Below are 72,089 nucleotides of genomic sequence, written 5' to 3' on the forward strand. Positions count from 1 at the left end.
ATGTTATCAAGATTAAATGATCTAATATTTGTAAAGTGCTTAGAACAGTACATAGCAAGAATTAGGTTCCACTTAAGTGTTTGTTAAATAAAATAAATGTTTTTAAGCAACACAAAGTGATAGCCTACTATAAATATTATCCTTCTTATACAATAAGTAGGCAAGAAAATAAGGCTCATCCAAGTGAATATCAGTTGTGAAGAGCAACCATTGCTATATCCCTGAGTCCTAGAACAATGTCTGATAGATAATAGGTGATCGGTGGATATTTGTTGCGTGAGTGAGTGTGATCCTAAGCCTTGGGTTTGGGGCAAGCAGCTGCTATCTAGTCTGAAGATAGAATTAAAATCATTCTGGTAAAATAACAGAAGTGCTACTGCATCTAGGAGCAAAGTGCTGTAGAGAGATGTTAGGACTGAGTAATTAGAACCTGTGCTACCTGCTGTGTCACAGGAGATTACTACGAAACCAGGCAGGCTCAGGAGTAGGAACAGACGGGAATCAACACTGGGAACCAGTCAGGACAAAGTGAAGTCTGGTGTTGGATGCATGGTAGTCAGTAACAGACACAAAATAGTATAGTCTCAGTATTTATAGGGACTCAAAAGGTCATCTAAAGTGTGTTTCTCCTTGTTCCTCAGGCAATGTAGGCATATCCAAAAAAGTAGTCATGCCTCCTTGTCTTGATTCTGTCCATAGATGGGAAAAATTCCATCGTGGGAGTTACGGGAGCATGAAATATGCTTTATATTCAGATAATTTTAAATAGTAAATTATTCTTTGTTTTAATATGCTAAACCCTAACTCTATATATTTAATTAACTCATTTTTCCTAGTTCTGTTCTCTGAAGCTTCAAAATGTAGCAAATAACTCTTCTACATAATTATCTTCCATATGTTTGAAACCACAAGTATATCCATCTTGTTTTCCATGAATCTTCTCTTCTCTAGGCTAATTATTCCCTCTTTATTTAAGTGTTCTTCATTCTACATGGCATCTTTGCAGACCATCTACCTTTCCCATAACTCTCTTCTGGATAGTTGTTAACGTGCCTAGCAAAATGTGGAATCCAGAATTGAAATTGCTAATAAGGATAAAACCAAGAAACAATGCAAAAAACATCGGTGGCTATTTCTTCCCTATATGCGGATTCTCTATATGAATTAACAAATACTATTTGTATTAGATTAGGGGCCAACACAATATTTCTGTAAATGGGCAGACAGTAAATATTTTAGGCTTTGAAGTTCATAAGGTTCTGTTGCAATACTCAGTTCTCTTGTAGAGTGAAAGCAGCCACAGACAATATGGAAATGAATGAGCATGGCTGTGTTTCAACGAAACTTTATTTACAAAAACAGACAGTAGATTTTGTTTTCCTAATTCCTGCATTAGATATTAATATACTTTGTCAACTAAAATTCCTAAATTGTCTTCGTATCATGCTTCTAAGCCATAGACCTCCACTGTTTACTTTAAAAAGACTTTATCTCCATTAAAATCTCGTATGATTAGATTTAGCCTGTACATCTAACATGCCACAATCGTTTGGATTTTCATTCTATTAGTCATTACATGTAAAGGCTCCTCTTCACTACAGTGTGCCACCTGCATATTGATTAATATGTTCTTTCTTCATTCTAATGCAAATTATTGACGAAAACATTGAACAGGACAGGGCTGAGGAAAGAATCTTTTGCAATGAAATTCCGAGTTAATAGAAATTGATTAATAAACATTCTTTGGGGACATTTCTTCAATCAGATATTATGGATTAATTTCACCACCCAGCCCATATTTTCGCATCATAATAATAAGAATTGTCAAATATCTTCATGGACTACAATAACACATCTACATTACTCTTCTAATATTGTAATTCTTTAACTCAATGAGAGAATCTAAATTGAAGTCTTTCTTGTAACCTAGTATGAAGTTTCTCAGTAGTCTTGTATGTAAGTTTTTCTGTTTTCCCTACGTACTTAGGGCAAAACTAAGTGCAGTGTTTGAAATTTCAAGAAGTCAAATTGCAGCTTATACAAGGAACAAGTTTCTAATACATATTTGGAATTGGAATGGGTTGTGTCATAAGGAAATGAGGTTTCCAGTCATTGAATATATTCAGGTGAAGGATAAAATTTGAAGATGACTTAGAGAGATTCATGTATCAAATAAATAGTGGAATAGATAACAAAGAAGGCCATGTCTATCTCTGAGAGTCTGTGAAACTAAAAGTTTGTTCGACCAAATAATTATCAAAGACTTAGCAAGGAAACAGGCTCTTGTCTCTCTGCCGAAATCTTCTAGCTGGGCAGGAGATTAAATATACAGCAAATAGCTATAGCTCATGCCTCACTTTCATCATCAATCCCTTGTTATCTGCCGCTCCTGAGACTGTACTGGCAATGGCCCCAAAAGACAGGATATGGAACAAGATTGAATTTCTGACAGTCTGAAAGTCATGAAATATTTATTTCTACACAGGAAAAGAGGAAGTGGAATGATTCTTTTACTACTTTTATTAGAAATCTAGCCTTTTAAATTATGCCCTTAGCCTAAACAGAATCAATCCACAAAGGATGCCAGCTATTCCCCTCTCTACTTCATTTAGAATATTTCTGAAATCAAAATTTGTTTCAAGGATATTGCACTATTTTAATTAATAGCACTATTGTCTGAATTGTGTGTAACATTTTGAGCTAAGAGAATGGAATGAGGTAAATCTTTCATTAAAATGTAAAATGTTAGCTTATGATTATGCATAAGAATCTAACTTAGACAATTATTTCTCAAAGCTATTTTCATCAAAATCCATTCACTGGGTGAAAAGAACTTTTCCTAAAAGCAAAATAAACAAAGAAAATATGCAATCATTATCTTCAAAAGCAACAAAGCAACATGATTAAAATGCAGTCATGAATATAGTTTTATTAGAATTTCTAACCAAAAAAATTTTGCTTGATTGCTTATTTTTGAATTAATGTAATATGCTAGACACTTGGCAGCATATCTTCTACCGTTATTTTTATTTTTTACGAAAAATCATGCTGTGCATTTCCTGATGGGTAAAATGCTATTTACTTTGCTCTTGAGTATTTCCTTCTCCTCTCACCAGAAGCCCCTACATCAAAGCTCTTCAGTGTTGCTACGGATCAGAGAAGTCATCATTTATAAAGTTCATAGATAGAGTTTGGAGTCTGAAGAGTGTTATAATAATAATCATGGAGTGTGGAACAAGGAAGAAATCAAAACAGAATGAGAAGACTATATAACTTCTCTACTGATTTTTCCACATCTTGAATGACTAGAACCTCATAATTCCTTCCTAAGAATGGTGAACCTGACTCTGTGAGCCTGTATTAGTCTGTATGTTCAGAACAATATTGCTCTACTTTGGGAAACTGTTTCTCCCTGACTCTAATTATGTGGTCCAGGTGGAGGCTGCCAGGCACAGTTCCACTCCTACTTCCACCTGACCATTTGGCTGGTACAACCAAGAGACTACATTCTCTTACCCTATTGATAGTATAAGACACAGGTAGATGACTCAGGTTCTGTTGATCTGAATTTATTCTAGAGTTTATGAATTAGGAGCTACCTTTTCAAAAAGAGATCTGAGGTCAGAACTGGGAGCCATGAATTATACTGAGTGGAGAAGGGTATCAGTTAAGTTGCTTTTGGTTGCAAGGCAAAGGAAAAAAATTAATAAATTCTTATACATAAGGTGGCAGATGGCAGGTGATATCATTGGGAAAGGCAGAGTAAGACCTTCCAAATATTCTTTGCTCAATAAAAGCAGTAAGAACACTGACAAAAATTTTCAAAATCAACTTTTTTAGAACTGTGGAAATTAGCCAAAAGCTTACAACAATCTGGGGAGTGTTTATTTAAGAAAAATGCCTCAATCTAATTAACAGCAGTGAGCCTTGTGGCATTTTAATCTGCCCTATTTCTAGCCTCCCCTCCTAAATTCCATGGCAGCCCTGAAAACCAACAACCCCACTAACGTGGTGATAACTAGCAGTCTAGCAGATACTGAAAGGGCCAGAATGGAGCTAGAGCTTCTTCAAAGTTCCATTCCCAGATAACTGTCATTATCTGATCCATCTGGAAGTTCCCTGGAAAATCCCATTGCAAAGATTGCCTTTATTTAACCTGAATAAGAATTCACCCAATGTGAACAGCCTTTTTCCTGAGAGTGTTTTTTGAAGATAAGCAGCAGCAATTGTTTAACATTGCAGTCATCTGATGTGGCAATAATAATTGGGGCAAACAACAAGATGACCAAAAAACTCAAAAGAAAAATCTGGAGAACAAAATGTCTATAAGGGGCTTTTAACACATTCCCAACATATTCCTGAGAATCTAGAAGGCTGTGCGTATGCACAGGTCTTTGTGCATGCCCAAGAAAGATGAAGAAGGCTCTAAGAACTCACTTCTGGCTGACCTTGATGCTCTACATGAGCAGGAAAAGAAGACTAAGGCAGAGCTGTAAACTGCCCATCTGAACACTGAAAGTATGCTCCAACATGCATACAGGGCTACCCAGCAAACTAGGAGCTTTAAAGAAATCTCTTTCCAATCATTAGCTGGCAATTAAATTAACCATGCAAAAACTTCAGAGGATACATACAACAAGAAATATTGATGTTAAAAAGTTAGTTCAGTAAAGTCACCAAATAAATAAATAGCCACAACAACAATAAGCAGCAAGAACAGTAGATTCTGCAGATGAGAGTGAATCTAATTTCCAGAGTTGCCACATCATATTATTTAAAATGTTCACCTTTCAAACAAAAATTATAGGACATTAAAAAAAAGCCAAGAAAGTATGGACTATACACAGAAAAATAGGTGACAAGTCAATAGAAACTATACCGGAGGAAACCAAGACATTGGATTTCCTAAACAAAGATTTTAAATCACTATTTTAAACATGCTCAATGAACTAAAGAAAACCATATCTAAAGAACTAAAGGAAAATATGGGAATGATGTCTCACCAAATTTAGAATATCAATAAACAGATAGAAATTTTAAAGATCAATCAATTGAAATTATCCAGTCTGAGTGCCATAGGGGCTGCTATTAAAAAATACCACAGACTGCGTAACTTATGAACAATGGAAACTCATTTCTCACAGTTCTGGAGGCTGGAAGTCCAAGATTGAGGTGCTGGCATGGTCAGGTGATGGTCCTCTTCCAATCACAGACTTCTCATTGTACCTTCACAGAGTGAAAGGGGCTAGGGAGCTCTGTAGGGTCTCTTTTATAAGAGCACTAATCCCATTCATGAGGGCTCCACCCTCATGATGTAGGTACTTCCCAAAGACCCCACTTGCTAACAAGATCATATTGGACATTAGGATTTCAACATATGAATTTTGGAGAGATGAAAACACTTAGGCCATAGGATTGAGAAAAGTCATAGCCAAAAGTGTAGAAAATATATATTTAACATAACAGGAGGCAATGATGGAGGAATATAAGATCAAAAAGTGTATAGAGAAAGAAAATAACAAAATGGCTCACAAATTCTACCTTGTCAGTAATTACATTAAATGTAAACGTATTAAAATCTCCCATCAAAAAGCAGAGATTGGCAGAATAGATAAAATGAAACATTGTTCAATCATATGCTGTCTATAGGAGACACATTTACTTTAAATTCAAAGATACAGATAAGTTGAAAACAAAAGGATAGAAAAAGACACGCCATGCAAACAGTAACTAAAAGAGAGCTGGAGAGGCTATACCATTCTCAGAAATAACAGACTTTGTGACAAATTGTTACTGGAAGCAAAGATGGATATTTTATAATTATAAAATAGTCAATCCATCAAGACAACCTAAAAATTATAAACATAAAGGCACCTAGCAACAGAGGCCCAACAAAACATGAAACAAAAGCTGAGAGAATTGAGCAGAGAAATAGACAATTCAACAATCACAGTTAGAAACTTCAACACTACACTTTCATAACTAATAAAGAAACTAGACAGAAAATGGAAAAAGAAATAAGAGATCTGAACAACACTGTAAGCCAACTAGGCTTCTATGGAACATAATCATCCATAGAACAGTTCACCCAACAACAGCAGAATATATGTTCTCAAATGCACATGGGACATTTGCAAATCATCTATCTAATAAGGGACTAGTCTCCAAAATACATAAAGTACTCATACAACTCAATAGTAAAAATACAAATAAGCCAATAAAAAAGGGCAAAAAATAAAAATAGACATTTCTTCAAAGAATATATACAATGGCCAATAAGCATGTGAAAAAAAATAATCAACATCATTAACCACAGAGAAATGCAAATCAAAACCACAATGAGATACCATTTCACATCCATTAGGAATGGATCAAAAAGATGGACAATAGCAGATATTAGTGATGATATGGAGAAATCAGAACCCTCATACATTGCTAAAGGGAATGTAAAATAGTGCAGCAGATTTGGAAAACACTTTGACATTTCCTCAAAGTTAAATATAGAATTACTATGTGATTCATCGATTCAACCCTTTTGTATATACCCAAGAGAAATGAAAATATATGTTCACTCAAAGACTTGTCCACAAATATTTAAAGCAATATTATTTATGATAGCCAAAAAAGAAAAAGAACCTCAAATGTTCATCAACTGTTGAATGGATAAACAAAAAGTGGTATATTTATACAACAGAATATTATTTAGCCATAAAAAGAAATGAAGTATTGATGTATGCTACAACATGAATGAAAACTTGTGAAGTTAAAGAAGCCAGACTCAAAAGATCCCATGTTGTATGATTCCATTTATATGAAAGGTCCAGAATAGGCAAATTCATAGAGACAACAAGTAGGCTAGTGATTTCCAGGGCCTGAGAAAAGCAGGGGAATGGAGAACGACTGCTGATTTGTAAAATGCTTCTTGGTGATCTAATGTTCTGAAATTATTAGTGGTAATGGTTATATGAGCCATCCCTGGAGGCCTAGTAGTTAAGAGTTGGCGCTCTCACCACCGTGGCCCAAGTTCATTTCCTGGTCAGGAAATCACATCACCCATCTGTGGGTTGTCACACTGTGGTGGCTGCACGTTGCTGTGATGCTGAAAGCTGTGCCACCAGTATTTCAAGTACCAGCAGGGTCACCCATGGTGGGCAGGTTTCAGCAGAGCTTCCAGACTAAGACAGACTAGGAAAAAGGAACTGGCCACCCACTTCTGAAAAAATCGGCCATGAAAACCCTATGAATAGCAGTGGAGCATTGTCTGATATGGTGCTGGAAGGGGAGAGGACGGCACAAAAAGACCCTGCAGGGCTCTGCTCTGCTGTACACAGGGTCTCTAGGACTTGGAATCAACTCCACATCACAAACAACAAAAGTGATAGTACAACTTTGTAAATATGCTAAAAAGTACTGAATTGCACACTTTAAAAGGTGAACTTTTTGGTATGTGAACTATATCTCAATAAAAAAAGGAAAAATAAGCTTATACATAAAAGGCCAATGATACAAGAGGCGAATAGTAATCTGAGGCTGGCAATGTTATCAAGTACATAATTTTGAATCCAGGCGTAGAGTTAGCATCTCAAGAACCATTGCATTATCAAGCAAATCTATAAGAAGCTGACGTGGATGCTTGAGAAAACAAGGTACAAAGAGCCTGAAGAGCACGTACAGCTAGAAACAGAGAAAGAGATGCAGGGAGGGGATCTGAGACTGGGGCTGAGTTCACTATTGCTTTCTTTTTCATGGCTTAGTTATCAGAGCCAATCAAGTCTCCATTTTCTACTTAAGCCTTTGGGTTGGATTTCTGTCACTTGCTAGTAAAACCCTGGAATAATAGCCGTATTTAAAGAAAAACACTACTCAAAATGACTTAAACCATTATAACCCTAAAAATAGGAGTATATTGCATGGTGATGAGTGAAAGTGAAGATACAAGCGTGCTGTCTTTCAATATCATTGGCCAAAACGTCGTTAGTGGGTAAGTTAAGCTCAAATCCTTAATGATCCTGAAACTTGAATAAAAACATCTTGATAAGATCAAAGCTCAAAATGTTCAGGAAGAATATGATTGTGAATTATCAACCCTGATTGTTATGAGCAGCCTGTGCTTGACTAATCTCCATGTTTTAATGCTGTGAGCAAGCTCTTGTATTACTGCTACTGAATTATTTTCTAGGCCACAGAATAAAGTACGCCAACAGTGGATTTTTTTCCACATATAAATATGGCTTATATTTCAGTTTTTTTGAGAAATGAAAATTCATTTTCCACTGACTCTTACTTTCTTTACTGAATGGTTTAATTTGACATAATGTTTTAAAATCTCAGATATTTTTGCTATTAATAAAATCAATTAATCCAGTGAAATAATGCCAGAAATTTTCATTACATTTCCTCAAACAATGTACTTAAGGGTTCATAGTTATCAAATTCTTTCTTTTAGTATCTATTAAAACATGCCTGAGGACAGAAATTATACATTATTTATTTATAGAGTAATTCTTCTTCTGCTACACAGCCACAATTAATTTTAAAGGATAAAATAATTGAAGTGAATTTTATGCCCTTACCTCCAAGAGGAACCCATAAAATCTTAAATTGGTCTGTTAAATTAATTAAATTAAAATCTTAAATTAATTTTCTAGTAATAAACGGGTATATGATAACTTCACATCCCTAAACAAATAAATAACAAAAGAAATGCAAGAGATGAGTGAATTATCTTAGCTGACAAAAGAAAATGCACAGCATACACAACCATCCACCTGATTCTAAATGATGTTTAGAGTACACAATCACTGATAAATTAATAGATTAATACACAGAGACACACAGAAAACAGAGGCAGATCTGTTGTTGATAAAATTTTAATGAACTATGGAAGTTCTATAAAAGAGTATTGCCATTCAAATATATCCAGATTAACTAGAGATGGAAATTTAATTCCCTAAGAAGATAGGCATGTGAGTGTTTGAGAGAGAGAGACAGAGACAGAAGCAGAGGCAGAGAGAGACAGAGGAAGAACAAAGGAGATAGAAAAGAGACGTAGTTTGAGAAATAAGGTTTTCACCCTGGGCCCTATGGGATGGAAGTTACAGGACTCCTGGATGGCAGCAGGGAGTTTCTGATAATAACAGTCAGACAACAGTTGGCAGACTAAAAGTACAAAAGATCCTTTACTTTTTGTAGGTAGAATATACTGCAATTTGGGGTAAATACATTTTCTTAATTTTTAAAACATATTTGAACACTTTCTTCCTGAAATAAAGTTGCACAGCGAATATAACAATACATCCAAAATACATGTAGCAGTTACTTACTACGTGCCACATAAAATAATTTACTGGTATCTTAGGAGTCCTGTTCCTATTTAAATGGCTACTGAATCTTTTTGTATTGGCTGATTCATACTAGTTATTTAGTAGTTGGCTGATTTTTATGAAATTGATGGACCAGTCTTCTGTATATTAGTCTTTAATATACATTTAGAATATTTCTATATGTTTTATTTTTTTGGTCAGGAATCAGATTTAATTTATATATTTTGTCCTCACAATAAGCTTGCTCACCCAGGATCTTCAATAGCTAGGCTGACCTTGTGTGGTAGGCCCATGGTGAGCCTAATGCAGCAGTAAAAAATTGCACAGCATGTGTAGCGTAGAAAAAATGGGGTTACATATTGGTAAGAAGAGAGTCGAGTGCTAAGGTGTTCCCTGTCCCAAACTAATGGCTGAAACACCTTCATTTTTGGCTATCATTAGTGAGCAGGGTCCTTGATGCTTATGGGCTGCCAATTCCTAAGCCAGGAACACGTCTCCTGCAGAAATGCAGGGCAGCTTTGCAGAGCCATTTCCAGTCAATTATGCGTATCTCATTTCTTGCAACCTTTGCACTACTTGGTTGCTGCTTCAGTGGTAACTGAAATGAGACACCACTGAAGCCAGTCAGAATTAATATTCTTGCCAATCTTTAAATCCAGTCCAGCACTTTGTGGTCTAACTCAGATCATTTGCCATTCCACAAAGTAAATAGGATTGGTTAAAATCATTTTGTAGTCCCACTGCTTTTGTCACAGTTAAGTTCAAATAAACAATCACAGGCTATATTAAGGATAATAATCACATAAATCTAAATATACTTTGATGGAGCGAGTTATATAAGTCATGCAGAGACAGGAATACGTGTATCTAAGAAGTCTTTAGTATGCTAGATGCATCTACTGGTGAAAACCAATTCTGTAGTCTTGACATCAACAACACGAGTCAATGACTGACCACAAAAGAAATAAGGCAGCATTGTCTCAGGTTTGCCCCTGTAATTTAGTAAGCATGAAAATATTCCTAGAAAATCTATCTTCCTCAAATTACCAACTACCTAATGCATAAGAGGCAGGGATGGCTAAAGTCTCCTACTTTGTGGATGTTTACACATAAGTATAGGACATTTGTACAGAGGACTTATACTCAGGATATTTATACACATCCTCAGGGTCCTAGAGTAAGCCACAACTCAAATCATAGGTCTCCTTCTGAAGCATCAATTTTAATCAAATATTTGGTAGCGAGTTAAATATTTTACCTTGCCTTATATATTATATATCAAATATTTTCTCATCAAAATCAGCATAGATATATGTGAAGTAGAAGATGAAATTTATTTGAATTTTAGAGATAAAACAGATAATTTCAAGAAAATGCCAGACATTCAGGGGGCAGTTTGCCTTCACGATATCCACTCCCATCTTATGACGTTAGAGATACACCAATGAAAATGTTTAAGAAGCAATAATACAGGATTTTAAAACTATCATTATCAAAGAGTAATTAGTAAATACTTCTGTCACTCATTAGAGAGACCAGAGAAGAATGCATCACATTTAGTAAAATAGACATTGCATTAGCTGCTGTTGGCACCCCACTCAGACGCTATTTACTTGGACAGTGAACATCCTGTCCAGCTTTTATAATTATTAGCCACTAATAGCTCAGGCTGCCTCTGACTGTGAATTGCTTTCAGCCAACGGCAGCCATCTTCCCTGGGATGTTACAGCAGCCCCAGCAATGGCTCACTGCTAAGGAAAGACCGGCTCTGTGGTGCGATTCATGTTCCAGGACTGCCCCTGGGGTCAGGCTGAAGCTAAAGGCTGAAGCTAGACTCTAGCTGGGACCAAATGCATCGTTAACTTTCTCTTTTCCACTAACAGTGTGAAATGCTTAAATCATTGTAGTTTGTCCTTATTGTGCTCGGCCAGTGCTTTCTGAGCTTTTCCCTCCCCTTTGGTTGCATCCCTCTGAACTCTTTCCCCTACAAAATTGCCTGGGTCCTGCATAGTTTCTTTATCACCCTGTCTTTGACTTGGCTTTCCCATGCTCTTTGGATTGGGATTGGAGGGGACATTATCGTTATGGGCCTGGAAAGGAACTTCAGAGATAACTTAAGGCAGATGAGTATCTAAGTGTATGGAAAGTCAACACATCAGTGTTTCATCATCCTTAAAATTAGCACATTTGTCTATATGTCCAATTAACATTTACCCTTCTTTACTTCACTCCCAATTCTTGGTTTTGAAGCTGGTCTTTTGTGGACAAAAAGAATAGCTCCTGAGCAAGTCCCTCATAAACAAAGACTGCTCAGATAATCTAAGACAATAAAAACTGACCCACTGGATCTGTGGCTAGGTCATTTCACCAGAAGCCAGTCCTTCAAAAGTCAATTCACCAAATAGGCAACCCTCCAAATGACCAATTTGCCAAATACTTGTTTCTCTATTTAGTTTTAATTGGCTGGTTCTTATTTGACTTTCAAAACAGGCCTAGGAAAAAAAAAAAAAAAAAACAGGCCTAGGGACCCAAACAAATAGAATATTCCTTATACCATTATTATGAGGCAACATGCAAAACAGTTAACCAAAATTAAATGCTTAGAAGAAACAAGTAATTAATGATTGTATTTGGCTTCTGGGAAATTGTTGGCTAACTGGCTTACATCTGCTAGGTATCTAGGCTAACTATTCTTAATTTATTTTGTATTTCCAAGTATTTTTGCACTAATTTCCACCCATTCATAATCATTTAAACATCCTTAATGTTGAAAACATTAGGAGTTAATCAGTCCTCAAATAAGTTCAATTTCCTGACATTTTCTCTACTTATTTATATACAAATCATTTCCACATAAATTTTAGTACAGCCTATAAGTAACTACTTGAGAAGTCCAAGGTATAGATTTTGCTTTCTTTCTTAAGAATTTTTTTTTTTTTTGAGTTGGGAATGATGCGCTTGTCCACTGATGGTGGGAATAAAAATTACTGCCAACTGTTTTGAAAACTGCTTCAGAGCATGTATCAAAAGATTTAAAAAATGACCTGCCCTTTGAAACATTAATTCAACTTCTTAAAGAAGTAATCGGATTTGAGGACAGATTGCTGAGATATTAATTGAAGCGTTTTTATGAAAATTTAAACGAAAAGAACAGAAGTAGGGTTTGTTTCAGAAATACATGGACTCAGAATTCAAAAATTGCCCCCAGGAATTCAGTCTTTCCTTGCCTCCACATTCTGTTCTTCTTCTTATTTTTTTGTACGGTGGTCCCAGGACGATATTCCCATGTCTGCCACTCATTGCTCAAATTTGTTCAGATGTTCTCCCCTGAATAATTCTGTGGCAGAGGAGCAGATACCTTGATCAGCTTCAATTAAGTAGACTCTACCTCTGGCACTTAGAGTAGAAACAACTCCACCCAAATCATAAGTTGAGTGAAGGAAGATTGGTGGTTAAAGGAAACTTTATGAGAACAGAGAATATTTTCTAGGTGACAGAAACTAAACGTACCCCCTCAATAATGATTTGAAAATGTGATAAATTACTGTGTAGTCATTAACAGTCATATTGTTAAAAATATTTAATTATATGAGAAAATGCTAAAGATAAAATATTACATTTCTAGGCTGGCCCTGTGGCCAAGAAGTTAAGTTTGCCTGCTCCGCCTCAGCAGCCCAGGGTCCACTGGTTCAGATCCTGGGCACGGACCTACACATCGCTCATCAAGCCATGCTGTGGTGGCATCCCACACAGAAGAACTGGAATGACTTATAACTAGGATATACAACTATGTGCCGGGGCTTTGGGAAGAAAAACAATGGTCACATTTAAAAAGCTGGGGGAATGGCAAATGTGAGTGCCTGAGGGAGAATCAGTTTTGACCTGCGAAGCATGAAGAGTTATATGAGCTCCAGCATGATGAAGGAGGGAAAAAATCTTTATAAACAAGACCAGAGATATAGGCAGAGCTCAGATTATGAAGCATGTTATAGACCATAGTACTCGTTTTATTCTTTTCCCAAATTCAGTGAAAGATATCATAGGGTTTTTAGAAAGAAGTATGCAGGAAACAATAAATATTTTTAAAGAACAATGTGACAAGTGTATAGAGAATGGATTAGAGGGGACAAGCATAGAAACGTAAATTAACAAGACTTTCCTGGGAAAATCCACACTCTTGTATGGTTCTATATTTAATCCAGATTCAATGATCTCACCGCCACTTCATTACCTATGTTATGCCATTTGGCACTCCACCACAGACACATTAATTCCTTAAGGACAAGGACCACGTCTACACATACTTTGCATCTCCTCCTGTACCTGCGATATACTAGGCAATACATACATGTAAAATCTTTATATGTGTGAGGTTAAGGCAAAGTTCAAGACTGCAAAGACTTTATCAACTTTCTCTACATTTTATTAAAACCACATACAATATATTTTTTAAATTTTTCTAATAACAAATATCACAGTAAGTAACAAAATGATTCTGCCTTATTAAACAGATCTTTTCGATCCTAAATTATTGATTCTGTAATTTTTGTGGAATTGCTGAACCCAAAGTATATTTGTGAGAACGCTGTCATGAATAGTTTAAAAATAATAGCTTTCATGTAAAAATTGACTTGAGTTACAATGTTATCCCTGATGTTTTTCTGTGATTGATGAAATTTTTATAGACAGATCCAATATAAAATCACTAAAAACATAAACAAAATGGTTATTTTTCATTGGTTCTCAGAATGCTTAGGTTGTTTCCCTGGTATTTTAACTTATTCACAATTGATTTTTATTACTTCTATATGCAAATTTGAAAACAAAAAATTTTGAGTTTCTTCTAAATGAAAGGCACTGGGCATTTAATAGTTAGCCAAATCCTCTATAATAGATACTATTATTCCTATTCTAAAAACAAAAATGTAAGAGATAAGGAAATTGCTGAAGTTCATCTAGCTAATTGGTGGATTTAACCTTGATCTGTACATATATTGACAAATCATAATTTAAAATGTCAAAATGTTCTTGTTGTGGTTTCAAATATTTTCAGTGAACGTTAAGCATCTCTTGTTCTTTAACACTGCATTAGATGCTTTTCTTCTGAATCCTTATAGCACTTTATCCATATGTCTGTCTCCACACTCCTTCTACTGTATTTAATAACCTATTTACTTGCCTATCTCCCAACAAGATCATACACTCCCTGAGAGTGAGAATAGGGTCTTGTTTCTTATGCACATGGTAAACATTTAATAAAAATTTAAATAAATTATTTAAAAATTTTTTTTTTCCGTAATAGCAAATGGGAACAGCAAAGCCTTGTCACTTATGGAAAACCTTCAGTGAACTAGAATAATATAATTTTCTAGTACTACTCCACGGAAAGAAGACTTTGGAATACATTTAAATACACACACACACACACACACACACACACACATGCTCTATATGGCACATTTTTTTTGAAACATGACCATTCTGGTACTGCTTTAAGGAAGCCTCCTTGGGACTGATCTCAAGTATATGCTCTTGAAGGAAAAAAAGTGGGAGTGGGGAGATGAAGTGCATATTGGCAAATTGGCATCATTTGTCCTTGTATAGCATTTCAGCCCAAAGAGACTCAAGACTGCGCTGACATGGCCAAATACCGTGTAATGCCACTTGTGGGCATTTCAAGAATTTCATGGAAAAAACACTTCTCAAGTTTCTTATTTAATAACATGGGAAGTTGCCAGTCATAAGAAAATGCCAAAGTATCTCAGTTTTGAGGTTTCAAGACCTAATTTACTCAAAATCAAATCTTATCACATCCCCTGAAAATAGTTGCTATTGAAGCCTCATAGCAGTGTGTTACTTACATACACATTTATACTTGCAGAAATAATGCTAAAAACTTATTTCAACTTCAGTAGTGTTTTGTTTATGTAATAGAATTAAGTTTAAATGGGTTTTGGTTTCTTAGAAAATATATGACATGTAAGAAAAGGAAAGGGGAATTGTCTAATGGGATCCTAGAAAACTTAGATTTTGAGTTAGAAGGCACAAAATTAATTTAATTCATTCAACAAATATTACCAAGCAGTTCACTTAAATTGACTACCTGGTAAATTGTTGCATTTCTGATTTAGTCAACATATGCCTTTTAAGTACTTACCTGATTCTTTCAGTACTCAGCAGAAAAGTTGTTGAGATCGTAGAACTATGTCATCCCAGTTTTTCACCTATCTATTGGTGATTTTGAATGGGTCTGATTTTTAACTATTGGAATAAAGTTGGATAGACGGTTGTTTATATGGATGTAATATTTTCCCTCATCAAATAACAATCAATCACATTTATTCCTCAAACTACTCTGAGCCAGAAAAAACTCCCATTGAAACGTTTCCTAGTAGCTTCTGAGGAAATAATTGGTGGCATTCAACTTCTGTCTAACACTGAAATTACTTGATTCTTTCCCATTTGCATTGAAGTTCCCCTTTCTTCCTTCGCCCTTTTCTGCTCCTAGCTTTCCAAGGTCTTTGGTTGTTTGTTTTCTTTATTTACCTCTTCTCCTCCTCTGTGTTAGGATTTCTGGGGAATCTCAGATTATACTAATTGAAATGCTTCCTATGAGGTACTATAAACAGCATGGACTGACCAAAATCGTAAAGTCATTCAACAGGCAAAGTCTGTATCTGGCATGCTTTGGTTTGCTCGATGCTTCCACAAGCTATCAGTCTTGGGATGGGGCCCCATAATTCTCATGCTTTCTGTTCTTTGTCATTCCTAGGAGTTTCTCTAAGCTAATCCCACTTAACAGACCATACAGACTCAATTTCAGAACAGACTTCTTCAGAGTTAATCAACTTGAGCCAAGGCCACCTAGGAGAAAATTATAGAAAATAAAGCAAATGGCATTGCTCTTTTTTCCCTCTCTCTCTCTTATTATTTACTAGTCATGATGCACACAAGCCCCCAGGACCTTTTGTGCAGAACTAGGCTCAAATTTCAGCTAGCCTCATCCTGAAATGGGCATTGAGTGTTTAACTACATATCTTAATTTTTATCAACTCAAGTCTCAGTTTGTCTGAAGCAAACTAATCAGGACACAATTTCTTCTTCTATTTATTTAATAATGTGTTTACTTCTCTTATTCCCAGGACACATACACAGGCACGCCCCTCTCCTAATGTTTTTACCTTTAAAGCAACCTACCCATACAACAGCGAGTAACCAAAATTTCTTGCAATCTTAAGTAGTGATCTGCGGTCCCTTGAAATGTTAGGGCCACTGGAATCTTTGGAGGAACAGGGATTCTCTGGGTTCTCCCACTAACTTTCAAGAGATGTCTACTCAACCTCCAGAAATTGCCGCACACATCCATCCTCATTTGTTTGGTGGTTCATTCTGCTAGCTTCCATAACATCAGCCACAATTCTGCACAGTACTCTGACTAGGACAGTTCAATGTATTTTAACAGTTGCCTTCTGGCGATAGAAGTCTCAGTTTTGATTTTGAAACCAAAGGAGAGGTTAAATTTTTTTTAAAATTCAGTGCATAGGAGGAGAATTTTAAGGCAAGCAAAATTCATCTGTATCTCTTTAAATTTCATCAGGTCAGCTATAAATTACTAGTAGTCATAAAAGTAATAAGTATATTAATTATTATTCTAAGGTTTTATAAAAGGTTCAGAAAGAGTAATATGACAAATACGAGTAAAAATACTGAGCTGCAAGAAAGAAATGGAACATCTCCAAGACAAATGCTATAGCAGTAGACTTACTAGCTTTTAAATTTAAGTTGCTTAACTTCTCAGACCCTCAGTTTACTCAGCTGTAAAATGAGGATAATAGTTGTAAAGATTGAAAGAAATCATTTTTATCAAAGGCCCTGAGTAAACTAACATAAAAATTGTTTATTGTTATTTGGCAAGTAAGTTTAAATCACCAGTACACACAGAGGACAGTGCTAGCCTTGCTAGCAAATAATATAAAGAAGTAAGCCAAACCTCTCCTCTATGCACATATTACATTCACACTAGTGAAAGAGACAAACTGTGTAAAGTTTCTCAAACATAATACAAGACAAATGTAGAGGAACTCTTTCAGATGTACCATAAACTGCTATGGGAACTGTGGCTTGGAGAGAGTTATATCATTTGGGGTTCTGGGAAGGTTCATGAAGGAGTTAATTCTTTATCTGAGCCTTAAAGGGAAGGAGGTATGGGGTGGGAAGTTTATTTACATAATGACAATTATAACCAGTAAGCCAGTAATATCAAAATGATAGGAGTCAGCTAGCTGACCGGCTCCAGGCAGCCAACATACTGTCTTTATTATTTTCAGGATAGAGCTAAGACTAGCATAAGGGAAAACGACTGAATTGAAGAAAGGGTTCACTCGTGGTATATATACACATTGCATTGTGAAAAGAATCAACCAGTATTGATAGAGTTAGTAGAAATTAGGTTCCCAAATTTAGAAGAATATTCTTATAGAAATTATTTGTCGTAATAAAAATATCATGCCATTAGGTCATATAGTAGAATAATTAAATAAAATGTAGGTGAATATGTATATGTGTGTTTTTTAAACTAATATGTTTATAATGGATCTATTTCTAGCCTCCACTCTGTGTCCACAAACATAATTTAGGCTATGTGGGGGATCAGAATTGGCCACCCCAAAATGAGTCTCTTTGGCTAGATTATTTTTAAGCAGAAAAGACTCTGAAAGTAACTTTGATCTCCCCCCTAACTGCCTAAAAGAATTTAAGATAAAAGGCCTGTCCCCAGGACAGGATATCGCCATAGATAACTCTGGGTATCAGTAAGCTGTGAGGATCCTTGTTAAACCCCTTCTTATCTACCAAACATCTGCTATTCCATTCCCATGTGAATTGCCTTCCTCCCTATTGAAGTCCCAAGCCTTTACCCTCAACATCCTCCTTTGTCTTTAGGTGATCATGGTATTTAAGCTGGCAGCCCCTGCCATTTTGGCTAGTTATCCAGTTTTCCTGGGTTTCTCCCATGTACACATGCTATAAAGCTTTGTTTGATTTTCTCCTCTTATTCTGTCTCTCATCAACTTAATTTGTAGCCCAGCCAGAAGTAGCTAGAATGGGTAGAGGAATTTTATTCTTCCCCTACAGCTACTGTGTCTTATAGCCAACTGAATAAATTTGCTTAAAAATTCTTTGTTTAAACTAATTTTCCAATTGAAGTATGTGTACAGTGATTTCCTTTTCTTCCATGCTGAACTTCTCTCTAAACTGTTTGCTAAGAAGGGACCTTTTTTCTGATTTTCTGACAGTCCTGTCTTGGCTTACACAACATCCCTCCTAGCAGTCCTTGAGTTCAGACAATTTGAATCCCACATGTGGAGAACATGATTATAAGTGAAAACTGATCTTCCCCAAAACAAACCGAGCAGCACAGCAAGTCTTCAGAGGAAGAGGGGAAAGCCAGGCCCAGAATGGAGGTGGGGCTCTGGAAGGCTGTTTCCAGGGGGCAGCCAGCTATCGATTCCAGAATAGACACATATGTCGGTGCTCAATATTGTCTTAGGTCAGTATATCCAACATATCTCGATGCATATGACATCAACAGGTGAAACCGGACACAGAAAAAGACTATCCTGAATCAATCACCACTCCTTACTTTGAGGAGAGAGGAAATGCTGTGATCTAAAGTTACGCTGTTGTCCCAGCTGGGTTGGAGTGCATATGGAGTCAGAAATCTAGGCGGATGCAGCCTCTTTTCTTCGCTTGGTGTTGTTGGTCAAGTTATTTAAAATGTACAAATCTCAGTATTCTTACATTATTATGGGAATGATATTTCCACCAGTATAACAGGGCTATTGCAAATACTAAATGGCATAATATGAGCAAAACTCTTAGCACAGCTCCTGGTATAATCAAGGTAAGTAGCATTATAAAGATTAATTATTAAATAGAAATACCATTTTAATGACAGTGCATAAATGCAGGACCTAAATGTTGGAAAGATAGGACAACAGAGATAACTTTGGGGAAGTTGTCCAGGGAATGACAGGTGGGAGAGGCATCCACTGACACTACTATTGAAGTGGACGATATGCATCAGTAATTGACCAGAAGTAGATGTCTGTCATGCTTTAGTTTTCTCTTTCTCATCACAAAAATTGTATAAATTTTTTGTTGCCAATTAAATAAATAATTCTATCTGTAAAATGTTTTTAAACTAAATTCTAGGGAAATAAGAACATCCCCAGGAGTGAGCTGTAGAGATGAAGCCACTAACTTTCTCTTTGACCTTGAGAAAATAACTGTGTTCCAATTTCTTAAATTATGTAGATACATAACTAATTCTAATAACTAATAATAATTGCAATATTTCAACGACTTTTGTTATTGTTCTGGTTTAAAACTATATAGTGTCTCCAAATAGTTACAACTTATTAAAGGCTTTAGACTTCCCAATGCGTTTCCTCAAAAAAAACAACGTTCTCAGAATGAAAATGTTAATGCAATCATCATTAACGTCTGAGATTCTTCTTGAAAATTAGGAGAGACAGTGTGTTGAAAGTACGTTAACTAGGTACATCTCATTCATTGTTGCTTAGCAGACATCTCAGGAAAAAAAAAATGACAAGAGACCTGGCTGACTCAAACATTGAGGGAAATCATACACAGAGAGAGGAAGTGTTCTATTTCCTTTGTTCTTTATGTGTTCTATAAATATTTCATGTATTTATTAAAGCTATGTTATTGCTGGAAGCCAGCCTTCTCCCTTGTTTAATTCTTCCTCCATCCTTAAAGGCTAGAAATGTTTGAAATATGGAGTGTCTGCATTCCATGTGCGTGTTTTGTTAATAGACAACACATGAAAACTAGAGATGAAAATTTCTTAAAAGGAGGAGAAAGGGAAATATTTAGGATGACTGGAAAGAAAAATGTCTCACAATACCCTGGACGTGACCTTGGAGCAATGCATTTATCAAAATTCTGTGAATTGAAAATACGAGCAGTTCCAATAGCAATGAGAGTCAGCTTTTCCTTCTCACAGCTATGTTTGTCTTCTTGGCCCGTGTGGCAGGAAAGTCATGGTTTGAGCGGCTTCATTAGAAAGCTGCCTGTGGTGGTTCATCACCAGTTATATTTATTTCAGTGCTAAAAGAGCAGATTTCCTGTTTAAATAGTTTGCATCTTTGACGGCAGGGGAGTGCTATTGGAAACATCAACAAAACCATTGCGTTCACTAACTTCTTAAACCCAGGAGCTGGAATAATGAAAGGAATCAATAAATCAGAAGTCAACAAGGAGTTCTCTTCCTTTGGGGACCCTGATGAGCTTGTTGTTTCAATTTCATCTGGGCTGGAAGTGAACAGAAACAAGTAGAAACATTCCATCTGGCCTTTGGAGGACACAGGTTTCAGCTTCTCTTTTTGTCTCATGAACTTCACAGTGGGACTATATGCCATTTTATTTCATCTCAACATAAAGCTAAATGTGTTCTAAAACAGAGCATTGATAAGTTGAAAAGGTGTGATATGCTTCACACTGGGGGAAAATGATGCAATACAAAAGTGGACACCAGAATCGATCCTCACAAATTAAAAAGTGCCGAAATCTGTGACAAATTCCATGCTGTGTTGTGTCTTCTGTAGAAAGTATCTATGTTGTTTAATATGTGCCAGACAATGGGATAAACATTGGACATACATTACCTCATTTATCTTCAAATAATTTTCTGAGTCTCCATTTTTACTAAGAAAGAGACCGAGACTCAGAGAGATTGAGTCCTTGTCCAAGTTCACAGAGCTGGTACATATGGAAGCCTGAATTCCAACCTATGTTGTCTGATTTGGCACCTGAGCACTTAGCCGCTACACATCCTCCAAACAGAAATTATATGGCTCTACTTGTTTAAGAACAAGGCTGGTTCAACCCATATTACCAAAGTTCTACTAAAGATATTTGTCTTCCCTGATTGGCACACCCGTATCCTGGAATCATAGAATCACAGAAGCTCAAGGGTATTTAATGCTGGAGTTATCATAAATGCCCAGTCTTCTAAACTGGAATACTTTTGTAAATTTAAGAATATGCTAATAGTACTTTGCTAAGAAAACAGGTATAAACCAGGACTGGTCAAGTACTCTGGAATGTTTGTTCATTCTGCTTATGGATAATCATGCCTAATCATCTTAAGATTCATGAATTTTCCAGCATTATACTAATATTAAGAACTGCAATTTAACGCTTGCTGCTAAGATCCAAATTTGTTTGCATAATTATCTCTATCATCTACACCAATTCTTCAAATGGGAATTATTATCCCCACTTTACAGAGGAGAGAACAGAGATTCAGAGCAGACAGGTGAGTTGCAGCAGGGCATTTAATTATAAACAGGCAGAACTGGGGTTCAATCCCAAGTATTGAACACCCCCCTTCATTGCTTTTTTGTTTGATTTTTTGTCTCCTATATGCCTAGGAAAATTTGTCAACAAATTGCTGTCCAACCTATTTCTCAAAATTATTTTAGTCATGTAGAATTCATCAGTTCTCGAGGGGAAATTGAGTAGATAATCCGTTTAAAACATTGTCTCAAGATGGCAGAATGAACAAATGTGATTATCTTCCTTCCCGCTTCAAATTCCTAGAAATAATAGACTGCAGTTTTTTTTAAAAAGGAATAGATCAGTATTATCACTGGTAAACTACGAATAGTGCCACAAGTAGACTAAACATTTGGGGGACTTATGAGAAAATACAGAGTAGATGGTGTCACTGAACCAGGTTTGTTTTGCCTGTCACACAGAATTGCACAGGAAACCAGTCACCAAAACAACGAGGTTGCAGCAGAGAAAGGGTTTTAATCACAAGGCAGCCAAGCAAGGCGGTGGGAGAATGATTCTTAAATCCACCTCCTAGAAAATGGGAATTTAGGGCTATTTACGGGGTAGGAGACTGGTCTGAAGTATAGAAATGGAAGATTGAAGGCAAGAAGGAGTGAGATATTCTGATGGTCTGTGCAGGTATAATCAAACTTCATGCCTCCTTATGGGATGCATGTTCACAAAACGGCAGCACAGGCATGGTCTGAGGTGGAGTTTTTAGTGCCCTGACATCAGGAGCTCACTTATAGCGCACCTGTGCAGGCTCAGTTGGTGAGTTGGTAGTCTTCACTGGCCTGAACCAGAGGAGAGTCGACTCCTAATTTTTGAAAAGCAGCTCAAGTATCCATTACCATAATGACTCAGGCGCCAGGGAGATGCTTTTATAGGAACCTAGTAGGAGTTGGAAAATATATTGCCTAAGCAGCACAGCTGGCAATGGGCAGGCCAACATCTAAGAGCTGCAATTAAAACTTTAGTAAAATTTTAGTTACTAGCTACCAAATCATTAGTAGCTAACTGTTCACCAGTTTCAATGGGATCAGATTGTCAAAAGAGCCACAGCTCAAACCATTTTGGGGAAAGGGCCAGTATCTCCTCTTATGTGTTTTTGCTAAATAACAGGCAGCAGAGTTTCCATTTCCACTCTCAACCCCCTAATTGCCCTCCACTGCCCCAGCCTCCTAATATCTCTTCGGGACCCTTAGATCTCCTCATGATTCAGTAATCAAGCAGTGATAGTCTGGCGCTACAAGGGGCTACAAGAGCCCAGTCTTGTGCTCTGGCCAGTGTCCATTCTGACTGCTCAGTACCTGTGCCATACAAAGTGGAGAAGATAGTAACATACTTCTCAGATGCTTGCTTTCTCCTCTTTCTCAGTACATATCTTTTTATGGTTAGATGTGGCTATATAACTTGCTTAAAGCCAATACAACGTGTAAGGAAATGACATGCATCACTCTGGGATGGAAACATTTAGAAAACGTACTCTTCACCTTCCAAGCTGAACCCTGAAGCCTCAGGTTGAAATCTTAGACTCACAACCTGCTGGCACCCCTGTCAGCTTGGGTGCCCGAGGGACTGTGTAAAATATTTGTTGTTTGATATCATTGAGATGTGGGAATTGACTATTAAAACATCAAAATAAAGCCTGGCTTCATCTACTAGCAGTTACATACTTTGTAGCTCTCCCTTGGTGGTACCTCATAGCTGGTGACATCCAAGAGGAATGGGCTGTCCACTCACCCAGAAGCCGGAGTCAGTGCAATCAGCAGCCCACTCTGCCCTTTCCTTGAAATAACCCTCAGAAGTGGCATTCACTGATGATCAGGAGTTCTCTAGTATAAAGATGGCCAATGAGAAGAGATGAAAAATACACGGAAGGCTTAATAGTCTTTAAGGACAGATTTGAAAATTCCAACATCCACTTAAAAGAGCTCCAGAAGGGTTGAACAAAGGATATGAAGGGGAAGAAACAATTCTCATGGCTCAGATAAAATCTAAGTCTTTGACTTAAAATGACTTGCTAGGAGCTACACAAAATGAATAAACAAAGACAGGCTCACTTACACATTCTCAAGAATTTCAAAACAACAATGATAGAAAATCTAAATGCTGTTGAGGAGCCTAAAAAAACTACAGGCTCAACGAAAAAGAACAAGCTGTTGTTGATTGGTTTTTTTAGTTATTATTGGAAGTTCTAGAATCTAAAAAACAATGGAGTATTGGTTTCAAATTTTTGCTGAAAAATTTTTTTGATCCTGGAAATCCGACCCCAATGGTGATTGCTAGAGAGCCACTGAACTTAGCAGAAATATGACTTCAGTGACTTAACTAAAATTTTCACTTAACAAGATATATCATACTAAGGCAACAACTTTTCAATAAGTATTACTATCCCAGCTCCTTCTATCTAAAGACCACCATCTTTAGGATCTGATTTTTCACCTTCACAGGTGTCTCACAGCTCTAAGATGATTGATCATTCTTGTTTCACATCCACATTCTAGGAAGAAGAGGAGGGAAGTGACAAAGGGAAGAAAGCCCAACCTATATTGGCAACTCTCTTCAATATGGTACCCATAGTGAAAAGCAAACTTTCCCAGACATCCCAGAATACTTCCACCTACAACTCTGTGGCAAGATCTGTGTTACATGCTACCCCAAGTTTCAGTAAAGCCTTGGAAATTAGCTTTTAAGAAGACATATTTCTGCTTTAAATACAATTAGGGTTATAATAACAAGAGAAATAAGAGACTGGATGTTGGGTAGGAGCTCAGCAGCGTCTGCCTGCAATTTTCCTTAGCGTGACTCAGCAGTTCCGGTCCTCCTCTCCTTCAAGGCACACACTATTCAACAAATGTTGAAAGGATGACATGCACATTTGGAAATAAGTGAAGTTACATGACAATCTCACAAAATATATATAAATAATTACTTTAGAATCATGAAGCGAAACATAAAATTATGAAAGTATTATAATTTTAACATTAAGGATTTACTAAAAAGACCTAAACTCAGAATGCTTAAGTAAAAGGATTGACATTGTTAACATTTACAAATATAAAACTTCTCTACAACAATAAAAAAAAACCAGAAAGAACAGTAACGTGGAATGTTGAAACAAGTGTTCTCACATTCTTTTCCATGTACCTGTCATTATTTGAGTATTTTATTAAAGAGGATGTATTCTCGCATTCTTTGTGTAATTATTTTAAATACAAAACAACAGATATACAAGCATTTTATTTTACTAGGTATGAACCAACATCTTTTTCCACCATCTCATCTATTTCAGATATTTGATCTACCACCAGGTCAGAACAAATCCAATGTGTCTTCTACATGGCCATCCTTCAAATATTAGATAAACACAGTTATAATATCATTCCTGAGTTTTCCTTAGTCCGAACCAAACAATCTTAATCTCTTCAGTCATGGCTACAGTGGATGGTATTGAATTGCTCCACTATTGCTGCCTTCTCCGAATGTAGCAGCTCCACCTCCTAAACCATGGTGCAAACTAAAATGTCACATGTGACATTTTTTGTCGGGCAGAATCAATCAGGAGCGTCACTCTTCCAAGTACAGATGTAATGTTTCTATAAATGAAGACTAATCATACATTTCCTTTGTAAAGCAACTCAGTCATACAGTTCATATGTAAGTGTTACTAGTTTTGCCTTAAAGTTCATTTTCTAGGTGCTGCTAATTAGCTATGCCTTTTCTTTGTATTTTTCTTCACGGAGAATGTGCTTTTCTGCCTGTCCTCAGCTCCTTGATGAGGATTCACTGCTCCCTCCTACCTACTTTCGAAGAAGCCTGAAGGCCAAGTTTCTTCTCATTAGAACTGGGCTTGCCACACCCTCTGGGCTCTGTGCTTACATGTTTTGATGTTCCTTTGAAGTCCATATTTGCATCTGCACAGCTTCTGATGTCACCATACTTATCAAGTTAGGTTCTAAATCCTTGACTTTTGTTCGCTGCTTCATCTTATTGTGTGAGCCATCTGCGTTGCACCCAAAACAGGCTAAGCTATCACTTACATATTATCTACTCACCTAACTGGACGTTTTTGCTTTTAAGTACAGGACCTTTTATTTATCCCTGTTTAATTTCATCTTTTTGTGTCAAATGCTTGCAATAGGCAGAGTTTCTTATTCTTTATAATTCCCAGCCTTGTATCAGGCCCAGACTTGGTAAGAATTTTCTATGTATTTACATCCAAGTTACTGGAATAAATTCTGAGCAAGGCAAGGCCAAAGTCAGAGCCCAATAGCACACTCGTCAAAAGCTTTCTGCAGGAGAACATGTGTATTCTTATATGAATAGGTGTATATTGAATTTACATTTTTGTGTTTCTTTTTTCTATTATAGGAGAGCAACTGAAAAGGGTTAAACTTCTAGATTATATTATGACTTCCATCAATATGTGTGCTAGGTTTTATTAGGCAAGCTGTTTTGGGATAGTACCCAGCTCCAAATTGAATAGTAACTTCAAGACCTAAATTTGCCTATTTTATGATAATTCTGCTTTTGTAAACTCTAAAATAATGATTAAAAAATGGATCTAAGTTTTCAATGGAATTTTCCCAATCATTTGAAAAAAAAAGATTGAAACTTTGTACTTAGAAAACAGACAAATTCTGTCAATTGTTAAAAAGTTCTCAGTATAATTTTTTTTTTTTTAACTAAGCAGCTATTTTCACATCGCATGGAGACAGCTAGATTCACCTTTATGTACATCCGGAGCGCTTAGTCTAATTAATTAGTTACATGCTTTGTTTTGTTTAACCCTCACAGAAACTTACAGTGAAGCAAATCACTCAGTGGGGTAAAGTAATTTGTCTAAAGTCACACAACTCATGAGGGAAAAACTAGGGTTTGAATTGAGGTGGGCTGATATCAAAACAGTCACAATTAATCACTAAACCATTGGCCCTTTATGTATGTTATTTCCATTAATCTTTAGAACAATTAAGTGGGATTTTGTTGTTGGTTTTGCTTTTTGAACATTTAAGAAACTCTCTGCTGGAAGAATTCCTGACCCTCTGAGTCCTGATGGAGACAGACAGCATTCTTGGTCTAGAGGAGCTGAACAAGCCAGAAGTTCTCTTTCTAGCCTTTTTCGCAGCCTCCCTCCCAGCTTCCCCACTCACATCCAGCCTCACCAGAGCCTGACTTAGGGTGGGGAGCTTTGTCTTTCTCTGGGATGGAGCAGTAACAATGGTTACTGATGACACTGATGGTGGTGGAGGTGGAATTGTATGTAAGTTGCAATGGTGTAAATTTACAGGCTGAGAACTGGGGTTCGGTGGCAGCAGCAACAATGTCTCTATCAGCATGGTTTTGAGCATTGCTTCTGGCTGCTTAGCCTTGAGCCTAATATTCCAGTGCCCCTGATATTTCTGTGAGTGATCCAATATTATTTTAATAAACTAAAGACTCAGTTTAGAGCATTCATTAAGAGATCAGGTGTAGATCTGCCGCTTCCCAGCTGTGTGATCTTGCTTAAGTAACCTAATCCCTGTGTCCTTCAGTTTCCTCATCCATGACAGAGAATAATAATAGTGTGGGGACTCAATGAGTGTGTGTCATTTTGAAGACTCCGTGGCACATAGAAAGCACTATATAATTGTCCACCCTATTACTAGACTAATTTTCTCATTAATTACTGAAAGTCTGTTTTTCACAACTAAGAACTATGACTGATAATTTTTAATATTTCTAATTTTAATGAGGAACCTGGGGTTCAGAGGAGTTAAAGTTATAAACTTAGAGAAAAGTGGATGCAAGAATTTTAGAATAACATTTAGGTTAATCTGAACTCCAAACTTGGTTCAGCTCTTTGCATTTTCCTACTTGATACAGAATGTCTTAAAATATCCTCATAGCAAACAAATAGAAGTATCTTCATTCAGATGCAGTTGACTGGGAAAGAGAAAAGGGTTGGACTAGAAAAATTTCCTTTGCTCCATCATTATTACACTTAGGAGACCTTCCACCAGACTGAAATTCCAATCCCCAATTAAACCACAAGAAAAATGTGTCTGTGTATATAAGATATAGCATGAACCCAATAACTTAATAATACTGTTTATTAAAACTGTCTTGAAGTTAATCCTATTATAGCTATCTAGTGCCCTGGAAGCAGGCAAGATTACTAAAATAGAATGTGTGCAGTTTTTCTTGAAAACTTTTTTTTCTTTCATCTTATTTTCTTGGCTTCAGAATTCAGTAAGCTGCAAATCTCCACTTTCTTTCTGATACTAAATGTAGCAAGGTTAGCAGAAACTCTTGATATAAGGGTTTATCTTTCACCCTCACACTCACCAGGCAGAATTTCATCTCTCTTGCTGTGGCTGCAAAATAAAAATGTTTTTTCCAAACAAAACAGTCAAGCATTTCACAGTTGAGCTAAGCTTCTTTTGCCATAGTAGAAAACTCCTTGTACCTTCATCAAGGAAGTCATCAGAAACAGGGCAATCATTTTCAGCCTGATGTTTTCCTTCGTATGGCCCAGGCTCAAATGAATGTATTTATCTTTTTTAAATGATGCTATAATTTCTTTCATGTCTCCAAAGCTAAATTTGATGATTTGATGGGAAACCCAGGATATAGTCTTTGATAGTACACATTATAATTGCATTATTTACATACTTTTATGCAAAGCTGATCATTGAGCACCATATACCAAAGGTCTTTTAAATTGTTTCTTTTAGAAATTGGGACATGGTTGGGCTGGCCCCGTGGCCGAGTGGTTAAGTTCGCGCGCTCCGCTGCAGGCGGCCCAGTGTTTCGTCGGTTCGAATCCTGGGCGCGGACATGGCACTGCTCGTCAGACCACGCTGAAGCAGCGTCCCACATGCCACAACTAGAGGAACCCACAACGAAGAATACACAACTATGTACCGGGGGGGCTTTGGGGAGAAAAAGGAAAAAATAAAATCTTTAAAAAAAAAAAAAAAAGACATTGGGACATGGTTTTCTTCTTTTCTAGTTTAACTTCACATTTTAATTTTAACAGAATATCAAAATATAGCATTTCCATTTTTATCTAATTGTGTGTAATTCTGAATATGTTTTAAATGGGTATGCATATTATTATTTGCAATTTCTCTGTGTCATGTTGTCTTATTTTTCATTTGTTCTTATAATCACCAGTAAAGTATACATTTGACGACCAAAGCTGATAAATTCTCAGCTTGTTAAACCAAGCCAAAATATAAATTATTTAAAATATTAATCTTCATAAAGCAACTGTGAAACACATTTGTGCAATATTTGATTAAGTAATATTTCTGAAATACAGTCTATTGTCTCTTTCACGACCTTGAAGTTTAAAAATACATAAAGTGCTTTTACATTGATTTTCTCATTCGATTCTAACAACTGTATAAGCTGTATACAGAGGGTTACATTATCGGTTGAGAAGATGATGTCTAGAGAGGTTAAGCTGTATTCCACTGCAGGAGGGGACGGGTGGCGGATGGCGGGGGCGGAAGGAGACAGGCAATAAATGGCAGAGGTGGGACTGGAATCCATTATTCTGAAGTGCCATCCAGTGTTCTTCCTATTACAGCCATTTCTCTCATTCTCTCGCTGAGCTCATGTGAGAATCTGAAAGTGAAATCAGTTGATTTATCTCAGGAAACTTGCTCTGGCTGCCAGCCTTTCTGTAGAATCTGCAATACTATGGCTCAGCCCCACGTGGAGACAGGCCCCTATCCTGGCGTCCCCAGAACACTTGGAAAGAAGCTTCAACGAGGATCCAAAATGTTTGCCGGAGGCACAAGGGACCCTCCCGAGCTCTGTATCACTGAGAAATTATTTACCCGGAGAGGCAGTTTTATCACACATAAATGAGGGGTATGACAGAGACATTTAAAGATGTTCTAATGTTTGTGGTTGTTGGATGGCGGTTTCAGAGCCCTAGTCAGTGTCTCATTTTACCCTACAGGTGACCACTCTTTTACCCTTCAATGATTGGGCATTTTTGTTTATTTTTTTCCCCCACACTCTTCTTCCCCTCTCACCTAAGCAGTGTGGAGCTTACTCTGGTGATCATTGTCTCTGTGTCTGTGGAGCGCCCTGAAGACCAAAAGCCTCCCATCTGTTTAAATCAGTTCTTACCACTTTTGCAAAAGGACACTGCAGGCTAATTCGTGCGGATGGGTTTACCTGACTCAGTGAGATAATTTCTGCACCAGAAAACTGGTGTTTTATTAAAAGGTGGAATTTTGAAAATGAACTTACTGATCTTGGCACTGCTTTTGAGTTAAAAAAAAAGACAACAAAACTACTCTTTCTTTTAACTTAATTTTTGGATGAGTGATACAGCTTTTTGCCATAGCTGAAGAAACATCAGCATTAGCGGCTGTAGCATCAAAATGTAAGAGAAGTGGCTTTTCTATTAGGCCTTTGAGATAGGAAGTTGCCTCTGTGTTTGGAACGGTTCAGGTATTTAGATTGGCCACAATAGCACAGGAATTGAATAGGATTTCAAGTTTAGCTTTATAATGAATCTGACATTCTGTTGTCTGGCAGATAGATGTAGAGATAATAGGAACAGATTTCTTATTCCTGGAACAATGGTTTTCTTTCACGTCTTTTTATCCCTATAAGCCAGCCAGGGTTCTATTTCTTCAACATATTTTCCCTTCTGCTTCAAAAGTGAATCTTCGTGTGACATATATGAAATACCAAATTTTAAGTTATGTTTGCATTATCCTTCCACAGAATCTTCCGAAACAAAACATATACAGTAGTGTCCCCTTAGCCTCGGTTTTGTTTGCTGTGGTTTCAGTCACCTCTGTCAACCAGAGACATGGTCTGCTCCTGACATCCCGCCATAGACATCGCCATGGCTCAGTGATCCTCCTGACATATCCCCAGAAGGTCAATAGTAGCCCAACGCTACGTTGCAATGCCTGACTCATTCCCCTCACTTCATCTCATCACGTAGGCATTGTATCATCTCACATCATCATAAGAATAGTAAAAAGAGTACAAAAATATATTTTAGAGAGACAGAGCACATTCACATAACTTTTACTATAGTATATTGTTATAGTTGTTCTATTTTATTATTGTTAATTTCTTACTGTGCCTAATTTGTAAATTAGGCTTTATCATAGGCATATTATGTATAGGAAAAAACACAGTATATGTAGGATTTCATACTATTCATGGTTTCAGGCATCTACTGGGGGTCTTAGAACATATCCCCTGTGGATAAGGGGAGACTACTGTAAGTCATTTTCAGAAGAAAAACAAACAATCAGAAATTATTTCCCTCCTTAACAAAGAAAATAGCTTATAATCGACAGATCGCTTCAATGGCTAAATCTATGAGAACTAGGGATGAAAAGGTAAGAAACTTCAAATGACACTTCGGACTCGTATGTATCTGTTATGAGGTACACATTTAAACCATTATGCTTATTTGAAAATTTGCTTTAAATGATTACACGGAGTCATGAAACAATAGCTAGGTGTCTAATATAAAAACTAGTGATTATTTATATGTATTGTTCTGACTGACACACAAAATTTTCTTAGCCTCCAGTTTTCTTATCTATAACATAAAACCTTAAACTAAATGATTTTTTTAATCCCTTTCAAATTCCAAACTACAGAGATTTCTCTCTCTTCCAAGAGAGGCAAGTTAATTTTACAAGTAAGTTATTTTCATCTATGGTTTCTTAAATGCTTCCATGAGACGTCTCATGTACTCTTGAAAACCTCACGAAGCCTGTCATTCATCTGATAATCAACAAATATTATAATGTGTTACTTTTGTACAAGACACTAGAAGCTACAAAAGACCCAAAGAAAAATAAGAAACCCTTGATAACTTTAAGAAGCATACAATATAATTTGAGAGACAATGAATATTGGAAAAGTCAACACCATACAATCATGAGGTAAATGATGTCATGAGGGAGTTACTGAGTGCTGTCTGATTTAACTGTACGTGAACAAGAGCTGAGTTCATAAGATGAGCTATTTGGGGCTGAATGGAACTAGAGATTCTTCTGAAAAAGTGATTTGATCTGTGTCTTGAGGATGGGAAGAATTTGAACAGGTAAAAGGAAGAGCTGTGGTAATCATGGCTACTACCCTTAGAGCTTTTTGAGTATGATAGGTGTTTTTACACGGTAACTTGACAAGATATTACAGTCATGCGTCACTTAACAATGGGGATACCTTCGGAGAAATGCATCTTTAGCTGATTTTGTCATTGTACAACACCATGGAGTGTACTTAAACCTAGATGGGATAGCCTACTACACACCTGGGCTACACGATACTAATTTTATGGGACTGCCATCATATACGTGGTCTGTTGTTGACTAAATATCTCCATGGGGCACATGAGTATATAAATATCCTTATTCATATTTTAAATGAAGAAAACAGAACTATACAAACTGAAACTCATATTCTGGTCTTTTGACTTCCAATCTTCTTTTCTTACCTCTACTTTAAGTGGAATTCTGAATATGCATTATTTCTTTATTCTACCATTATTTTGTTTTGTTTGAGAAGGGATTAGAGGATTAATTAGTATTTGCGTTGCTAACTCATATTCTACATTCTTTTTCATATAGGTGACTATGATATTACTATTCTTAACTTAAGAAGAAGTTGAAGCCAAAGAAATTCTAGGCAAGGATCAAAATTGGACATGTGGAAAACTGCAAGGCATTAGACTGTGAATTTTGTCTTAGTTTATAGAAGGAAAAACTTCCAGAAAAGCTGATTGTGCAGCTTTTCTTTCACATATGGCTAATTATTATCCTTTGACCCCAAAGAGTTCATGAACCTTTATACATCCTTAACGTACACAAAGAACCTAATATACCTAACTAGGAACTCTAATTGCTATTATCATTTAGAAATCAATAAGTAGTTTTTAAGTGCTAGCCTTTGTGCCAAATGTTAAGCTCATTGCTCTCACATCATGAAGAAAAATAGAGTTAATATTTTTGATAATTATTTATCCGTATGTGCTATAATTACATGGAAATTTCAGTTTTAAATATCAGCTACGTAGTAGGAGAAAAAAATCTTTAAATAGCAGACAATTCTCTCTTATATCATCAAGGGATTCTAAAGGTCAGATTGCTCAATGAGTGTCTGCCTTCCTCCTGGAAAACAAAGTGTGGGTCCTGGAGGAGGAAGTGTTAGCAGCTATTGTATACATTTACAGAAAAATACAGGAAGGGAATTTCATGAAATCAATAGCTGAACTCCTTGAAAATCCTAATGAGGGACTAATGAAATTTCCAGGCCTCTCTTCAATCAAAAGAAACAAAGCAAGTGTCACATTGACATCAAAAACTAGCTTCTATATCCTTGAAACAGTTTTCTTATAAAAGAACACAAAGCAGGAAATGGAGAGGAGGCTGGGGAAATGGATAACAAAATTTCTGCAGTAGCATGTGATCCATTTTAACCCTTCTAGGTATTTATGATACCAAAATTTTATTTCATGTTATTTCCCTGACACTAAAAGTTTCATCATGTACTTTTATAATTTTGCTTGGAAAAATTAATGTATAGTATAAATTTTCTTTCTCAAATCAACAATTTCTTTCTCTAATAGAAAACACATTTTTCTCTGCCCGTGCTCAGGTCTACCTATCAATGAGAGCTTTCTTAATATGTTTATTCAAATAATAAAAAAGACTCAAAATGAAGTGGATAAGGCTTTTATGTTTAAGGATCTTTTTAATACTCCACTTGCTTTTTTTAGCAGCACAGAATTTGGTATACAGCACCTTAGCTTTAAAACTTTACACATAATGGTGGGCCAGCCCTCCTGTGGCATAGTGGTTAAGTTCCATGTGCTCTGCTTCAGCAGCCCAGGTCCAGTACCCAAGCGTTGACCTACAGCACTCATTGGCAGCGGCGACCCACATACAAAATAGAAGAAGATTGGCACAGATGATTAGCTCAGGGTGAAACAAAAAACAACATTTTTCTCAGCAAAAAACAACAACAACAACAACAACTTTACACATAATGTTCAAAAATAAGAATAACATCTCCTTTTGTGCAACTATATCAGAATTATAGGGCAGTACTTACACACTCATGCTAGCTTGAAAAGACACCTTTTCATTGCAGAACTTTTTACACTAGGTATTCCGTCTAATTTTGCAAAACATATTTGGGTATGAATAGGAACTTTCAAACAGCCTATATAGATTTCTTCCTGCATAAGCTTTGGCAATGCTGCCTGACCTGTTTGTCTGTGGCAGCATTTCTCAGACATACTGGTCTCCGGACTCTTTTATACTGTTAAAAATTATTAAAGATTTTATGTGGATAGTATCTGTCAATATTTAGCATGTTATAAAATAAAAGAGAAATATTAATTTAAAAATAACAATAATAAACTCACTACAAGCGAATATAAATAACATAGTTGTATGGAAAATATTTTCCAAAACAAAAAAGAATATTTGGCAAGAACAGTGACTTATTTACACTCTTACTATTTCTACGTGTTTATAGATCCTTTTAAATGTCTGTCTTAATGGAGGACAACTTGTTTCTTATATCTGCTTCTGCATTCAATCTATTGAAATATATTGTTTTGGTTGAAGTATATGAAGCAAATATGACCTTGTATAGATTTCTAGTTGGAAAAAGAGGTCTATTTTAACAGTCTTTTAAGACAATTCCATATGTTCTTCTTCGCTACTTCACCAATACTGACAAGCAGTAGTTTCTTAAAAGTTACAGACTATCTGTAATCATATCAACCAACTTTTTGAACTCACGTTAAATTCATTAGTTTAACTTTGAATGAATATTTTATTATGTATGATTTTGTAAAATGATACATTGGTCAGATGGAAAATTTTCTGACATATACAGATCTTCCTGATGTTGACACATTTTATTATGCAAGATAAAAAAGTTCCTTTATTAATATTATTATCAACCTTGTCAGAAAAGTCTTTATGTATTAGAAGCTGTGGAGCTCACAGTGGTGAATACAAGTCTTCCAAAATTCTAAATTTTACTTGATAGCTTGAATTTCTTCACTGACAACAAATGCTTTCAGTTTTTTTCTTTGAAATGACAGGTTTACTTCATTCATTTTTGAGACAATATCTACCAGAGACAGATGTATAAGTCTGAATAATCATAGTTTGTCCACCTCATTAATTTAAGGAAAAATGGTGTTCCATGAAAAAGGAGCTTGCAACTCAAGCAATTGCACCAGCACTTCTACTTGTCCAACTATTTCTTTGTAGGCACCCAGTAGAAGTGTGTTGTATGCATATTCCAATTGTATCACACAAATGTTTAAAAATCACAGGTTCTCATGGATGGAGATTTAATAAAAATTAATCCTATTTACTGGTGCATCAAGAACATCCTTAAGTGAAACCAACATGTTTTAAAATTGTGATTGTGTGCCAATGAAGAATACAATAACTACACTACAAATTCATGCCACTGCTTTGACTTGCCCGAAGGCACAGCACTTTTACACATCATTGCTTTTGCAGCATCAGTGCAAATGTCAACACAATGAAATAGGAAAATGATGTCATATTATTATGAAAATAGTCTTGAACTCACTCTTCAAAATGTCTCAGGAACTCCTAGAGGTCCACAGATCATACTTGGAGACTGCTGATCTATTAACGTGAAAATATTATAACCTCAAACCTTATCATTCAGTGTTCATTCAAGGAAGTGTATGAATTATATATGAGTTAAAAGTTTTCCATTTATACCTATACATAGACATATAATACCTGCATTAATAATAGCTCACATAATTGCACAGGGATTGAAAATTTTATGAGCCAAAATGCAGTTAGACTTATTTAAGTTTGAATATATCTATTTATTATTTTATTAGGATAATTTTCATCTACAGATAATACTTCCTGATTTTTTCTTCCCATTATAAAAAATACAGAGCAAAAAAGTGTTTTCTAAGATACCCATGACTGTCCATGCTAGAGAGTTAAATAGAATATTATTTACTACTAATTAAACATAAGTGTTTCAGATACTAACTAAATATTAGGAAGCATATATATGGAAGAGCTAGATCATTCCATATTAATGATATTATATTTATTTTTCAGTTATCAATGAGGACTAATTTCATAATCTTATTTTAATTCATTCATTCAACAATTTTTTGAGACCTTGAGCCAATGGAAGGAGGTGTGTTTAGTGTTCAGAAATAAGGTACAAGCTCTGTTTACTGCTATACAGTGTTGGACATTAATTTAAGGTGATAGGTGCTATAATAAAACTAAAATATAAGGAACTGTGGAAATACAGAGTAGACTAACTCTACATGAAGAATCAGAGACAGCTGCATAGGTGATAAACTTGGAGTTTATTCTTGAAAGACAAGTAATTAAAATAATAACAAGCATTCCACTGATTATGTGCTAGGCCCTGTTCCAAGCAGTCTACACTTATTTACTCCCTTAGTCCTCGTAATAACCCAATGAGTAGAAACAATTATTATCCCAATTTTACAAATGTGGAATCTGAGTGACAAGTGCTTCAAAGACCTGCCCATGCTCGAACAGCAAACAAATATTTGGAACCATATTTAAACCCAAGAAGTGCATCTTCAGAGTTTGTGCTTTTGATCACTGCACTGTTCTGGAATCTAAAACCACATGGAATGTTTACTCAGTACTGGGTTCTATGTATTCTACAGTAGCATCCATTGTGTGTTCCCCAGGAAAGGGCATGCTAAACAAGACATATGTGGAGTCTGGTGAGTGTGTGCCAGGTCCTGCCGTGTGTACACCATGAAATACGAGGCAAGGTCATCTTCCTTGGGAGGGTGGGGGGGGGAGACGGTGAATGCTGGACTTGAGTAGATACTTAAAGATTGGGAATAGCCACAGTATTGTACGTAGAAAGGAAACAGCTCCTTATAAATACAGCTAAAGTTTAAAACCTTGCATTTTTAGTGATCCAGGTCTACATTGTCGTTGGTTTTTTCCCATAAGATCTCAGAAATTGAGCTACAAGAAAATTATTTGGATTGGTCCAGGGTTAAGAATAAAATAGGATTTTAGGATATTTTGGAAGGAGTGGCTAAAATCATGGACTTTGGGGTTTAGATTGAATAGAAATGCAGAATAAAATGCAGAGCTCTGCTATTGTATTTCTGACTGTTCTACCTGTGAGAAGGACGTTCTGGAAATAGCAGAATAACGTTGATAAAAAGCTACTGAAGCCCAAGATAAATGGCAAGACTGTTATGAGTGCACAGAGTTTCCAAATGAACGTATGTTGCCTGTTGCAGAAAAGAAAAGAAAATTAGAATCAGTTCATATCAGTAGGCTGACTGCTGTGTTGAAATGCCAGTTCTTGTGATAGTGGGCAAATTATTTAAACTCTCTGCGTCTGCAGTACTGTATCTATGAAGGAAGATGACAGCTGCAATTTACCTCAGTGTTATTATACGGACTAATCGAGTTAAAGCATGAAATGCACAGATCGGTGATTGCCCAGAATAAGTACTTAATAAGTGCCCTTTTCATTACGAATATTGATATTGTTATTATTATCATAGACTAAATGAATAAACATACAGAGTTTCTGGATGAATAGTTCACTATATGAACAAAGACTCTAGTTTTGTTTCTTAAGGTATGTCAGAGTTTGAATATTTCAAAAAAATTTTGAGTACGTCACTCAGGATTCCTGATTTCTAGGTTCTTAAAGTTTGGTGTTGGAGAGGAACCTCTTTATAATTTCTCTGAGTTAGGTTGTATCAGTAAATTTTAATCTTGTACATAATTTATTAGTTGCATACCAAATAAAAATGCCAATTTATTTTGCAGTAATTCTTTAAAGTGTATAAAGTTTGTCCCCTTTATAAAATAAATATAAAAATAATCAGAAAGCAGCATAGTGAACAGGTACCAAGTCTGACCAGACTGAGCAAGTAAAAGTAACCCCAGTATTCTGGAATCTCTGTTCCATAATCACCAAAATGTCCTACATCCTCAGAACTCTAGCTGAATAACATACCCCTTATCCTGGCCTTAACTAAAACCTGGTTCTTCCCAGATTTGTTAGAAACTGTTATCTGCCAGGACAATTGTGAATCAATGTGCAATCTAATCATCCCTGTGTTTAATCAGTGAGTCTCATAATATCAATAAAGAGGCAAGGATTCTTTATCTATTTGACTGACTTTTTAAAAAAATTGTGTAAAATGGTTAATGCCCATAACTGCAAAGTGGCTAAGACAGAAAGCTGTTAGAAAGTGAATAGTAACAACACAGTGACTCATGATTAACGTTTACAGTCTACCAGGTAATATTCTAAGTAATTTACATGGATTGTTAGTCATTGGTAAGTAGGTACCACCCATTTGTCTCATCTGGTGAATCTGAGAGAGATTATATAACCACCTAAGGGCACACATCTAGGTTTTAGAGGAAAGGAAATGTCAGGATTTTAAAATGTGATTATAATTACATCCCTTGGGGATAATCTTCCTGTAGTCTGAATTTCTGCTATTATAATGGGACCAAGGCCATATTTTTGGTTTTACATTAAAATATGGTTGGTATGAAAATTCAAATAAAAATTAATAACTTCTATTTTTTAATGGCTTCACAATATCCCAACACAGAAATTTCACTGCCTTTTTCTTTGGGTAAACTTCTTACTACTACCATCAGTGACTTGAAGTTTCTTTTTGGATCAAATCATCAGGGCACATTCCATGTGGAGTCTTCCAAGACATGCTCAGTTACCAAACCTGTCCGTTTGCAGACTGTTTCCAGGGAGATATGTTGTAGGTAAATATGAAACCTCATCACTTTCGCAAACTTATCACTCTTGCAGAATTCTGCTCTATATATCCGTAGTGGGTAGGCCAGCTCTTCTCTCTCACCTGAGAGACTTCATTCTACATATTCTTTGCTAGAGTAGAGCTTGTCCATCCTCAGCTAGAGGTAAAACTGTGCTCTCAGCAGCTACTCACACTGAACCTAATTTTTTTTCACCCTTTGAATCCCTGACAGAATTATTTTATTAGGGGTCTGTCTTCAAACTTTCTGACTCTATCTGGATAAATTCTCTTCAGGAGCAGCTCCTGATTTCCAAGTTTAGCTGACATTGCAATGATCATCAGAGAGAAGCCTCTCTTACTGCATGCTATAGCGCTTCACCCTTAATAAAATCAGACCACTTTCTGAAATGCAGGTTTCCATTTCAATGCACCACCATGTAGAAAATGGAGTTGCCAGTAAAACTAGGTAAGCTAAATATCTTTATATCAGTGGTCATATGCAGTGTTCAGAAGAAAACAGCTGCTTCTTCTGTTTCTTATGTAAACTTAACACTTTAAATAGTCGTTAGATTTCCTAAATGTGGTGAGATAAGCCTGTGACTGTTTAGGGGTTTCTCATGAATAGTTAGACTCTAAACAAGGAAGTTGAAGTAAGTAAATCAATTTTCAAACTTATGCACTCTTTATTATAGCTAATATCCGATGATTTATGAGGAAATTGATTCATATATTGGGTCTTTATACCTTTAAGTAATAATTAGAAATATTTTTATTTCTATTTCTTGAGTTTTACTCTATATTAGTTAATATGATAAGATTAATGGAGAATCCAAGCCACAATACTAATTAATAACTAAAATATAACATATATGAAAACTTAGAATTAAAGTTCAGATACGCTGTCTTCCACTTTAATAAAAGCTATCTTCTTACCTCTGCCTTTTGACAAAGTATAAATTATTTTTATAAGTGAAGTTTCCATAAGGTAGTTTATTGAATAGGAACCCAATAGTAATGGAAACAATTTGAAATTGGATGTTGTGACTGTGAAATTTGGAAAAACTACAGTCAAAAATCTTTCTGTATTTATTTATTTTTGGAAGAGTATTGACCTTGAACCTAGAAAATATAATTATTATGAATAGCTAATGCACAGTAAACTAGCAAAAGTTAGCACAAGAGTTAGAGTGTGGGCAGCATAAAATCATTATTCCCATTGTTGCTTTCTATGAAATAGGAATCCAGTGATCTATAAAAACATCAATTAATTGCACTTTATCAAAATTAAGAATTTTGCAATCTACAAATTCAATGCAATCTCTATCAAAGTCCCAATGACATTTTTCACATAAATAAAACAAGGAATCCTAAAATTTATATGGAACAAAAGACCCTGAATAGTCAAAGGAGTTTGAGAAAAAAGAATAAAGCTGGAGGTATCTCACTCCCTGATTTAAAAATATACTACAAAGCTGTAGTAAGCAAAACAGCATGGGACTGGCACAAAAACAGACACACAGATCAATGGAAGAGAATTGAGAGCCCAGAAAGAAACCCACATATCTATGGGCTGCTAATTTTTGATGAGGGAGCCAAGAACATACAATGAACAAAGGAAAGTCTCTTCAGTAAATGGTGTTGGGAAAACTGGACAGCCACATGCAAAAGAATGAAAGTAGATCATTATCTTATACCACACACAAATTTAACTTAAAATGGATTAAAGACTTGAATGGGAGACCTGAAATGATAAAACTTCTAGAAGAAGACATAAGCAGTATTCTCTTTGACATCAGTCTTAGCAGCATCTTTTCCAATACTGTCTCACCAGGCAAGGGAAACAAAAGAAAAAATAAGTAAATGGGACTACATCAAAATAAAATTTTGGCACAGCAGAAGAAACCATCAACAAAACAAAAAGACAACCCAACAACTGGGAGAAGATATTTGCAAACCATATACCTGATAAGGGGTTAATATACAAAATACGCAAAGAACTCATATAACTCAACAACAAAGAAACAAGCAACCCAATTAAAAAATGGGCAAAGGAGGGGCTGGCCCTGTGGCCGAGTGGTTAATTTCACACACTCTGCTGCAGGCGGCCCAGCGTTTCGTCGGTTCGAATCCTAGGCACGGACATGGCACTGCTCATCAAGCCATGCTGAGGCAGTGTCCCACAGGCCACAACTGGAAGGACCCACAACTAAGAATATACAACTAAGTACCGGGGGGCTTTCGGGAGAAAAAGGAAAAAATAAAATCATAAAAAAAAAAAAATGGGCAAAGGATTTGAACATTTTCCAAAGAAGATATACAGATGGCCAGCAGGCATATAAAAGATGTTCACCATCACTAATTATTAGGGAAATGCAAATCAAAACAACAATGAGATACCTCAGTCTCATCAGAATGGCTGTAATTGACAAGACAAGAAATAACAAGTGTTGGAGAGGATGTGGAGAAAAAGGGAACCCTCATACACTGCTGGTGGGAATGTAAACTGATGCAGACACTATGGAAAACAGTATGGAGATTCCTCAAAAAATTAAGCATAGAACTACCGTATTATTCAGCTATTCCACTTCTGGTATGGTATTTATACAAATAACATGGGTATTTATCCAAAGAACATGAAAACACAAATGCATAAAGATACATGCCCCCCTATGTTCATCGCAGCCTTATTCACAACAGCCAAGACTTGGAAACAACTTGAGTGTCCATTAATTGGAACTATAGACTAAAAAGGCTGAACTTTGCCATGTGTAAATTATACCTCAATTTTAAAAACTCAAGAAAGAAATCAAAATCACAACTACCAAACTCTCTAATACATGGGTCAATCTAAATATATCTACATAATGCATTTTTTAAAATCAAATCTATTATTCCACAGCCTATTATTTAAAGCTAGAGAATTTGTTCTGGAAATTCTAAACTGAAAGCTTGGTCCTTATTAAGGTGCTGAGACAGAAGCTGTTCACCTGCTTTAAACCCCATCAATGTGATTATGAAAACTTTAATGACTGTTGAATAACTTTTTCACTGAATGTGACTCTTTCAGAATAGAACTTTCAAAGGTTTACCTTTTAAAGTAAAACTGTCCCCCTGACTGGGAGCATTCCATACAGAGGTTGGATGACACTTTGTTGGGCTCCTTTGTAGGGACCTGTAATCTTGTAGCAGTATGTAAATTAACTGGGTGTTTTTCAGTTCTCCTTTATACTGTTCCAGAATGGTCCTAGCCAATGGCTATATCAACCTGATGCTCAAAGAGTTTATTTAGAAGTCAAAAGTTATCTTTGCCTATACCAATGAAAGCCACATACTTATTTTGGGCTGCCTGTTATTTCACTGTGATGAAAAGATTATAAATAACATTTGCATCACTTCTTTTAATTAAAACAATTTAGGCATATAGGACTTTAATTGTGTGGGGAGAAAATGGAGAAATAGCAGCAATATTTCAGATTAAACCTTCGCTGAAACTTAGCATCTCTTTTCTATCCAGTAAAACTGGGCTTCTAACCAATGGTCTTCATTTTTTAACTTTTTATCAAGTATTCTGGTGTGGTCTAGACATATGTAATTTAAAAAATTAATAGGACATTTTAGGTAAAACAGTGAAAAAGTGATGCTTAATGCAATTCCACTTATGTGTATGATCAAGACGAATTTCTCATGAAGCAGGTTGAGAAATTATGCTATAGAATAAGAACTTGGTTTATGACCTTAGTTTCATTCATTCTTTATCTATAATGAAAAATATATTTAAGGTCTGAGTCATGGGGTTATGTCTCACCCCCAATAAATTAGAACAGTGATGTGAAAGACATCAGTTGGCCAGCCATGAGAAAGCTGAGCCTGGCAACTTTTTTTTAGGAGCAAATTTCACTTTTACCAATAACAGGAGAAAAGTCACACATAGACACACAAATCTTACAGAAAACTTTTGAAAGTTAAATCAGGATCACAATAAATCACATTGAATTTTGGGATCACTGTTTTTTCCAGTTTTGAAGTAATACAAAGTAACATCTATCTTTAGGCTTACTACTAGCTTCAGGAGAAAAAAATGTGCACACACAAGCCATAACTTTTAGGAGGAAAGAAATAGTAGGGTCTATAATTTGTATGTAATAAAAGACCTTGTGTGATTTATCATTCATTGAGAAAAATAGTGCACCATCTTAGCTAGAGATTTCAAATAACCAAGCAGAGTTTTGAGATCACTGAAAGAAAATGCTAACTTAATTAAAATGTGTTGATAGATAGATAGTGGGTAGGTACATAGATAGACACATAGGTAGGTAGGTAAATGCAAGTAAAGGTAGTTTGACGTATACATATAAACTTGAAATATTTCACTGGTCAGAGTTTTTCTTCAACAGTCAATTAATAACTAGTTAAAAATATCATAATGAAGTTGTTTTTGTGGTATCTGAAGGGATTTATAGCTTTCTTTCTTTCTGTAAGTTTCTTAAACAGTATAAGCAAAATAAACTTATACTATTATTCTGGATACTAGCCCACCTCCTAAACAGCTCCACTCTGGCTGCCTAAAGAACATCGGGTTATATACGGGAAATGACCTGAATGGAGCACGGACTGCCATTTGTTCTGCCCTTTCCCTGATTCAAATCCTATAAGCGTTGCCTAACAAATGAGAGAATTTGCACAGTCATTGGTACCAAGAAATCTTTTGGTTTCCATTAATCACCAGTCAAGTATTCTTTCGTGAGGGAGAATTACACCCAATAATCTCCTCTTCCCCCTCCTCCATGTGGAACCCTGTATTCTCTCAGTCTTTCTTGTAATTTCCACGTTATAAAGACAGGAGAAGCTAAAAGACTGATCCTTCTGATCTATAGAAGACAAGGATTCTGGGTAAATCATCTTCAGTATTTCCAAAAAGCACTTGCCAACAGTCTTGGAAAATCTAATAGAAGTAGTAATCTTTTTATTTTTTTGCTGTAATTACATCAACTCAGGGTGGTTGTCATAATGACAGACTAGATGGACAGTAAAAAGATGTATCTCTGAAAAAGAAAAATGAGGAAACTAAGTTTAATCAAATAAAGACATTTTATTAGGCAGAGCAGATCTTTCAACATATGGAGTACATTTGGGAAAACAAAACAACACAAGAATCACTGATGGTGAAAGTTTGGAAACCGTTTACTAGACCATATTCCTCTTTCAAAGAGGAAGTGTTGAGAGATGAAGTTTATAATGTTGAGTAGAGGAGAGTTAAGAAAGGAAACTTCAGACATCTATGCTTCCTTGAATTAAAGAAGTCTTTCGGAAGATTTATGGAAGAGTTTAGCCTACGCTATTATATTTTTAAATGTCTAGTGAATCATCTCAAATTTGACAGAATCAGCAAAGAGCTTAATTATTTTAATTATTCTTAAGGAGTTTGAAGCTATTTGGTGTAATTTGGATGTATGCGATGTATTCAGTGTCATTTTGTAAGTGTCAGATAAGTTGGAAATGTCATTAGCCAAATTATCTAAAATGTATTTAATAAAAAGTAAAATATGACACATCTGTAGACATTTTATTCAGAAGGCTTTGATATATAGTCACCAATTATACATCATGTAATTTCTTTTAGCTTCAAAAATAAATACAGTTAATATGAGCAAGTTCTTTGTGCCTTAGGTTTTCAAACAAAACAAAAGCTCAAATATATAGTAGCAATATTTTCTAACATCTTTTCTGAGATAAAATTGACTTTCAATAAACTATACATGTTTAAATTTTAAACTTTCATAAGTTTTGCTATGTGTATGCCCTTGTGAAATTACCATGATGATTAAAATAATAAATGTACTCTGTCACTCCCATAGGTTTTCTCAGCCCCCTTTGAAATCTCTCCTTCCTGCTCTTCCTTGTGCCCCACCATCACTGAGGAACCATTGATAGGCTTCAGGCCCAGCTCCATAATTTGTAATACAAAATTCAACACAAAATTAAAATGTGAAATCACTTGTTCAAAAGCCAGAAAAAATTTTCTCTTAAAAGTACTAAAATATAAAGCTTTTTTCCTTCTGCAGTCTCTCTCTTAGCTCCTCGTAGTGTTTTTATTTGCTATTTGATGCTATTCTAAGTATAGAAAAACTAAATTTTTAAATTATTGGCATGAATTTTTCTATTTATCTTTATATTATGCAATGCCAATTCTACATGCAAATATGAGGGCATTTAGCTCATATACAGAATTACCAAAATTGCACAATTCAAATTTAGTAGTTCCTACATTCGTATATATTTTGTTCTTACTGGAAGAGTGGAAATGAAGCACAAAACTTAACTGAATTATTTTTATCCCACTTCTTAATATATGCATGTTTTACCGACACTCTCAACCTTCAGTTTACTGATGAATAAAGATTAAAAGAACATGGAACTTTGGGTTGCCCTATCTGTCCCACTATAGTGTGGGCTAATACAAGGAAGGAACAGGAATAAGAAAGGATGTGATGGAGTTCCTTGATTGGTTGTGTTTCTGACAATATCATTGCCTGCTTTCTGTGTTTAAAGCAAGTTCTGGTCTTTTTTGTAGTTTCCATTTATCTTTTTAATATGTTCAATTTTTTTCTACCTCCTTAAACGTATGGAATCTAGTAATGATAACGTATAATTTCCTTATTTGTTCTATTATTTGTGTCATTTCTGAGTCTTTTTGATTAATTGATTTTTCTGCTCATTATAGATTGTATTTTTCTGGTCTTTTGCTTGCTGAGTAGTTTTTTTATTGGGCACCAGACATTGTGAATTTCACTTTGTTAGGTGCAGGTTATTTTTGTATTTCTATGAATATCTGTGGGTATCTTGAGCTTTGTGCTGGGGCACAGTTATTTTACAAATTTGATCCCTTTTTTTTTTTTTGAGGTCATATTGGCTTATAGCATTGTATAAATTTCAGGTGTATATCATATTTCAATTTCTATCTAGGCTGCTTTGTGTTCACCACCAATAGTATAGTTTTTATTTGTCAACATACATAAGTGCCCCTTTATCTCATTTGCCCTCCACCCCCCCACCTCCTCCTCCTCTGGTAACCACCAATCTGTTCTTCTTATCTCTGTGTTTGTTTTATATTCCACATACGAGTGAAATCATACAGTATTTGCATTTGTCTCTCTGTCTTATTTTGCTTACCATAATACCATCAAGGTCCATCCATGTTGTCACAAAAGGCATGACTTTGGCATTTTTATGGTGAGTAGTATTCCATTGTGTATATATAACATCTTCTTTATCCATTCATCCATTGATGGGCATAAAAGTCTTATCCCTTTGAGACTTGCTTTTAAGCTTTGTTAGGCAGGACCAGAGGTGCATTTATCCTAAGGTTAAGTTTTCCCACTACTGAGGGAAGACCCTTCTTTGTACTGTAACTAAAACCTCTGAATTTTAAAGTTTTCTATTCTGATTGTTGGTCCAGCCCTATGTGAGCTGTGGCCACTGTGGGTGGCTCTTCCCTTGCTCTCAGATAGTTTTATCACATGCATGCACTAACCAGTACTCAATGGACTGCTCAAGGAGGGCCCTCTACAGATCTCTGACGTTCTCTCTCCATGAACTCTCTCCTGTCTGGTAGTCTGCCCTGTACAAGGGAATCCCTATTTGTTTTCAAATCAGGAGACCACCAGGCTCTGCCTAGGTTCCTCCTCCCTATGCCATGGCCTAGAAACTTTCTCCAGACAGAAACTAAGGCAATCTAGGACTCATGCTAATTGTTTTCTAGCTGTCAGACATCACTGTCCTTCTTTTTCTGATGTTTAATATCTTAAATACCATTGTTTCATATATTTTGTCTGATTTTTGCATTGTTTCAGGCAGGAAGTCAAATCAGGTCCCTGCTACTCCATCGTGTCTAGAAGCAGTTCAGGTAATCTTGATTTTTTAATTTATAGATAACATTTTTGTTCTTTCTTAATTTCCTAATAAGTATATGACTGAAATTACAGCTACTATTTCTTGACCTTCTAAAAATTAACTGACTTACAACGTTAAGAAATGTTGTTTATTATTTTTACTCTGTGCCTTGCTTTTCTTTGTTCAGAGTCTCTTAAAGCATTATACTCAGTATAGCCTCCTGACTAAAAGCAGTGGGATCGCTAGGGAGTGTGTTATAGAAGCAAAATCTCAGGCTTCCCTTAACCCACTGAATAAATATCTTCATTTTTAACAAGGTTCTCAGATTAAAATGTTAAATTTCAAGAAGTACCTGAATGACAGAGTATTTCTTCAACAGGCACCTAGATCTCATTTGTAGTTCCTTGATGGGAGTTTCTCATCAAGGTTAAGGACCTTAGCCTTTACACCAGGGCACCCTTCTTGGAACCCAGCCACTATGCATTTGCTTTCTAGCTTTGACAATTCCTAGATGTGTGAATTTGGATAAGGTAATTTTTAGTCTCAGTTTCTTCATCCACAAAGCAGAACTAATAATGTCTTCTTCATAGGAATGCTATAAAATCAAATTAGATATTACATCTAGTATCTGGCACATAAGTTCTAAACAAACGGTAATTATGATTATTATTAGATTATTACCCTGTCAGTTTCTGGAAGGAACAGGTCATGTCAAGTTTCTCGGCATCCTTCACAATATTTGAGAGACTATATACTTAATAAAGGTTGACTGACTGATTGAAATGATATTTGAATACTTCTCTAAGTAATTAAGAAAAGACATAGAAGTTAATGAAACTACTTCTAATGAGTAGATTATATGACTCACTGAGCAATCATAATCACTGAAGGAGAAAATAGACTCTCTACTTCATTCAGGTTTAAGGGTGGAACATGTTCAACCCATTGACTTTCAATGCTCATCAAGACAACTTCACATGAAATTAATTTCACGTACTTCTTGTTCCATTTTAAGCAGCAAAGTCAATCTGCCTTAGTGAAATTTTTTATTAAAGACTCCTGCCAAACTTACATTGAATGTGTAATGACCCTCATTGTAGTGCCACAATTCACCTTAATTATATGGTCCAAATGATTTTCTTGGAGAAAATGACAATCCAAATAAGAAAGAAAGGAAATTCATCCCACCACATCATGATTCAGTGTGTTACTCTTTAAATATAAAGACGATATGACTGCTCTACAATTTCTTTGACACTTACTTAACGACTTTGTTCCTAGACTTCTCCTCTCCAATCCAATTTTGATGGAATATTGGAGCTAATCTACCAGCACTCTTTCAGGCTGTCCCTCTTTTATAATACATGGGAGGCATTTTTAAGTGGTTATTGAAAACTACACATATAATTGGACACAGTGGAATGAAACTGTGATTACAACCACATTAAGAAAACAGTCTGGGACTGGCCCCATGGCTGAGCGGTTAAGTTCACACACTCTGTTGGTGGCCCAGGGTTTCACCAGCTTGGATCCTGGATGTGGACCTAGTGCTGCTCATGAAGCCATGCTGAGGCGGAATCCCACATAGCAGAATTAGAAGGACCTACAACTAGTATATATAACTATGTACTTGGGGGCCTTGGAGGGAAGAAGAAGAAAAAAAAAGATCAGAAACACATGTTAGCTCAGGGCCAATCTTACAAAAAGAAGAAAACAATCTAATGAATGGCCTTTTTCAGGTCAGAAAAGAAATTTCTTAAACATTATTCAAAATCTATGTACAAAATAACATATAAAAAATGTCAAGAGAAGAAGTGTCAAGATAGCAGCATTGACAGATTCTGAACTTACATCTTCCCATAGACACAACCAATTTACAACTACTCTGGGAACAATTACCCCTGAGAGAGAACTGAAAACTGGATAAACAGAACACCCATAACAAGGGACAGTCCTTACTGAGGTGGAGGAGGCAAAAAAAAAAGCCACCTTTGTAAGCCATGGTGCTTCATGGCTGGCTGGGAGCAATCCTAAGGTACACAGCCTTCCGTGGAGGAGTGGGGGACCTGAATGGGGGAGTGTTAATGCTATAAGCATCTTTTGGAGTCAGCACAACCAAGATGAGTTTCATAATGTCTGGCTTTACTGCCTATTAACTACAACAGGGAAGACCCCCAGAAAAGCTACCACACATAAGGGGAAAAAAGCCTGCTTTTAAATGGCCAATGCAAAAATTCACCCATGTCAGAAAGCAATCTAAACTCACCAGAAAGAAAGGTACACAGTCCTTTGGTTAAAAGAGGCTCACTTGATAGGATATGGGTGCATCTCAGTGAGAGGTGAGACTTTTCCAGGGATTGAGACATTGGTGACAGCCATTATTGTGACCTAGTATAGGCCTACTGAAGCAGAGGTTGGCAGATGCCACTGGAGTTCTTCCCCTGGCCTGTCAGTCCAGGGTCTGCCCCACCAACTAGAGCACTGATTTAATCCAGCTCAGCCAGGGCAGGCAGCCTGCACTAGGGACTTGCCCCACCAACAGCAAGTCCTCGGGCAACTTGTGGGCCTACATAAGGGGGGTTCCTGGATCCTCTGCAGCCAGGTGAGTTGGTCAGCACCTGTAGGGCAGGGTGTGTACAAGGAGTGGGTGGAGTGTGTGGGGCATTGGTGGACTGTGTGGGGCCTCTGTAGTGGGGTGACTGGGTCTGCTTCAGGGGGTTGAGGTACACGCATGGAGCAGGACTGTGTTGACAGTGTGTGTCGCCCTGTGGGTAATGGGGCTTGTCAGCTGCAAAGGACTTCTTTTTCTCAGACAGACACATAGGGGATTGGCCCCACCTTCCAAAGACTGAAACAATTGGGTTCTCCTGTGCCTAGGCCCAGCCTCACTCAGCTACAATCCTGAGAGCTGACAACAGCCTTGCAGGTCAGAGACATACAGCAATTGTAGGCCCTTGAGCCTAGCAACCAGCTACATATGGGGCCTACTCACTTAAGAGAAAAACTGCAACAGGAGTGTGCTATTAGACGTTGCAACTGTGCTGGGTCTCCTCACACCTGATAAAGAGAGTGAAGGGCCTATAGCAGCCACACACAGCTGAGAATTACAACCAGCTGGCCAGGGGTACAGCCTAGCCTACATGGGCACCTGCAGCAAGAGCAACACTGCCACAACAGAAGGGCATATGTAGCTCACACAGGGGTCACTCCTGGAACATTTGGAGCTGGTGACAAGAGGGAAGCACACTGCTAGGCTTCATAAGGCATCTATTATATAAGGACACTTCTCCAGGATCAAGAGATGTAGTTGACCCATTTAATAAATAGATATAAGCACAGAGAAAGAGGCAAAATGAGGAGATAAAGGAATACATTTCAAGTAAGTGAACAGGACAAAACCCCAGAGAAAGAACTAAATGAAACAGAAATAAGCAATTTACCTGAGAAAGAGTTCAAACAAAAAGTCATAAAGATGCTCACTGATCTTGGGAGAAGACTGGATAAACACAGTGAGAACATCAAAAAAAGAATTGGAAAATATAAAAGAGAAACAATCAGAAATAAATAATACAATACTGGAAATGAAAAATTCACTAGAGGGATGCAGTAGCAGAGTAGATGATACAGAAGAATAGATCAGCGAGCTGGACAAAAAACTAGAGGAAATCACTCAAACTGAACAGATAAAAGAAAAAAGAATTAAAAAGGAGAACTGTCTAAGAGACCTCTGGGATAACAACAAGTGCACTAGCATTCGTATTATAGGTGTTCCAGAAGGAGAAGAGAGAGACAAGGGGGCAGAGAATCTATGTGAAGAAATAATAGGTGAAAACTTTCCTAACCTAAGGAAGGAAACAGACATCAAGGTACAGGAAGCAGAGAGAGCATCAAACAAGATAAATCCAAAGAGGCCCACACCAAGATACATTATATTGAAATGTCAAGAATTAAAGATAAAGAGAGACTCCTAAAAGCCATAAGAGAAAGGCAACAAGTTACATACAAAGGAAACCTCCATAAGGCTATCAGCAGACTTCTCAGCAGAAACCTTACAGGCTAGAAGGAGTGGCATGATATACTTAAAGCACTAAAAGGAAAAAACCTACAGCCAACAATACTCTACCCAGCAAGGTTATCATTCAGAATGGAAGGAGAGAGAGTTTCCCAAAGAAGCAAAAATTGGAGGAGTTTATCACAAAGAAATCAGTTTTATGAGAAATGATAAAGGGACTTATTTAAGTGGGAAAGAGCAGACCACAAATAGGAATAAGAAAATTATCAAAATAAAAAAAAGAAAGAAAAAAGGCAATAACATCACTGGTAAAGGCAAAAATACAGTAAAGGTAGCAGATCCACCACCTATGAAGCTAATATGAAGGTCAAAAGACAAAAGGGCTAAAATTAACTATTTCAATGATAACAGGGAAATGGATACACATATACACAAAAAGAGATTAGATGTGATGTCTAAAACATAAAATGTGAGAGGAGGAGAGTAAAAGAGTAGAGCTTTTAGAAAGAGGTCTAATTAAAGAGACCATCAACTTAATATAGATTGCTATAGACGTAGGTTATCATATATGAGCCTCATGGTAATCACAAACCAGAAATCTATAATAAATACACAAAATATTAAGAGAAAGTCACCCAAACATAATATTAAAGAAAGTCATCAAATCACAAGGGAAGAGAGCAAGAGAAGAAGAAAAGAATAGAGAAGAACTACTAAAACACCCAGAAAAAAAAGTAACAAAATGGCAATAAGTACATACGTATCAATAGCTACTTTAAATGTCAATGGACTAAATGCTTCAATCAAAAGGCATAGGGTGGCTGATTGGATACAAAAACAAGACCCATATATATGCTGCGTACAAGAGACACACTTCAGACCTAAAGACACTCACAAACTGACAGTGAAGGGGTGGAAAAAGATACTCCACACAAATGGCAAAGAAAAGAAAGGTGGGGTAGCAATGCTTATATCAGACAAAATGGACTTTAAAACAAAAATTGTAACAAGAGGCAAAGAAAGGCACTACATAATGATAAGAGGAATGATCTAACAAGAGAATATAAGCTTGTAAATATCTATGCAATCAACATAGGAGCAACTAAACATAAAGTTATTATTAACAGCCATAAAAAGAGAAATAGTAACACAATAATAGTAGGGGAGTTTAACACTCCACTTACATCAATGGATAGATCATCCAAACAGAAGATCAATAAAGAAACATTGACCTTAAATTACACATTAGACCAGATGGACTTAGTAGATATATGCAGAACATTCCATCCAAAAGATCATACAATATACATTCTTTTCAAATGCAAATGAAACATTCAGGATTGATCACGTATTAGGCTACAAAATAAGTCTTAAATTTAAGAAGACTAAAATAATACCAAACATCTTTTCTGACCATAATGGTATGAAACTAGAAATCAAATACAGGAAGAAATAAGAAAAGCCACAAAATAGGTGGAGATTAAAGAAAATGCTGCTGAACAACAATTGGCTCAACTAAGAAATCAAAGGAGAAATAAAAAAATACCTGGATGGTGCTGGCTAGTGGTGAAGCAGTTAAGTTCTCACATTGTGCTTCAGCGGCCTGGGGTTCACTGGTTTGAATCCTGGGTGTGAACCTATGCACTGCTTGTCAAGCCGTGCTGCAGAAGGCATCCCATGTAAAGTACAGGGAGATGGGCATGGATGTTAGCTCAGAGCCAGTCTTTCTCAGCAAAGAGAGGAGGATTGGCAGAAGATGTTAGTTCAGGGCTAATCTTCCTCAATAAATAAATAAATACCTGAAGACAAATGAAAATGAAAATATGATATGCCAAAAGTTATGGGATACAGCAAAAGCAGTTCTAAGAGGGAAGTTTATTACAATACAGGCCTACCTCAACAAACAAGAAAAATCCCAAATAAACAATCTAACATGCACCTAAAGGAACTGGAAAAAGACAAACTAAGTTCAAAATCAGTAGAAGGAAGGAAATAATAAAAAAGAGAGCAGAAATAAATAAAATAGAGACTAAAAAGCAAGAGAAAAAATTAATGAAACCAAGAGCTGGTTCTTTGAAAAGGTAAACAAAATTGACAAACCTCTGTCTAGACTCACTAAGAAAAAACGGGAGAAGGCTCAAATAAATAAAATCGGAAATGAAAGATGAGAAATTACAACAGAAACCTCAAATACAAGAGACTGTAAGAGAATACTACAAAAAAGCTATCCATCAACAAATTGGATAATCTATAAGAAATGGTTAAATTCTTACAATCATACAACGTTCCAAAACTGAATCAAGAAGAAATGGAGAATTTGAATAGATGAATCACCAGTAAGGAGATCAAAATAGTAAACAAAAACATCCCAAAAAATAAGAGTCCAGGATAAGATGGCTTCCCTGGTGAATTCTAACAAACATCCAAAGAAGACTTACTACTTATCCTTCTCAAACTCTTCCAAAAAATTGTAGAGGAGGGGAAGCATCCTAACTCATTCTATGAAGTTAACATTACCCTGACACCAAAACCAGACAAGGACAACACACAAAAAAGACAATTACAGGCCAATATCACTAATGAACATTGATGCAAAAATCCTCAACAAATTCTAGCAAATTGAATACAGCGATACATTAAAAAGATCATACACCATGATCAAGTGGGATTTATTCCAGAGATTCAGGGGTGCTTCAACATCTGCAAATCAATCAATGTGATACACCACATTAGCAAAATAAAGAATAAAAATCACATGATCATCTCAATAGATGCAGAGAAAGCATTTGACAAGATACAGCATCCATTTATGATAAAAACTCTGAATAAAATGGGTTTAGAAGGAAAGTATCTCAACATGATAAAGGCCATATATGACAAACCTACAGCTAATACCATTCTCAATGGAGGAAAATGGAAATCTATCCTTCTAAGAACAGGAACCAGAGAAGGATGCTCACTCTCACCACTCTTATTTAACATAGTATTAGAAGTCTTAGCCAGAGCAATCGGTCAAGAAAAAGAAATAACAGGGACCCAATTTGGAAAAGAAGAAGTGAAACTGTCACTATTTGCAGATGACATGATTTTGTATACAGAAAACCCTAAAGAATCTATGAGAAAACTTTTAGAAATAATAAATGAATATGGTAAAGTTGCAGTATAAAAAAATCAACATACAAAAATCAGTTATGCTTCTATAAACTAACAAGGAAGTAGCAGAAAGAGAAATTAAGAATGCAATTCCATTTACAACCGGAACAAAATGAACAACATACCAAGGAATAAATTTAACCAAAGAGCTGAAAGATCTGTGTACTGAAAACTATGAAACATTGTTGAAAGAAATTAAAGAAGACTCAAAGAAACGGAAGGATATTCTTTGCTGTTAGATTAGAAGAATTAACATAGTTAAAATGTCCATACTTCCTAGAACAATCTATAGATTCGATGCAATCCTTATCAAAGTTCCAACAACATTTTTCACAGAAATAGAAAAAAGAATACTAAAATTTATATGGAACAACAAAAGACCCCAAATAGCCAAAAGATTCATGAGAAAAAAGAACAAAGCTGGAGGTATCACACTCCCTGATTTCAAAAGAGACACACAGATCAATGGAACAGAATTGAGAGCCCAGAAATAAACCCACACATCTATGGACAGCTAATTTTCAACAAGGGAGCTGAGAGCATACAATGAAGAAGGGAAAGTCTCTTCAATAAATGGTGTTGGGAAAACTGGACAGCCACATGCAAAAGAATGAAAGTAGACCATTATCTTACACCATACACAAAAGTTAACTCAAAATGGATGAAACACTTGAATGTAAGACCTGAAACCATGAAACTTCTAGAAGAAAACATAGACAGTATGCTCTTCGACATCAGTCTTAGGAGCATATTTTCAAGTACCATAGCTGACTGGGCAAGGGAAACAATAGAATAAATAAACAAATGGGGCCACATCAAATTAAAAAGCTTCTGCACAGCAAAGGAAATCATCAATAAAATGAAAAGACAACCTAACAATTGGGAGAAGATATTTGCAAATCATATATCTGATAAGGGGTTAATATCCAAAATATATACAGAACACAAACATCTGAACAACAAAATAACTGACAACCCAATCAGGGGATATGCAGGGAAATGCAAATCAAAACTACAGAGATATCACCTCACTCCCATCAGAAGGGCTATAGTTGACAAGACAGGAAATAACAAATAGTGGAGAGGATGTGGAGAGAAGGGAACCTTCATACACTGCTGGTGGGAGTGCAAACTGTTGCAGCCACTACGGAAAACAGTATGGAGATTCCTCAACAAATTAAGGATAGACCTACTATACAATCTAACTATTCCACCCCTGGGTATTTATCCAAAGAACATGAAAACACCAATGTGGAAAGATACATGCACCCCTATGTTCATTGCAGCATTATTCACAACAGTAAAGACTTGGAAGCAACCTAGGTGCCCATCAAGGGACAAATAGATAAAGAATATGTGGTATATATACACAATGGAATGCTACTCAGCCATAAGAAATGAGGAAATCCAGCCATTTGTGACAACATGGATGGACCTTGAGGACATTATGCTAAGTGAAATAAGTCAGAGGGAGAAAGTCAAATACCATATGATGTCACTCAACATAAAACAACAAACAATCACATAGAGACAGAGATTGGGTTAGTGGTTACCAGATGGGATGGGGGGAAGGGGGAGGGCAAAAGGGGTGATTAGGGGTGATGGATGGTAATTAGTCTTTGGGTGATGAACATGATGGTAATCTACACAAGAATAGAAATATAATGATGTACACTTGAAATTTATATAATGTTATAAACCAATGTTACCACAATAAAAAAAAACTGTACAGCCCTTATATTACATTAAATAAATAAATAAATAAAGGAACTTTAGCAGGAAAGACACAAAAAGAGAAACATCAAAATGATTTTTTTAGTTAATGTAATCTTTAAAGTTATTTTCTAAAAGCAGACATTATAAAATTATTTTAAGGTGGTGTAGTGGTTAAGTTCACACGCTCTACTTAGGCAGCCTAGGGTTTGCAGGTTCAGATCCCAGATGCAGACCTACACACCACTCATCAAGCCATGCTGTGGCAGCATCCCACATACAAAGTGGAGAAAGATGGGCACAGATGTTAGCTCAGGGCCAGTCTTCCTCACCGAAATAAATAAATAAAATTGTATCTTCTAATTGATGTTGGGAATGTTTTCTTTCATCTGAGAAGTTATCAGCTTTGAAAAAGATGAGAAATAAAATTTATCGTCTTTAAAAGAACAATTGGCAAGATAATCAGTAACTATCAAGTTTTTATATAAAAACTTACTCTCCTATAAATGTGAAAAACATGTGAACCAAATTATTTAAATAGGTAAGATTTTAAAGAAAGAAGTAAGATGCCATTAGTGGACAGCTTAGTGGGGAAAAGCATGACTCAGCAGCTAGACTTCTCAGGGTTAATTCTGATACCTCTACCAGCAAGCTTTAGGACCTTGGGCAATTTTTTCTTTTTTAATTTTCTGTGCCTTAGTTTGCTCATTTGTGAAAGTTGTGATAATAGTAAAAATACTTCCCTCATTTGGTCAGTATAATGATTAATAGAATTACTATATAGAAAGAACTTTGAACAATGACTGGAACGTTGCACACACCAGATAAATATTAGTAAATACTATGATTATGAAATATAAATTCTGCTTATACTAAAAAAGATCACTGTTGTATTTATAAGAACATACCCATGTTCCTCACAATAATATATGTTAAATGTTCCAATTGATAGATAGTCTTAAATCTCAATAAAATTTGAAAATATTTAAAGACGATTAGAAATGTGAAAAGGATAATAACACTGCCGGTGGGCAATTTGGGTAGTGATTTAAAGCATAGATTTAGAAGCCTGATAGTTTGAGCACGAAACCTGGTTCTGCCATTTACTACCAGAATAACTTTGGTCGATCTCTACCTAACCCTTATAAAACTCAGTTCCCAAATTCAGAAAATGACAGTATTAATAGTCATCATTAGAACTATTATGAAGATTAAATGATAGAAATTGCCAGTTTCCAGTACATGAAATGCAGCAATATTTAATTTCAACCCATTATATTTAGAATATAAATATTTGTTGGCTTTGGTCTCTGCCTTAAAAAACATTTTTAATTATATTGTTTCAATAAGATATGCTCCCTAAAAATGACCAAGGAGGCAAAGTAATCTACATACAATGATAAATAAGTAGTACAGCCAAAGGTGACATTTAGAGGACAGAGGCTTTTCTCCTTTCATTACCCTTCCTTCAGTTTCTCAGGCCAACTCTGGGAGGGAAAGAAGAGACTTTAAAAACACATAAATAGGAGAAAATCATATGTGGTCCAGATTGCTTATTCTAATTATTCCACTTTAATTAAAGTTAAGTTCCCAACTACATATAAGAAATTATATAAAGTGCAGATATTAAAAACCAAAAATTTAAGAATACTACATTATACCATAGATAGATTTTTACCACAAAGAAAAATCTTTGAGAAAAGATTTGATGTGGCCACCTGAATGCATGCACATCCCTTCCCCTGTCCTCCCAATTTCTTTGCAGCTCCTAAGTCTAACGGCTGTTAGGGCCTATGGGCTGCTGAAAAATAGGGGGCTCTGAATTCGAAGAAGTTCTCCAGAGGGTAACTAAAACTCATGTGCTGCTTTCTCCTAGATGGACTGATTGAGACCGGAGACCAGCTTGAAAGGGATCCTACACAAATGCCAGAAAGCAGCACATCCTGGGAAGATCCAACCCTTCCTGTCCTTTGGGCTGAAACAGTGTTAGGAGCCCGGGAGACAAATCCTTCTTCTGAGCCCCCTGGCAGCAGCACTGGCAAGCTTCCTGCCCATGTACTTCCAGCCCACAAGGGAGTTATTTCAGCCATCCGTGAGACCTGTGCCATTCCGAGTCTTCCAACAACCAGCTGTCATACTCTGCCAGTGAACTAAGGAAAAAACCCGGCCATGGAAGGAACCCCAGCAAACAGACTGATCAGTCAGTGTCTCAACCAGGGTGCAGTTTTCGGAGACAGAAATCACACCAGTATTTTAACAGAGAGAATGTGAAATAAAGGATGGTGCATGATGTCTAAAAGCAATGTTAATTAGGAAACTGAAAGGCAAAAGGAGAACTGCGAGCTTTCATGGAGATAGCCACTTCAGAGGGCAGCTACTACTCCCAAGGCTCAGGGAACAAAGAAAAGAGCTTAGAAATATTGCAACTTGGAGGAGAGGCCCCACAAAGCTAAAATTCAGACCTCTGACGAATGGGCCTTACTGGGCGGGTGTTGGCATCTTTGAGCTGGAGGAGGCGTCCAGTGGGGCTGGACCCAGACTTCTGAGGAGGGAGTGTCAGCTGTCTGGTGCTGGTGTATTTGAGGCATGGTGAGAAAGCTGGCCTTGTCAGAGTTGGAAGGACTACAAACAAGATTCAGCTGCTACTAAGGGTGGGCACAGCTGCTACCAGGGGGAAGAAGCATTGCTAGGGTGACTGAGAAAAAAAGAAACTCAGAAAGCAAGAGGAAGCCTGAGGAAGAAAACAGGAAATAAGAAGTTCCTTCCTGCAGTCTCTCTCCCCACCTTTTCTCTTTCTAGTGCCCCCTACTGATAAAGCCTAAGGGAGAGCTGCTGACAGAGCAGAGCTGCGTGTAGCTGAGTCCCAGCATCACAAAGTGCGGTATAAAAGGGTAGTTTTGGAGCTGAAATACAATAACTTAATAACTCACACAGAAAAAAACAGGAAACACACACACACAAATAGAGCAGTTGGTAGAGACAAGTGGAAATGGAAAAAGTAAAGTGCTTCTAATGTAGGAAAAAAGAATCTTTCTATAGATTAAACAAATAATTTAAAAACACGATATCCTAAACAAAACACCAGATGAACTGAGAGAGAGCAGTTGCCACTGAGATCCAAATTTGTGGTATGGAAAATCAAGTGAAATAAGCACCATAAACCAGAGGACAAAAAAATAAATAGATTGAAATAATAGCCAAAAGAAAAAATAGAAGAGATGTGGAGCAAAGATCCAGAGAGCTAACGTGAGTCATAGGAATTCTAGAAGAAGTAAAGCGAACAAATGAAGGAGAAGAAATAATTAGGCAAATAATAGAAGAAAATTTATATAACTTTTCTTTTATTTCTACCATACTACACTGATGGTAAAACCTAGGGATAAAGTCCTGAACTTAGGAAAAAGGGAAATATTACAAGTTTACAAGTGTATAGAAAAATTACCATCAAGAAGAAAAAAATTAGAAAAAATAAAGGGAAGAGAGAGAAAAAGCATTGGGCTTGCATCAGAGTTCTCACCCAAAACATACAAAGCTAGAAGAAAATAAGATTCTGTCAGCTGATCATGAAGAAAAAGGATCTTAACTAAAAAAAGAAATCAAATAATTGAGGAGTAAATACAACTGCAATTGCTCATAATAAAGATGCAATGATAAACACAATTTTAGCAACAAACAAGTAAATAAACAAGATCAACAGTTACCTAACGGTGAAATATTATTATCTAAAAGTTAACTAAGATGGATTCTCATAGACTAGTTGGAATCTGATTTCTCATGATAAGAGAAGGAATAAGAGAAAATCTAAGAAGGAAAAACACAAATTATATCCCAAAGGCTAATGTACATATCATTAGTGTCATTAATGTATTGATTAATGTCACAAATGTTTAAAAAAAAGAAATCCAGAAATTTATGCAAACTTGTAAGTATATCAGATGTGGGAAAATTCTTTTTCATTTGCTGAGGAAGATTCATCCTGAGCTAACATCAATGCCAATCTTCCTCTATTTTTTAGTATGTGGGCCGTTAGCACAGCATGGCTGCTAACAGAGTGGTGTAGGTCCATGCCTGGGAACTGAACCCAGGCCACCAAAGCAGAGTGCTCCAAACTTAACCACTAGGCCACTGGGGCTGGCTCTGGAAGAATCTTTTTAATAAGAACAGAAACTCAGAAAAGAAGAAAAATGCAGGCACACATTTACTCTTCTATGAGTAACTCTTTTATATAAAAGATGAGAAACAATGCACAGAGAGTCCCATTTGGATGTAAAGTTACCTATAGAAGCCGTTTACAACAAATACTCTCAGACTTTAAAACATCAAAATTAACCTCTAAGCAAAATTTGATGAGCAAGTTTGGTTCATTCAAGGTCTCTTAGGAGAAAACTACACAATCTTTATCTACATCATCTTTTAGTTCCACTCAATTTACAAACTAAGTGGAAACCGTAACTGCTAATTCATCCTAAAAAACAGTTCTAGAATAAAAATGTGCCATTTTCATATAGTACAAGAAATCACTAATCTAGGTCAAAAGGTTTTTCTACCAATGAAGATATAAATATAAATAGCATGGACAATGTGGAAGAATGAACCAGGCCATTTGTAAGAACGTGCCTAGAATTTATTCTTTATTTCTCTACGTTCGAGACCTCCACCGGCTATGCCTTGCAGATAGGCACTCAATAAATACTTGTTGATGATGGTAGCTTCTGAATTTTTGTTTTCCTTTTCTACTTTGGGACTTCAGCATCAGATTCACTAGTTAAAATATGTTGCCATTTAATATTTATCGAATTATTGAATGAAGGAAACAATCAAACATCAAAATAAATGACAATAAAACAAGAATCATTCGTGATAATGGTTATTAGGTATCACTTCATATTTTTTCTTGAGCCAAAAAATATCAGATCTGTGTGTGTGTGTTTTTTCACTTTTACCTTTGAAATTTGTCACTGAAACCCAACCTCAGCTTTTGTTTGTTTGTTTGTTTCCTTCCATGGTCTGTGAAAGTTTTTTAACTTAGTCACCACTCTCCTTTACATCTTCCAATGTCTCTCTAATTTTATTCACCACTGTTTAGTTGTTTAGTTGTTTAAACAGGTGTAGAAACAGGAACTAGGGAGCCGGGGTTAGCCGCTGTATTCAGGCACATAAATATGTGAACTGGAAGGAAGAGATTGTTCATTCACAATTGCTCATTGCTGAGTACACTATGCCAATAAAAACATTCTCAATCTGGTTTTTAAAAGATTTTTGTATGAGGTTTGTTTGTTTTGTTATAAATGAAATGCTAAAAGATGCCTACTTATCTAGAAGTATTGCACAGAAAGAAAAGAATAATTCACAATCTTATGAATACAAGTTCAAGAAATTATGTTTTTAAATTATATGTGAAACTTGGGGGAAAATAAATGAGAAACTAAGCAGCAAAGGGCTGCAATGTGACAGCCATACTTATTGACCAGCTAAGCTAAGAGTGTTATTTATAAGGTGCCAAGGGCAAATTGTGAAAAGGAATTCTGCCTTTTCCATTCTCTCTTCATCTATTAGTTTCTTTTCTTTGTAAAGTGTGTGTACTTACATGCCACGTGGAACAAACCAAAGCTGTCAGAAAAACTAATATTAATTCCTAGATAATCCACCACTGTAAATGGTCGGCCATTCATCTCTGTCTTGGGCTTTAGCCTTGGCTTTCTCTGTCTATCTCTCTATCAGTAGAAGATTCAGGGACATAGGATATGTTTTTGCTACACTTTTATTTAAATTTTTTGCACATAATTAACTTCATTTTTAAGAAAATACAAATAAGCAAAAACAATAAAATCGATAATAATTATACTTCATTAACATTGCCAAATATGTCATTCCAGATTTGTTTCTAAGCTCATGGACATACATAAATGAATGACATATGAATAAATGAGTAAATGAGGAATGAATGAATTAATTAATGATAACTAATTTAATAAAATGAGAACATGTATGTGTGTGTATATATGTATATATAAAATCTATTTTTCATTCAACAACAAACTGATCATTTCTTAATGCCAGTAAATGTAGAAACACATTATCGTTAGGAGGTACTGTTAATGGTAAAGAATCACGCGTATTTTCTGAACTGCAATCTTGCCACCTCTTACTCATGATTTAATTTTGCTTGATTTAAAATATGCAGTTTTTGTAGGTTTTTTGAAATGTTAAATAAACTATTCAAAATCCCAAATATTTACACTCTCTCTTCATTGAATTCATAAAACAGGAACTTTTTATTATCTAGTCCAGGAATCAGAAACCTTTTCCTGCAAAGGGCCAGGTAGTAAATATTTTAGGGTTTTCAAGTTATGCAGCCTCTGTGCAACTTCTTGACTCCACCATTGGAGTGTAGAAGCAGACAAGGACATTGCATTAACAAGTGAGCATGGCTTTGTTCCAATAAAACTTTATATACAAGCATCAGCAGTGGGACAATTTGGCCAGTTTTGACACCTACCCTCATTTTGCTGATAAAACCAAAGTCTTGAAAGCTTCACGAACTTTGCTCAAGGTCTCAAAACTAGTTAAAAACACAACAGCTCCTAGGATATTTTTCTATAAAACCGTAGGGTGGTGTTCCTTCCTCATCCTGAAATATTAGTTTTATTTTTTTGTCCTTCCCAATTCTAATGCAGCATCATCCAAAAAAACTATAAATATACATTTTCATTTCTCCTATTTGAGTCATCAATTCTATTTTCAAAATATCCTTAGAACTACTTCTCAACACCTCCCCTGCTGCCCCCATGTCCCACATCACCACCTGAGGCACTGGGTAACTGTAGTAGCCTTGCATCGCTGTCTGTGCTTCAGCCTTTGCCCCCTTTCAGGCTACTTTTGACAAGGAAACAAGTGTGATTCCTTAACAGATGAGTCAGGGCACTCCTAAAACTGAATAAATCATTATCATTGCGTTAAGGAGCTCCACGATCTGGCCTCCCATTGCCTTCTGACATCATCCCCCACCGCAACTTCCTTACCTCTGCCCCAACAACCCCGGTCACCTGTCTCTTCCCCAAACACTCCAGGCACAGGCCTGCTTCATATGCACACCCCTCTTTCCCTCATCTCTCCAGATGTTTACTCAAATGACACAGTCTTAGTGAGGTCTTCCCTGGCTGCCATATCTAAGTTGCAACACGCCTCACACATACATAACACACACATGCACACAAACACTTTATGTCTCCCTTCTTGCTTTATTTTTCCTCTTTGCGTTCATATCAGTGTATTTTTGGGATTTGTATCCTTCTACCACCCACCAGATTATAAACTCCGTGAGTGGACGGAATTTCATCTGTGTTGTTCACCATGTATCCCCAATGCTTAAACCAATCTGCGGCATGCGGTGATTGTTCAGTAAACACTGGTATAGCGAATGAATGGGTATAAAAGTCTAGTTAATTTACAACTAACTTTGAGTGCTCAGCATACTGAATTTAAAGTTCAAAGTAATTTTGCATCTGTTTCCCTTAATGGTCTAAGGAAGAGTTGGGTTTGAAACCACTGTTTACTTACAGCCTAAAGAGGTAAGAGAATGAAGGGTGTGGCTAGCTGCCCTCAAGGCAAACGTAGACGTAGGTAGGAGACCTCATCAGATGGCAATAGAAGGCCAGACCACGGAGAAACTTAATGCAATGATAAAGATTTATTCAGTTAATACATATAAAACATTTGAAAAAAGTCTCCAATGTCAACTCTTTCTTCCTTAAAAATACTTGAAACAGTAAGGATGATAGAATGGCAAGTTCATGCTGAATCTCCAAAAAATTTGAATTCTTGGACGCGCATACATAATCCTTAAGAAGATTGTTCACTGAGAAGTAAAGGGCCTTACTCCTTAACTTTTGAACCTATATTTCTGCAGATCTAAACATTAAAGATTAATTTGAAGGATATAGGAATCTTGAAGTTAGATTTGGAAAATAATTTCCTGAAATGTGAGCTAAAAACATTACAATGATTTGAACACAATTTGGCTTTGGGGATAAAGGGGAGGGAGGCGTGTATAGAAATTATCCTGCAATCTTATACCCTTGGTATTTTGCCACATTTAATTTTGAAGGCATTTTCTGGCATCCCTCTCAGCTTCTTCCACACACCATATTTACATTAATTACACTAAGAGACATAATTATAACTCATGCCTAATTTGTTTTTAAAAAGAAGAGAAAGAACCCACAACAAAAAGCACGTTAAAAATAACACTGAGAATATAATTTAAGTATTAAACTTAAATCATTTAGTGTCAAAATACAGGCTTCCATTCCCAAACAGCTTTAAATCTACATCATTACAACATGACTCGATTTGTCTGAATAAAAGACTAAACTTTCACAGGAAGTGATCCTTAAAAACGGTATGTTTTCCTATGCATGTTTTGAGGAAAATAGTTTACTGCATTTGAGTGGTTTCTATCTATGCACAACTGTACCTTTGAAAAAGATTCATCACTGATTATGCTCATTCGTAAATAAACTAGTCAATTTCTTCCCTGAAATTAACAGATGAATTTTTGGATATGGAAATAGTTCTGCACCAGTTTATGGTAGAAAAGTACCCTAGCCACTGATGTTTTAAAAGTTATTCAAAGTTTCAAAGATTTTTGGAAAATATCATAATACGAAATAAATTTTTAACTTTAAACTCATTGCATGATAAATTTTTAAAATCTTGATTTAAATGTCATTGTGCTACGTTTGTGGAGAGTAAAATGTTCTGTTTATTTTTTACTTATAGAAGTTTTAAATTTTATATTTTCACATTTAACGATTTAGTATTAATGTTTCTAATTGGATTTAATATCTATGGTTTTCACCATATTCATCTTCAGGACATTTAGTCATAAATATAAATATGATACATACCAAAATGTTATGTTGTGAAAAGATGCTCTAAAATGAACTAATAGTCTTGATGGCCCAGTTGAAGATTGTCATACATCTGACGCCTGTTGGTTGGAAGTGTGTTCTTCTATCAATGGACCCATTTGAACTACTACTTCCTGCTGCCAGGTAACTCTTGTATTTATCCCTAAGTGGACGGCCTCTTTCCTTCATTCTAGAAATTAAATTTGAAAAAGTTTGCTATCCTTAAGTATAACTTCTTCTAAAACTATAGTGATGTCTATATGTGCACACTTATCAATGGAATCCCTGAAAAGTCTGGTTAACTGAAATTATATTTATTATCAAAATGGGTTGATAATATAATAGTTCTGACATGGTTTTTAAAAAGTTGTATATAGTATTACAAATATAAAGATATATGTAGTAGATACATAGTGAAAATGCATATAAATTGTGTTGATAAAGCATGTTTCTTTTCCTTGAGAAAAATTAAAGTGCAGTGTTTTGAGTATGTTATGATAAAACTGCTTAATCTTTATAATTTACAAGGAATTTAACTAGGTGTATTTTCTAGTTTTTCAGATCCGGAATAAGGAACTCAGGGTACCAAGTGATCAGTGATAATGAGCATTACATCAGCTGAAAGTAGGTATGTGTTAAAAATTACAGAACACATGAGGGAAACTTTAAGACAAACTTGAAAATATTCTTGAATGAGATGTAATGGCAATAAACCACATGGCTTGAATTCAAAGCTATCAGGTTAAAAAGTGAAATAGAATTCAACTAAATAAAGGTCAGAGGGCTCTTAGCGTGACCACAAAAGAGATGGATGAGAGCATTTTGTGTAAAAACAAACATTCTTAAAGCTGTCCAGTCAGGAAGGGTGCTCTGTGTGGATGTTGGCGAGACAAAAGAACCAGGAAGCAGTGCACACTGAGGCATCTCTGTCCATGGTCACTCTGCGCATCACCCACGGAGTAGTTGAGATGGTGTTTGAAGAATTGACATCAGCTCAAGAGAGAAATTTGATTGATCTAAGGATAAATGTATCCCCCCCACACACTCAACCGTCATTGATTCATTTAGGTATGAGCATGTGCCCTGATTCTGACCAAAGAGCTATGAGAAAAAGTTTCCTGCTGATTTCTAGAAAGTTTTTTCCTCAAAGACAACAATGGGAAGCCTTGAACTTTTTCCCACTGTACACAAAGAATGAGGCTCAGACTCTAGTGCCATTGGTAACAATAACCATAAAGACATTCGGCCTTAGGATAAAATCAACATTGCAGGTAAGCAGATCAAACGTCAAAAGAAGAATCTGGGGTGGTTCATGTTTGAACTAAACGACCAACTAATCCTAAAACCAGACCTCCTCCTGGAGTACTAGTTACCTGAGTTCGAAGTGTGTGTTCTGTTGAAGTCAATTTGATTTGTGTATGACTTGCAGTTGTAGGCATTGTAACTGATACAGAACGTGGTAGATGTTTGGTTTGAGGATAGAACTAAGCATGAGTTTGCCAAAGCTATAACCCACAAAAGAGAAAGTCATAGTAACAATTTAAAAATATCTAGAATCAGTACAATAAATATACTGTGAAGGCATATTGTCATTCCTCTCTGTAGACTGTCCTGGAAAGCGACTTCAAGCACCAGCTGCCATTTGATCCTTAAGCAATCACCATTTCTCTGGTTACATCCTATCTGGGATTTAGGATGCAGACTCAACCTCTAATCTGGATGGGAGGGAGAATTCCATGGTTTAAATTTTGAACTTTGCTTGGAAACCTCTTTGAAGATCAGCCAGAAGATTATGGTAGCGCAAACAAGCTGCAGAAGCTCGCAGCTGTCCTCCCGTAGTTCATGCTGAGCAAGCAGTCGTGTTCCCAATGGGATAAAAATCACGTTACACCAAACATCACCTTCTACAGGTTATTATATTCTCATCTCCCAAATGCTCTAATCTCCTCTCTAAGTTTTCTGATTTTCACAGCAGGGGAATGTTAACCCTGCATTTTCCTTTTAAGAAGTGTATACGATTCTTACTAAGAATGAAGTGTTCTTTTTCATTTTGGGTTCGACCAAAATAAATGGCTCTATAACACTTGACACTTGGTATTTTGTTTTGCCTGATGTACAGGTGGTTGGTTATAATATAATTTCTATTAAATGTAAGTCTTATAATGATTGTCTTTAAGGAAATGTTATAAATTTTTTCTTGGCACAATTTTGCTTTCAGAGTGAATAAAAATGCATTTTTATTAATGTTTAAGTATTTTTATGACTATAAATTTCTTCAAAAATCACTCCATTTCTAAAGCTGAAATTGTGTGAGCACAGAAAACCATCGAGTAGTCACAGTGGAACATGTTCAACAAGTGTAAATCCAGAGGTATTTAAGTCTAATTAAATTAGAACAAGTCATGATTAAAGGCAACAAGTCCAATTAAACTTCCAAGTAATTTCAATCACCAGAAGAATGTCCCTTTAATTTGTATCAAAACCAAATTAGTCCCTTCAATCTATGTTATAAAACAAAAGATAATTTAAAAATTAGTAATTCCTACTCTTAGAAATATCAGGATAACAAATAATCCCTTGAAAAAACAAAGAAATGGACTGTTTATTTTCATAAATAAAATATTGATTTTACACACACATTCAGCTTTCAATGACAGAAAATGAGCATATTTCTATTCATACTTTATTTTAAAAATAGATTATTGAAGACTAAATTTACAAAAATTACTATGCATAGGAAAAGTAAATGAAAGAATACAGTTACATTTGTTTCTATTATACAGCTCCTATGTTTTCATTTTTTTTCCTCTCACAGCACTGAACGTGGGACTTCATTAAATCTTAGCATTTATATGTCACTCATGTAAATACTATTTTTCATTGTGAGTTACCAGTTCATATTAGAATACTGGGGAGGGGGGTGTTAGCACATTGTAAAGTACCTGGGCATTGTTTCTCTTCCTTGAAAATAAATTTTAAAAATTCTACAAAATCAGGACTGTTCTCTCCAGTTCCATTAAGCACTGGGGAAAAAGTCACCTGAAGAGCTATTTTGAATTGTAACATTTACCTCTAATTTGGAGAAAGACAGACTCCATAAATATGAAAAATAGATATTAACACTAAACAATTTTATGTTGCCTCTTTTATTAATCAATCAAAAGTAATATGTTTCATATATCAAAAATTAATTTATCTTAGGAAAACTGAGACATACAGTTAAAAATGCAATAAAACAATAGAAATTTTATAGGGCATTACTCATAAGAATAAAAACAGTAATTTGCTTACATAGGAGGCCCAATTACTTATTCAACCTGAAGTGCCATGTCTTGTTCTGCCAGTTTTGGCCATGGGTTTCATCCATCATTTCCCACAGGGACACCTATACTCACCTGCATGCAGAATGGCTGGAAGTGGTTGTATATTCGCTAGCTATTTTCCCCAGGTGAAACAAATTACCACATACTGTTATCAAGTCTATATTTACCTCAATAATACTACGCACTAACCAAATGATTGAAGCAGTTTAGAGTTACACACACACATAATTCCAACCACATCAACAAATAAAATGCACTACTTAATCATTAGATATTTGTTTAAACCAAAAACATATGGGTACTATGGAGAAAACAGGTATAATTGAAAACACCAGCCATTTCTTGGGGAATGGCTATAAGGAGACATTTTGAAGGGAAAAAAAAGAAATTACGTGCACAATGAGTATATGAAAAGATGCTCGATCTCATTCTGTTAAGAAATAAAATAACCTTCCATATTATCAAAAATTTTAAAATTTTGTAATATCCAGTATTGGTTAGGATATAGAGCAATAGTCATTAACACACACTGTAAGTGGGAGTCAAAATTGTGCCATCGTTTGGGGCAGACTTTGGCTATACAGGAAAATTTAAAATAGAGATTCCTTCATTTGTATCTTGCAAAGGTATCACATATCTTCGCAAAGAAATCTTTGCAAAATTATGCCTAAATGCATGTATTACGTATACTCATTTCAAGATTGTTTAAAATAGCAAAAAAATGGAAAAGTCCCTGGTGAGAGTTTTTCCTCCCTTTCATTTCTTTCTTCCTTCCTTCAGTGTAAGTCTCTACCTTTCTTTTACTCATCAAACATTTAGCAGAATGTTTACTCTATGTCAAGCATAACGTAATCTCACAAAGAGTCATTGTAGGGTTTTATGTAGGGGTCTATTTTTTTTAATTTTGAATTTTTTTAATTTCAAAAAGATCATTTCAGCTCCCGTGTGGACAACAGACTTGAGGAAGCTGAAGATGGCAAGGGGACAGAAATAATGCACATGGGCAGAGCAGTTATACAAAATCAAATCTTGGAATACTGTGTACATAATAAAAAGAATAAAGTAGATCTCTACATGTTGATTTCAACAAAGGGCCACATTATATTAATGCTATAAAAGCCAAGAACAAATATACATAAATGCATGTGGAAATTTGAGGCATTTCTTTTCAGGAAGCATGGCAAAAATTTTAATGTTAATTACCTTTAGTGACTGGAAGTAAAAATTAAAGAAACTGGAGAAAGTTAAACATTTTATTTCTTTCAATTTCAAATATTTCAGTATTTTTCACATTCTTACAATGTTTTTGTATAACTTTCACCATTTTTTAACAGAATTAACTAGTTTAGGAATATAGAACATTTCATTTTCTTTACATATTATAAATTAAAAGTAACTATAATTATGATTTACAAAATGTTCTCTCCAGTTTATATTGTTCTTATAATTTGTCTAAAAATTTTTTATAACTTTTAGAATGTTGTGACCATATTTTATTAGGCTTCCTCTTTGTCCTTAACTTTCCTTTCCCTAATAAATAAGAGATTAACAGCAATACTTTAGAAAATACAACTTAAACTAGAAAAAAAATACCTAATCTAAAAAGTAAGAATTCTCATTTAACTTCCTTTAAAGTTTTTTGAATTATCCAAGTCTATGGCATATTTACCCTCAAGGCGGGCATTTCTTTTTGCGAGAATTAGATTTTACACAGTCCCTGTAGTCCTACATTTCAGATACACATCTTATTTTTGCCTGAAAACTCAAGACAGCACAGTAAATACCTGGAGTGTATTTTAGTCTACTAGAATAGAGGGGCTTGAAACAGGAAGGATCGGCTGAGAAGGAATTTGGTGTTTGGAAAAAGATAAAATCCTAATTAAAGAAATAGGCTATCTACAAGAATCCTTGCAGATCTTTTAGGGTATCATTTTTGACTGTTTTAAAATTAATTTCAAACAATATTTGTCCTTTTGTGATTGACTTATTTAACTTAGTGTAACGTCTTCAAGTTTCATCCACATTGTAGCATATGTCAGAGTTTCTTTCCGTCTCATGGCTGAGTAATATTCTATCGTACATATTTACCACATTCTGTTCATCCATTCATCCACTGATGCACACTTGGGTTCCTTCCACTTTTTGGCTACTGTGAAAAATGCTGCTATGAACATGGGTGTACAAATATCTGTTCGAGACCCTGCTTTCATGTCTTTTGGGTAAATATCCAGCAGTGGAATTGCTGGATCATTTGACAACTCTGTGTTTAATTTTTTGAGGAATCATATGATCAAAAAGGTAAATTTTGTGTCATGTATATTTTACCATGATATAAAGGAATTAATTCTGGCTTTATATAAAGATTCTTATTTCACTGAAAGCCCCCAAACTCTGAGTGTGCCTCAGAGGATTTCTGACAATTCAACCAGCCCAACCTACACTTCACACACCACCTGTACCGGCTCTTCTCAGTCCTCACCTGGACATCTTTCAGTTCCATCGTGTTTGCACTATACCGGTGTTCCCCATCCCAGCAGGATGTGTGCCCTAAGGCACATACAGCCACTTTTTGACATAGAGAGGGTTCCACCTCCTCGGTTCCAGGCAGTTTGCTGTTTATTGTGGTTTCTCAGATTCAACATAGTTTAGAAGTCGGAAAGCCTGGGTCCAATTTCTGTCTTTGCCACTTACTCATATTGTGAATTTTCAAAAATAACTTAACTTTTTTGATTCACTATTTGCTCATTTTACAAAAATGTATTGAGCACCAATGATTTTCCAGGAACAAGGCCAGGTGCTAAAAATGCAAAGAGATCATGACATACCTCGTCTGTCAAGAAGTTTACAGTTACTGGACCAAAAATAGCTGCCTAACACCCTTCACAGGGATAAAGTAGAGAACTTTTCAAAAGTAATCCATGAGAAAGAGCTTTGTATATTTTCAAGCACTAAATGCATGAGGTGTGATTAATATCACTCACACTGGCTCCCTGTCACGCTTCGAATACTCTCGAATCCACACAAGAAATTGAAGAAGGAGGTTTTCACTGTAAAGTAAAATAATAGCATCCCTTATTTGTACAGCAAAAACAACGCCAAAAAGCTGCGACTAGTAATTTATGTATTTTTTAAATGTTAAAAAATCTAACCCAATTTAAAATATTTGACTTACCCAAATTCTTGTTCCCTTTCCATGAGCCACCTACTTACATTTACTAATGACTCTCAAGATGTGTTGACATAAAAGGAAAGGCTTCATAGCTTTCTCTCCCTTTAATTAAAAATGAAAACACCAATTAGAAAAAACAGTAGAGGAAATAATCCCTGCCTTATAAGGACATTCAACACATCAGAAGAGGTCCTACAGGAAACCGTCTATCAGAATTACCCTAACTGACCTCATACATCAAAGAACTGAATAAAGAGGGTGTGTTTGATGATAATGCTGAACGAATCAGCCGATATTTCTCATTCTTAATTAATTTCTAATAAACACATTTTCTTGTGTATTTTTTTCTATGCAGCCCTAGGCTAAATGGGAATATCAGCTGCACATGAATATCCACGATGAAAGAGCCATTAGACGTCCTGTTAGCTTAGTCTCGGGTGCTCTACCAAACAATGCAAAACTAAACCAGCACTGGTCTCTGTTAAAATGCAATAAAACAATTAAATATTTTATCCTGCTTACTACATTGTTAATAAATAGAAGTGCCTTGCCACTGAGAAACTTACAAGCTAGGATGAAACAATATAACTTGAATGAGTCAAATATTGAACCAGCTTGCAAGATAATATAGGGAAGCAGTTGGGGAAGTCGAAATGTTAGTGGCATTATTCAACAGAGAAATGTAAAGAAGAATTTGCTACTGGATTGCAGTTTCAGGAATTAGCAAGATTATTTGGAATAATCATTAGAATGTCTGTACTAAAACAATAAAATATCCTTTAGTCCTGGGGCTGGCCCAGTGGCGTAGCGGTTAAGTTTGTGCGCTCCACTTTGGCGGCCCAGCCGGGACCTATGCACCACTTGTCAAGGCATGCTGTGGCAGGCGTCCCACATATAAAGTAGAGGAAGACGGGCACAGATGTTAGCTCAGGGCCAGTCTTCCTCAAAAAATAAAAATGCTTTAGTCCTGACTGATGTTAAAATTTATCCTCATTCATTGAACAAATATTTCCTGAACACCACCTCTATAGTAGAATGGGTGTCACATAGGCTGCTGTGGAAACACAAGACTGGGCATATGGTATAATCTTGGGAATTCAGGGAAGGCGTCACGGAGAAAGGGACATGCATACTGTGAGGAAAAGAGAAAGAGTTACACTGGCAAAGTCAGAAGAGTGGGAAAGTGCTTCAGGCAAACACATAACAGCAAGTACAACGGACAAAAGGTGAGCAAGAAGGGACACGCCTGAGAAGGAGGAGTGACTCAGTATTTGACTATTGAAAGCAAAGAGGGGATATTTCACAGACAAGGCTGGGGAGCTGGGGAGTTATCAGAGAGAGCAGATCAAAAAGGAGCTTGCAATCCACTAAGGAGTTTTGACTTCTTCCAAAGCAACATGAAAGTCTCAAAACATTTTAGC

Source organism: Equus quagga, chromosome 3 (genome assembly GCF_021613505.1).
Source record: "Equus quagga isolate Etosha38 chromosome 3, UCLA_HA_Equagga_1.0, whole genome shotgun sequence".
In the NCBI taxonomy this organism is placed as follows: Eukaryota; Metazoa; Chordata; class Mammalia; order Perissodactyla; family Equidae; genus Equus; species Equus quagga.